The 55,719-nt window shown below is 55.8% G+C and overlaps 2 protein-coding genes across 2 annotated transcripts; both read right to left on the reverse strand.

Annotated features, from left to right (window-relative positions):
• Positions 1-19,032: 19,032 nt before the first annotated feature.
• LOC119111391 (KICSTOR complex protein SZT2-like) lies at positions 19,033-20,686 on the reverse strand. Its single transcript, XM_037235203.1, has 4 exons — positions 20,586-20,686; positions 20,156-20,254; positions 19,468-19,604; positions 19,033-19,115 (listed from the first exon to the last, which is right to left on the reverse strand). The coding sequence occupies exons 1-4, from the start codon at positions 20,603-20,605 to the stop codon at positions 19,033-19,035; spliced, it is 339 nt and encodes a 112-aa protein (XP_037091098.1). The 5' UTR covers positions 20,606-20,686.
• Positions 20,687-20,694: 8 nt separating this feature from the next.
• LOC119111392 (KICSTOR complex protein SZT2) lies at positions 20,695-34,351 on the reverse strand. Its single transcript, XM_037235205.1, has 17 exons — positions 34,151-34,351; positions 32,028-32,191; positions 31,517-31,699; positions 30,859-30,936; positions 30,531-30,623; positions 30,069-30,206; positions 29,476-29,638; positions 28,119-28,476; positions 27,033-27,186; positions 26,464-26,586; positions 25,051-25,295; positions 23,878-24,036; positions 23,102-23,212; positions 22,536-22,662; positions 22,020-22,146; positions 21,232-21,361; positions 20,695-20,734 (listed from the first exon to the last, which is right to left on the reverse strand). Exons 2-17 carry the CDS (start codon positions 32,157-32,159, stop codon positions 20,695-20,697), a joined length of 2,361 nt encoding a protein of 786 aa, XP_037091100.1. The 5' UTR covers positions 32,160-32,191; positions 34,151-34,351.
• Between the last annotated feature and the right edge of the window lie 21,368 nt (positions 34,352-55,719).

A 55,719-nucleotide genomic window follows, 5' to 3' on the forward strand; every position in this document is an offset into this window, starting at 1 on the left:
GGCCGCTCTGTGCCCCCCACCAGGCTCCGGGGGCGGTCGCACACTCACCCGGAAGTGGTCTCTCCTCACGGCTGTCGGTGTACTTGGGCTGGTGCAGCAGCTGCAGCAGTTGTTGCGAGTGTAGCCGACCACGAGTCGAGGTGCGCACGGCCGACGCGGCAGGGTGAACTGCGACAGAGCGCCAGCCGTCACACTGGGGGCACGTGCAACATCGGCGCCGGCGCTGGCGCCCGCTCATTGGCCTACAGCTGACCAATACGTGACGGCGCACACCCTCCGAGTAGACCCGCCTTCTGCCGACGCCGTGTGGGAGAGTATTCTAACACCGGCCTACAGCTGACCAATACGTGACGGCGCACACCCTCGGAGTGGACCCGCCTTCTGCCGACGCCGCGTGGGAGAGTATTCTAACACCGGCCTACAGCTGACCAATACGTAACGGCGCACACCCTCGGAGTGGACCCGCCTACCGCCGACGCGTGTGGGAAGAGTATTCTAACGCTCGCCTGATATGTGGTCACCTTGAGACCGTGGTCACCGGACACAATTTGCAATTTCACGTACGTCACTTGGGCACTCTTGTCGGGCGCCGTGGTCCGTACGATGTGGCCGGGTACATAGTCACCTTGAGGCTGTGGTCGGGCGGCGCCCCCGGCCGCTGGATGAAGTGCACGTCCTCGGTGCCAGCTTGGTCTGCGGGTTTCGCAGCAGCGCCTTGGAGAACAGCTCCAGAAGCCGCTCGTCCAGCCGGTTGTACAGCAGCTCCACCAGATCCTCCTTAATGCTGGGGCCTGCCGGTCGGGACGCTATCATCAGCGGCCTCACAGGCCGACACGGCATCGCATTTGGGACAAGGCTGACCAAATGTATCTATTTTATGTGTGCTTAAGATGCATAGAATCAAAGTTAAGGAGTGTTTCACTTTTGCATGGGGTTTTGAACTAAAATAGCCATCTTGAAGATCATTCGGTGCAGTTCACAGTCCTGCACCTCTTTATACCCAAACCCCTCTAGTTTCAGAGCAACATGCCCACGGAGATGTGCAGACCATTTCGGGGACTATTTCAAGGTCACCCAGGCATCCATGACGCCACAGTAAATGATCGAGTCGTTCGCATTTGGCATTCGTGAGCCCGATGTCCAGATTTTAGGCCGTCAACTGGCTCTCGATCAATGTGCAAGGAACGGTGACGCCATGAAAACCCACATGTTAAGGAGCATGTTTACTCAACAGAGAAATTTCGTTTTCTGGAGCAGTCCTTTTCCCTGAAAGTATACCAATGTTTTGGTGTACAAAACAATTGCATAAGTTTATCCATGAGCCTCCATGAGCCGCCTCCAAGGGCTTGCAAAGTCATTTACAAGACAACGGCCGGTCATTTGCTGTTCATGGGTAGTAGATGACACTTTTGGAACTGGAATCAGCATAAGGTAATAATCTACAGGCGCACGAGCCACTTTGGCTAGGATGAGAACACTGTCATGGTCCAATAGAGTCGATGACTAACGCTTACCGCCTCTGACCTTACATCGTTCCCAGGCTACAGTTGGACACTAATATGATGATGGGCACGACACAGTGCCTATTTGGCTCAACATGTGTCGTCCTTCCCAACAAAAATGGTAAATTTTCAGCTTTGTGCTCGCTTGCACTATGGTCCATCAGATTCGGAATGTCATTGTTTGACCTCAACTGGTCAAACCGGGCATAGCTCGATTCCTGAGAGACCGGTCTGCCTGCAGATCTTCGCGTGGCGGCTCCAGCCCAGCTCTGGGACTCACTGGGCGGGGCGCCTCCTGCCCTCCGCCAGTGACGTGAGTTAAGTCGCTCCCACCCGGCGCTGGTGGCTAGCGCTGCGGGTTACCTGGCTCGGTGATTCGTGTTGGCTAGCGCTCTAGGCTACCTGACTCGGTGATGCCGTGCACCTGTTTGCTAGCGCTGCGGGTTACCTGGCTCGGTAATGCCTGTTTGCTAGCGCTGCGGGTTACGTTGCTCGCTGATGCCGTGTTAGCTAGCGCTTGCGGGTTACCTGGCTCGGTGATGCCGTGCACCATCAGCATGATGCCTCGCCGGACTCCGCTCGCGAGCTGGTCTCCCGCTCGCCCACGGAGTGCGCCCCGGGACGGCTGCGAAGCGGAGCGCACCACCAGTCACGGCGCCCTTCGCCGCGTGGCACACCGGCACGGGCGCACGCTCAGCTCGTGGGCCCACACTCACGGGCAGACGAGAACGACAGTCGTCTGGGCAGTGACGCATGAGACAGTGATGTGCATATCTGCCAGGAAACTCGCGTGCATCTCGCGGGCAGCTCCCGCAAACGTGGGACATGGAACTTCGATAGCTCCAACTCGAATACGGTTGAAGCGCATATTAGCAGACACCCAATTGAAATATGATAAAAAATGTGGGCTTTATTAACATATATCAGGTTTCAGAATGAGAGCAATTAGTGCCGAGCATTTACTTGTTTCAGTGACAGTATCTCAGCGGGACGGAAAATGCTATTTTTGCATTTTTTTCTAAAGCACCACCATTGGGTAAATATCAACTATCGCCCGGATATTGGAGAGGGGGGGGGGGGGAGGGAGCTGCCCACTGCATTCAGTGTCCGTGACATGGTTGAATCAGCATTCCTAGTTCCGCAACAAGCACAATGTTGTTAATGTTATGTTAATGTTATGTAATGTTATGTTAAGCACAATGTTAATGTTGCGCCGGACGTACTCTGTTAAAACCACCAGACCTTAATATCAGCCCACGTCGCGATAGCAAATTCGTATATTAATACGGTTGAAATTATCATACAACTGTGCGCCACAGGCTGTCCGACAGCAACTCGCTGAATTCCTTCCCCTCATCCGTCGGCCTGCCTGCGAGCGATTGCCCACCTCGTCTTTGAGACTGGTGATGCTGGTCTGCCAGGCTGCAGCGAGAGACGCTCGTCCAGGGACAGGGCCGACGCACTGTCACCAGAGGCGCGAGCACTGGCTGCACAGCACTCCTGCAGTCTGCCCACACAGGAGGGGCGTGCCTCAGTAGGACGCAGCACCACACAGACAGCTGAAGGAGACATACTGTCACCAGCGGCGCGAGCACTGGCCGCGCAGCACTCCTGCAGTCTGCCCACACAAGGAGGGGCGTGCCTCAGTAGGACACAGCACCACACAGACAGCTGGAGGACATACTGTCACCAGCGGCGCGAGCACTGGCCGCGCAGCACTCCTGCAGTCTGCCCACACAAGGAGGAGCGGGCCTCAGTAGGACGCAGCACCACACAGACAGCAGGAGGAGACATACTGTCACCAGAGGCGCGAGCACTGGCTGCACAGCACTCCTGCAGTCTGCCCACACAAGGAGGAGCGGGCCTCAGTAGGGTGCAGCACCACACAGACAGCTGGAGGAGACATACTGTCACCAGCGGCGCGAGCACTGGCCGCACAGCACTTCTGCAGCCTGCCCACACATGGGAACAGGCCTCAGCAGGGCGCAGCGCCACACGGACAGTCAGCGAGACCGACACACAGTTACCAGACGCGCGAGCACTGGCCTGTAGTTTGTTCCGAGAGGGCCGGGCCTCAATGGTGGCACATCACACACATGCAGCCAGGAGCGTGACTATGTCGCTAGACCCACAGGCACTGGGCGTTACACACTCCGCAGTCTGCCTGGACAACCTGCCCCCACGAATCGCACTCACCGCGCTCCAGCTCTCTCACCTGAGGTAGAACACCTGCTCCAGCTTGGGTCCTTGAAGACGAACATGTTGCGCCGGTTGGTGACGGCGAACGTCTCGAGCGCCTGGCGTAGGTAGGCGAGCCCAGGCGCGGCCGCGTGCGCCGGACCGCGGCGCGGGTGCAGAGCGAACTGGGCGCACCACGTGACCGGACAGGCGAAGTGGCCCGCCTGGAACTTCAGGTTGGCCTCCAGGTAGTGGCGGTTGAGGTCTGCCGGCACGGCACGGAGGCTCAACAAGGACCAGCTGTCGGGCACGGCTGCCGCACGACTGCGCCGCCGATACAACCCTAGTCACGGGCTGCATAGGCGAGGGCAGCGGACTGGGAGCACCATGGCCTTGGGGCAGCATGGTTGTTGACCTTGGAGCACCAAGTGCTTCAAAGTCAAGACAAACGTCCAGTCCACGAACCACAGATGGCTTCAGGCAACCCTGGTGAACCGCTCGTATCTAAGTTACAAATGACGCGACCTGCATTGCACATGGCCAGTACACACCTGGGCTCTGCGCATACACGCATCCATGTGAGGTCGGCTCTCCAACGCAGACTCGGTCCGGTACCTGCACGCACACGCCGCGCACGCACCACGCACGCACGCACGCACGCGCACGCACACGCACACCCACACACACCGCCCACACCCACACCCACACACACCACGGTCCGGGGCCTCTGACCATCGGCGAGTGGGCGCCGGGACGGCTGTAGCTGGCCGACAGGCCATGCAGCTCGTCCCCTGCCACAGGTCGCTCTCTCCGGCTCCAGCAGGTTGTCGCAGAAGCGGAGCTCTCCAGCTCCTGCAGCAGCAGCATCTGCCGCAGCGACGGCCGCAGCGTCAGCGCATTCGCGCCATGACCGGCGTCACCGGACAGCGGGGACGCAGCAGACACCGCTGGCGAGGCGTCACCACCAGACGCGGGGACGCGGCAGACCCGCTGGCGAGGCGTCAACGGACACGGGAACGCAGCAGACACCCTGGCGAGGCGTCGCCGGACAGTGGGAACACAGCAGACACCGCTGGCGGGGCGTCACTGGGCCATGGAGCACCACTGGCGGGCAGATCACAGCCACACCACGGTCCCATCCGCCGCCCGCAGCACGTCGTTTGGACCTCAAGAGCAAGCGCCGCTGTGTCCGACAGCGGCGTGGAACGACGACACACGGCGAAGGCCTGTCTCTGGGAAACGCCGTAAATGAAACCTTATGCGTTTGTGCGCGTGTGTGTGGGGCGGGGGGGGGGGGCTGGTGAACGGTATGGCCAACACACGCGTGTGCCCTGCCTTTCCGTGCACGACTAGCGCGAGACCGAAAGGTCAGAAGACGGGCCCACCTACCTGGTTCACCACCTTGCATATCTGGTTGATCTTGGCAATGACCTGGTCGTGAATTGCTTTGTTGTCACAGACATCCTCACGTCGGTACCTGCAAAGGATGATGACAATTGAATGGCACAACACACTGACGCAGTAGCATGCGCCCGGGTGGCCGGTTGAATGCGAGACGCTCGGTTGGGGTGAGGGAAGGAGCAATTTGACCCTCCAATATATCGAAAATCAACATACCTGGAGTCACCAAATTCACAGGTTAGGTTACATGCCCGCATGTAAACTCACTTGTGCCAAATCGTGAGGTCCCTAGGTCATAACCGCCAGGTCAAAGATGGTCAAATAAGATCAAACTCCACACTGGTGTCCGAAGTGTCCTCAGGTCACGTCACGCGACCACATTTCATCCGCATACTTTTTACACATACTTCTTCTAGGCAAAAAGTCACTGATATTAATGACGGGCCAGTGACCTTATTTGACCTTCAGAGGGTAAATGAGCCAAAAAACCTTCGAAATTTGGTATAACGCTTCAACAAAAATAGGGGGCAAGGACTACGTTAGGCGGAATGCTCCTAAAAACAAAAGGTCCATTGGGGTCATTGTAAGTCAGTGACCCCCTCTGACCATCATGAAGTTCAAATAATATGTCTGTTGATGTCCCTGTGACCAAGAGATTCGAAATAAACGCTAAAAGTACCCTGCAAAGCAATATGCGTTGTCAAAGAGTGACTTGGTTTTTATCTCGGTCTGACCTTCGTAGCTGACCCAAGGTCAATGGGATTAGTCACAATCCTAAATTCGATTGCCCAATTGTCTAAGAAATCATCACAATATAATCTCACAGGTATCTGACTTAGCCCAACACCCCCCTGTCGCATAAGATTGAACGATTCCCTGCGTATTCCTTCGCTGACAACCACGGTCTGACTTTGACCTGCCTGAGGTCAGCAACCTTAAAGGGTAAATCTTCGTTTCAGATAAGACTGCTATTTATTTACCTATCACAATGCTGAGCTGCTAAATTGCCCACAACTACGCAAAGTTTGGCGATGCTACGCCGCACCCTTCGGAAGCTATTTTTTTTTAAACTTGGGGGGGGGAGCGGATTGCCCGCACCCGAGCGCGTGCAAACATAACATGCTGGCCGACACACATAGCCTTCTAAGAAACCGGGGACGCACACACCATGGTTAGTTTAGACAACAAAATGTAAACAACCTGCAATATTTTCACTCCCACGGATGTGCTGAATTCGAAAACGCATACGCTATTGATATACAAAAGCACTGACGCGATTGCCTGACTAAACCGCAACGCCCAGCGCCTTACAGCCACGCCCGTACAGCCCAGCGGCGTCGGGACTCAGACCACCGCGTCCTCGGCACCCGGCAGTCCGGCCGCCGGTCCGCAGCGTCACTCGCCTGCAGTGGAAGAACGTGTCGACGGCCTCCTCCGAGACGTACAGGATGAGCCAGAAGGCCGGCAGCAGGATACGCTCGGCCGGCTCGTGCTCCGAGTCAGAGTTGTTGTCACCGTCGCCCTCGTACCCCTCCTCGGTCAGCTGCCGGCCCACGGAACCCGGTGAGGCACGCACCCGACACGGTGGGCCCGGCCCGCCACCCATCCACCCACACGCCCACGCGCGCGCGCTGCCCGGTGGCGGAGGAGGCGGAAGGCCGGGCGCACACTCCGACACTCGCGGCCACATGTCCGCCACAGACAGCACACACATCAGCGGTGCGGACCGGCGCACAGCCCACGCAGGGGAATGATATAACATCACTGCATAACCCAGGCACGCTCTTGCGACTAGAGAAGGCCTACTGTGAACGAATGCACAAAGCGACCGACATGTGTTCATCATGGCATTAGTTTCTAAGCCAGCACAAAGCTAATTCACATCCCTCGGATTTCCATGACTCCCGTGTCAGTCCCACGCGACGTGCGGCTAGCAGGCCGCTGCGTGTGGCGCCCCCGGCGGCAGACACGACACGTACGTGGATGTTATCGTCGAGCTTGCTGGAGCTGTCGCTGGCCGGGCGGGGCGGCTGGACGGCGGTGGAGTCAACCTCGGCGGCCGAGCGACAGCGGCGCGAGTCGGCCGCCGCCACGTCCCCGGCGCCCTCCCACACCTGGCGGCAGGAACACTCTCAGGGGGACGGCCGCCGCCACGTCCCCGGCGCCCTCCCACACCTGGCGGCAGGGGACACTCTCAGGGGGACGGCCGCCGCCGCGTCCCCGGCGCCCCCCACACCTGGCGGCAGGGGACACTCTCAGGGGGACGGCCGCCGCCGCGTCCCCGGCGCCCTCCCACACCTGGCGGCAGGGGACACTCTCAGGGGGACGGCCGCCGCCGCGTCCCCGGCGCCCTCCCACACTGGCGGCAGGGGGACACTCTCAGGGGGACGGCCGCCGCCACGTCCCCGGCGCCCTCCCACACCTGGCGGCAGGGGGACACTCTCAGGGGGACGGCCGCCGCCGCGTCCCCGGCGCCCTCCCACACTGGCGGCAGGGGGACACTCTCAGGGGGACGGCCGCCGCCGTCCCCGGCGCCCTCCCACACCTGGCGGCAGGGTGACACACTCAGGGGGACGGCCGCCGCCGCGTCCCCGGCGCCCTCCCACACCTGGCGGCAGGGTGACACACTCAGGGGGACGGCCGCCGCCGCGTCCCCGGCGCCCTCCCACACCTGGCGGCAGGGTGACACACTCAGGGGGACGGCCGCCGCCACGTCCCCGGCGCCCTCCCACACCTGGCGGCAGGGTGACACACTCAGGGGGACGGCCGCCGCCACGTCCCGGCGCCCTCCCACACCTGGCGGCAGGGTGACACACTCAGGGGGACGGCCGCCGCCACGTCCCCGGCGCCCTCCCACACCTGGCGGCAGGGTGACACTCTCAGGGGGACGGCCGCCGCCACGTCCTCGGCGCCCTCCCACACCTGGCGGCAGGGTGACACACTCAGGGGGACGGCCCGCCGCCAGCCGGCACAAGACACCGGGAGCGACAAAGGGATGCCACGCTGGCGGACAACGAGGGTTCAGGGCCCGTCAGATACGCCAGCAGACACTACCAGAGGCACAGGATTAGTTTGGCAGGTCAGTGCACAGCTTTTGGAAGCATAGACAGAAGCATGAAAGCAAGCACAATCTCAGCAGCAGTGGTCCAAAGTAATTTACACGTCACTGACCAACAGGGCGTTGGCTAGATGAAAACCAAGTCAGAACGCAGAACACATCTTGCATGCGGTCCAGTCCACGTGTTGTTCATCTGGTCTGGAGACAACTTGGACAAACCCAGGCCGGGGAAGCAGCAATGAAACATTCCAATGGCGATAAGGGCTCCAACTACACCGATTTTTCAATCGTGGATATCAGAAAGCGTGTATAAGTAACCAACTACGAACAACAGTACGTGAACACACGAGTTCTGGTGTACGGTCGATGCGTGAGTGCATGTTTGCGTGTACGCGAAACAGACGCATCATTACTCGCGTGGGTCAATGCCATCAGAAATAAACACCCTCCGGTCTGCAACACTGAGCCCGGCGGCTGGTGTCGTCCGCTCTGCGCCTGGCTGCGCGGCCGGCGTGCCGCGGCAGCGGCCCGGCGGCGTACCTGACTGCGAGGCCGGCGGCGCGGCTGGGCCGGCGCGCCGCCGAACAGGGCGGCCACCTCGCGGTCCTCGTGGCTCAGCGCCGCCTCGGTGGAGGCCGGCCGGTGTGAGACGGAGCGGCGCAGGCGCGGCGGCACGCGCCGCGCCGCCTGGTGGTTCTGCGCCGTGCAGTCGTCGTCCGACACGGAGCCGAGGCCTGCGGCGGGAGGGCGGGCCGGCGGCGTCAGCGGCGTTAGCGGCGCCGGCGGGCTCTGCGTCCCACAGGCCAGCACGGCCCGCCCAAGTCCTGAACAACCTCCCGGGCAGGTCAGCGACGGACTCCGCTGTAACAGTGGCTAGCCGCTCCCAATTTCAAGAGTACGCAATCATCCGCGCCATGTACGGGCGTCCGGTACGTAGTCCTGACGTCCGGCCGGGCACCGTACTCACTGGTGAGGTACTGGCACAGATCGACGCTGGTGGAGCGGGCCAGCAGAGTCTGCGCCATCAGCGCGTCCGGCGTGCAGGGTCGCCGCACTGACGCCACCTCCTCCATGGAGAACCCTGCCCGCGCGGCACCCGGGCAAGGCGGTCAGAGACGACACAGCCGGCCGCGGCGGCTCGCTTCTCCGGTCAGCGAGACGAGGCGAAATCCATCCCCGCTCGATCGGTCCCCGCCACCGGTACACAGCAGGAGGGAGTCACACGAAGCTTGGCCTCATCAGGACCATAACCAGATCTGTCTCCGGCAGCTGGGCGACGCCAGCAGCCTTCAACATTTCAGTCTTCCACACGCGCTCGGTCACGAAGCCGCGTCCTGCCCATCGCCGGCCCCCGCGTCCCCGCACATCCCCAGCTCTCGCCCGCACGCACACCGCCGCCGTGACGCGCGCGGCGGCTCCACCCGCACCTGGGGCGTTCGGCGGCGGTGTGAAGCGAGCAGCGTGACGGAGCGGGCCGAGCGGCGGCACCAGACTCCTCCAGGTGAGCGCCTGACATGAGGAGGACTCGTGCACCAGGTAGTACAGGTTGTCCAGCTGGGCCAGCTCGTAGCCAGGCACCTGCAGACGACGGAACTCCTGCGCGGCACGGAGCACGGGTCTGAGACACCGCACAGCTGTATTAGCGCCACTGACGGAAGTAGTCAAAGCTGCATTGGCGACAGTGCCACTGTCACAGTGGCGCTGAAGCACGGAACTGAGCAAGCCTGAGATACGGTAAAGCAAGGAGAGCGAGTCCTTAGGCACCATACCGCAGAGAAAGAGCGGCTCTGAAGGATGTATACTGAATGAACATTTTCCTGGCGCGCTGAGACCAAAACAAGATTGAATGAGCAACGTAAGAATAAATGCTATGACCACTCCCTCCCCTCCCCATCAATGAGCCCGACAGAGGGGTACGTTGACTTGCCTCCATGAACTTATCAATGCTCTTCTCCGGTCCATAGACAAAGTTGAGCTGGATCCGCTTGTGCACACAGCCGCGTCGGGGCCGGGACATCTGGATCTGACCTGTCAGAATTTCACGCATCTTATGCAGTCCTGATTTAACATGCAAAACAATGACGCGTCTCGCCTCATTATCGTTAGTTTGCTGTGATTTTTGACCACACCAGCACAGCTACGTCGCCGCCCCGACTCTGACCAACAGTACGTCAGTCACCAAGTCACCGTTCATAGGAGCGAGACGGGGAGAGAAGGGGGACTGACCGGCCGAGCGGCGCACGTGGTCCGCCACCGTCGTGAGCACGGACAGCTGCGGCGGGAAGCTGTCCAGCAGGAGGGCGGCGATCTCGTCCATCAGCAGCCACTGCACCTCGCCCTTGGTGGCCGTCACCGCCTGTACCTGGTACTCGCTCAGGTTGCCCAGGTGGTTGCCCAGCTGGCTGGCATTGAAGCTGCAGGGTAGGCTGGGGTCAGGCTACCTGACGACTCGGGCTCCCCGTACCGGATAACGCGAGTAGCCGGCTTATCAACCAAGCAGATCAATAAACAACGCAAGGGACATTGGGCACATCGCGTTTTGCCTGAATGAATATTGCCGTCGCTCTCACCACACTACACTCTACGCCCTAACTCACCACGCCTGCTCACCGGCACAGAATCCGGCTCCTGGCGCTCTCACCTCTCGACATCGCTGCTGCTGCTGCGGCCGCTACCGCAGCTGCCCATCTCCAGCACCTCCGAGCAGCCCAGGCCGTCCGAGCAGAACGAAGTGGCGCGCACCTGATGCTTGGTGTGCTCCGATATCCGGACGTCCACCTGCCGGGCCGTCGAGCCGCTCAGGGAACCGGCGCGCCGACAAAGTCGTCGGGCCGCTCAGAGGTCTGGCGCGCAGACACCGGCCGTCGGGCCGCTCAGAGGTCTGGCGCACCGGCAGGAGACGCGTCACGTCACGCGCTCCGGTCGGCAGAGCTGAGCTGACACAGAGCGGTCTGACACGACTGACCTGACGACTGACGGCTGACCTGACCTGACCAACAGCGGAGCGGTCAGCAGCGGACGCACACAGGTCCCGCCTGAACAAGCTGAAGACAACAGACGATGTACACAGCGCGACCGGTGCGGCGTGCGGGGCCCAGCCTGCCTACCTGGTACGGCAGCGTGAGACACAGCAGGTCCAGCGTGACCTGGACCGTGTCCAGCGGTATGTCCGTCTCGCTCATGCCTCCTGTCAGCTCCCCTGGAGTACACCAAAGGTCAGATCACAGTGAGGTGCGACAGGGTCAGGTCTCACCGGGTAACACACGATGACAGCACCCTGTCGTGCACGGCGTCCTCTGCTACTGCCCCTCGGGCAAGGCTGACGTATGCATGCATGTGTGCATTGACGTCTTAAACACTCCGACTAAAATGGCCATTCCCGAGCATCGAGTCAGTAAGGTCAAGAGGCAGACCATGTTAAAAAAGGACACTCACGACGACAATCACACGCAAGCACACGCATATGTTGACAAGTTCCAGAGAAATGATTACATGAGATTTGGCACAGGCTCGGTCCCGTGGGAAAAAGACACGTCAAGTCAAGAAGGGAACACATCTTTGGACAGCTTAACTCCTGCCGGGGATTCTCAGGGGAGGGCAGGCCACAGCGGGACACGGCAACCGCAACAGCAGGTCCAAGCCACAGGGGGCAGTCTCGCGGTCCTCCACCGAACGTGTATCACCAGCGTCAGCGGCGCAGCCCGGAAGGCCCCCGCTGTGCGGCGCTGTGAGCGCCTGCCGAGGCCCCCAGCCGGCCGGCTCTCACCGATGCAGGTGGGCAGATCGCGGATGTGTCGGGTGTAGGTGTTGGCGCCGGTGCGGATGGTGCAGGTCAGCTGCAGGAACAGCGGCGCCATGCTCTCCTCCTCGCGCTCCTCGCCCATCTCCACGGCCCGTTCGTCCAGGTCGCCCACAGACTCGGAGTCCACGTTGGACACGAGCGACGTCTTGGTGACCACGCTGACGATCTCCTCCGGGTGCTGCATCTCCTTCCACAGCTCTGACGACAGCGCGCGTGGAGCCGACCGTCAGACATCACGGCCCAGCTCAAACCAGACCGCTGGCCGTCGTCGTCCCCGGCCGCACACAACACCGCCATCAGGCCCATGACACGGAAGAGCGGGGCAAATGGTCGATGCAGGGCGACAGCGGAATCGCTGACTTCAGCCCGCCGGTCAAGGGGTCATCCCACGGCCCCACGGTCACATGGTGGCGGCCCTGCCGAGCCCAGGGCAGAGCTGGGGTGTCGCGCGGTAGGTACCACGTGCCCGGCCGGCCGCCCCGCCACCCACCGGCGCGATCGATGTCGTTCAGCTGGACAGTGCTGGCCTCGTTGTCGGCGGGCACGCGCTCCGGGTAGTCGTCCGGCAGTGTGGCCTCATCGTCCTGCCGCCGCGCGGGCACGCGTGTCACACAGGCCAGTGCGAGCGGAGCGCGGCGCCACCGGCCACCGACGCCACGGCCTCCTCCAGACACGCAACGGTAACGGCTGCTGTGAGTCAGCTGGGTCGCGTACACACGCTCCGTCCCTCCAAACATTGCTCACTCCGCACACACACCGTGCCAGCCGCATGGCATCGAGCGGCGCCCGCCAGCCCTGTCAGTCCGGACACAGCCCGTCGGAGCCGCCGTCAGCCGGTCTGCTCACGTACCAGCATGGTGCGCAGCTCCGGCGGCAGGTAGAAGTACACCTCGGGGCCGGCCGGCGCCGCGCCGAAGCTGGCGCGCAGAATGTGCGCGAACTTGCGGCGCACCTCGGTATGCACCTTCTGCAGCCGGTCGCAGGGCTGGTGGCCGCGGAGCAGGGCCAGCGGCAGCCGCGTCTCCGGCTCGGCGCCCGGCCGCCGCCGCCGCTCCTCGTCAGAGCGCACCACGAAGTCCCGGATGTGGCCGCAGATGGTCTGCGGCGGGGACGGCCAGGCGTCAGCCGCGGCTGCCGGCTCTCGCCGGGGGAGCGCATGCATGAGGCGCGGCAAACAGTGATAACATGACGCATTTCATGTTAGTTCACGTGTGTGCTACAGGGAAGAGGGCGAAACATGCCTTTCAGCGACCAATCGCTGCCGAAGAATAGCATCAAAACGGACGCAGGGGAATGAGCGGCCCTACGTCACGATGGGGTCGGTGCCTATTCTAACATAATGCGCCAACGGTCAAACGGATACCTTAGCAATAATCCGATACCAGTATGTCTCATAGGAAAGGGAGAAGCACAGCCCCACCATCGGCAATGTCCAGACGCGACAATCCCGTGTCACGCCCCCGGCCTGCTTCACCGGACACCCCACCTTGAGGAAGTCGGTGATGTCGATCTCGAGCGCCTCCTCGTCGCACAGATCGATGGCCGACTGCAACGTCCAGCGGGTGCGGCGTCTGCGCGCTCTGCAGCGACCTGAACAACGCCCACACACGAAGGCGCGCGTGTGTGCCAGCTGCAGCACGTTGCAGTGCTCCACCAGGTGGGGTGGCTCTGGCCGGCCCATCCGTGCTGCGTGAGTCCGCCGCACGAGGTCCGACGGGCAGGCGAGATAAAACGGGTCGATAAAACTAACGGTGCACGTCCCGGCCGGGCGGGAAGGCTCGGCTGCACGTAGCCACGACACAGCCGCGCCTTCCTCTTGTTCCGTAAGACCAACAACGCATCCCACTCGTCAATGTTCCCTCTGCAAGACAACGTTTACACTGTCCCAAAGCAGCCGAGTTAAAGCCTGGCCGCCACAAGCATCTCCCGTAACGCCACAACGCCCTGCGCGCAGACAACGCGAGCAACGCAAGCAAACACACATGCTGGAAGAGGACCTCAAGCAGGACCTCACGAGGTCCTACGTGAGACGCGTGCGGTCGCCTGCCCCTGACCTTCTGCACATGACCCCGTCGGTGGTTGCCCAACCTCTGCCCGACGCCCGCCCGCTGCTCACCTTCGGCGGGCTCCTCGGCCCGGCCGGCCGTCTCCCGCGCGGCGCAGCCCGCTGCTCGGACGCCAGCGCGAACCGGGCGTCCCGCAGATGTCCGGCGGGCCGGCCGTGGCGCTCCCGGTAGCCCAGCTGCTTGCGTCAGCGAGCGCAGCGCACAGTCGTACACGTAGACGGGCAGGCTGAGCGAGCCGAGCAGCGCCGGCTGGCGGCGGCAGGGCCGCGACCAGCCGCGCCGCCGCTGGCCCGCCTCGCTGTTGGGGAACGAGCGCGAGCGGTGCGGACACTGGGCCGGGTCCGACTCGCAGTGCTGCAGCTTGGACGGCGACGAGGGTGCCGCGGCCGCGCCGTGCGGGCCGCACGCCGCGCCTCGCGCGCCTCGCGTCCGCTGGCGCGTCCGTCACCAGCGTGGAACCGTCTTCTTGGCGGCGGCGCCGGCCGAGCAGGCCGGCTGCGCGCCGCCTGCGCCAGCCCGTCGGGCGGCGCGGGCCGCTGCCGGCGGCCGCGCCGGCGGGCCGCGTGCTGAGCTAAGCGCTGCGCGGCGGCACCGACCACGGCGCTGCTCAGGCTGTCGGCCAGGCTGTCGGCGCGGCTGTCGGTGGCGAACAGGGCCGCGAGGCTCTCCTCGGCGTCCTCGGGCACGTACTGGCGGCTGTCGGTCCCGGCTGCGGCGCCGCGCATCAGCTGCTTCAGGTCGTCGAAGCTGGCCGGCAGCAAGCGTCACCACCACGTGCGTCGAGCTGATGGCCTTAACGTAGCAGCGCCACTTGGGCACCCGGGCCGCCCAGGTCTGCCGGCGTGGGCATGAGCAGTCACAGCCAGCCCTGGGGGCCCGTCACAGCCAGCCCTGGGTAGCAGTACAGCCAGCCCGGGCACCTGTCACAGCCGACCATGTTCAGTGACGTACACGGTGCAAGCCAGCATATAGGCGCACGCAGCTGTAAAGCCGGGTATGTATACAGGTCCGTATAAGTGAGTCATGTAGCCTACTGCTATTTTCCCCGCGGGAGTGTCGTCGGCGCCGGGTTACCGGTCGCTTAGAGAACCACGCAGGCGGGGACAGACATGAGTACCCCGACAAAGCCGTGTCACCGTGCTCCGACGGCCAAGGCGCGTCGCACGCAGCCCCCTGCCGCGGCGGACACCGTTGCCGGCTCCGCGGCGGCCGGCGCCCGGCACACACCGTGCTGGAAGGGCGCGTGCGGCCGGCGCTCGGGCCGCTCCCGCTCGCTGATCAGCTGCGGGATGAGCCGGCAGTCGCGCTCGGTCAGCGTCAGCTGGCGCTGGTGCACGGCCGCCACCGTCTCCAGCAGCAGCCGGAACAGCTCCCGGTTTGCAGCGTACCGGGTCGTGGCGCTGGCCGGGCCCGCCGCACGGCGCGGTCCAGGTCGGCCAGGTCTGCGGCCACGCCGCCCAGTCAGCCTCGCGACCGGCGGCAACAGCTCACGCGGGCTGACTAACACACCGGCGTGCGCCTCAACACTCCAAAGAGTGGAAACGGAGAGGAAGTCTTGTTAGACGTCATGTCAGCTGGGAAAAGCCCAACCCAGGCCGCAATGAAAAAACCCACGTCAGGGTCTTATCACCTATGTCAATTAGTTACCCTCTATCTCACCTTGCACTTGTCACCCGTAAGTAAGTTTTAGAACTTTCGGTACCCTCTTTATCTCTTGTTTTCTTTTAAAGTATATCCGGCGGTCTTTTAAACCACAAGCTCTTCCTAACTCGCCTCTTCGTCCCAACACGAGACCGATTTGCTACGACTACCCGGAGTGCGCAGGTCAGCATCCGGCCCTGTGTCCGCTGATCGTGCGAACGGCAGGGACAGTAGGACGCGACACACTATCTCTGCGTCCGGCGACGGCCACCACCGACCCCGCATGCCGTTCTCGTATGGCCGCTCACCTTGGACGTAGGTGGAGAGCAGAACCTCGGCCTGCTGGCAACGCCGCAGCAGGCGCGGTAGGTCGAAACAGAACGGCACCAGCCGGATGCCCATCTCACTGTCAGCACACGGGAGAGGGGGACGGGCGGGCATCACCAACGAACCGGCGTGGGTCATTCTCGAAACAGCCGGCGGGCAACGTGTTCGGACAAAGGGTTCATTAAAAAGTCGAACGAAAAAAGTAAATGGGAATAAATGCAGCGTCTAAATATAAAAAAGGCTGACATGAAGTCCACAGGGATAAAAGTCAACCGGGATTAAAACTGAATCGAGAAAATGTCGAAGGACAAAAAAACGACAAAGTTCAAAGCAGAACTGGAAACATGTCAACTTAGAAACAGATTAGAATTAGAATTAGAAATACAAACTTAAGGACTAAAATTAGGCAGATACCAAAATCGACAGGGAGGTCAGAATATAAAAAAGCCGGAAAGTCCAAAGGAACGAAAGTCGGCAGGAAGTTCACGATGCGCTACTGAGTGATAACGATGGCAAACTCATAATCATAAGTACAACTAAAAACGCCAAGAAATGACATTATAGTGATGTTTGCTCTATTATGTCGTTTAACCTTACCACTGTTTGCTACTCAGTTTGGGCAGGGAGGGGGATGCTGGAGATCCGCACCTCCCCTCGCCGTTAACTTTGGGAAGAAAGTTGGTCGAAACCGGGAAACTCTATTTGTTGGTGTTTGGAAAGTAGGTCGCGTTATTTTCATTGCTCCCCTCTCCCCCCCCCCCCCCCCTTCTCCCAACTCTTTCTGTGAGACAAAGTCCGTTGCTGAGCAACCAGAAACTGAAGGCTCTCCTAGCTGATATCAAGCATCATAGTGTTGTGTCTGGTGCGGATGCGCACAATGTGTGTTTTTAGGGTTTCATAATGCGCACGTAGTTCAGCGCCGACGGTCAGATGCCATCCGCTGCCCTGAGGCCCGCCCTGCGTGCTCGGCTCCGCTCCCTCTCCCCTAATGTAAAACGCCGGGGTATCGAAGCCGCGGGCTGTCGCCCGGCGGACGAGAGCCGGGTGATGTTACAGAACAGCTGAGACGCATATCTTGGCATCATATTCGGGCTCTCGGGCTCTTTTATCCCTTCCACTTTTTTCCTATACAATCCTTATGTCTGGCGGATTTTTTCGATTTTTCATTTGTTTGGCCTTTTGTCCGGGAACCGACAGGCAAGAATGCACGCTACTGCCACGGTGCATTAGATGAGGAAAAGCTCTCAACTAACTGACTCCCTACCCCTCACTGTTGTAGAGGTCAATGTCACATGGCGTGTAGAGCTAAGCGGTCAGCGACACCGCCTCTCCTCCACCCTCCCGACAGCCCACTGAAACAAGACAGGCACGGCCGCCCCACCCACCTGGCGGGGAGGCTGTGCGGCGAGGAGGCGGCCCAGGGCGAGGGCACGCTGGCGCCATCCTCAGCGTCAACACATCAGCGCCAGGGTATTCCATGGTCACCAGCGTCGAGATGCACTCGCGGTCCAGCTCGTAGAACTGAAGGCGGCCGCCGCTCCCGGTCAGCCGAGCGGTGACGGGTGGGACAGTACCAGCCCGGCCGCGGCCGCCGCTCACCACACCAGCGCTCACTGACTGACAGACTCAGTTCCGGGCTTTCGCCAATAATACAGCAGTAGCATTACATAACGTAATAGCAGCAATAACGCAGCTTAACACTTAAGCACACCGCACTAACGATACTAATGCTATAACATCACCAGCACCATAACAGCACTAACTATGTAACAACACTAACGCTATAATTAATTACGGATTGTTGGGAAATTCTGATCCGCGATATGGGACTGCTGCCTGCCAAACAAAGCAACTTGCAATCCTCAGCCATATATCCATATCCATATATCCAGCCATATATCCATATCCAGCCAATCCATATATATATTATATATATATATATATATATATATATATATATATATATATATCGGTAATTGCAATCATCTTTACTAATTCAATGATGTTTTTCAAATCGGGTGAAGGAAATTTTTCCAGTTTAGGGAAACTTGCTCCCTGAATATGACCTGACCCAACCTCTTATCCACACCACATCAATGTTATTTGGTCACATAGCAGCCTGCCCCTGTTTGCCACCAGAGTGGGCAGTGGACCCTGCCGCCCGGCAGCCGTCGGCCGGCCGCTTATCTCACCTTGCTGGCCACCTGTTCGTAGGTGAGCTTGTTGAAGTGCACCTGGCGGTCGCTGTGTGTGAGCAGGCAGCCGCTCTGCGGCTCAACCCAGCACTCGGTGACGATGTGAGCCTGCCACATCCGGCTCCGCCTCCGGCTCGCCCGGCTCCTCCTCCGACATTGACAGACTGCGCAACACACATACGTGTGTGCCGGTCATGGGGGCAGGCGCCGACACGGACATCGGTCACGGTACAGGCACGGACAATGGTCACGGCACAGGCCAAGGCACGAACACCGGTCACAGGCGCAGGGAGGGACACGGACACCGGTCACGGGCACAGGAAGAGACACGGACATCGGTCACAGGCGCAGGGAGAGACGCTGACACCAGTCATGGGCGCAGGCGGAGACAAAGACACCGGCCACGGCACAGGCCAAGACACGGACAACGGTCACGGGCACAGGAAGAGACACGGACACCGGTCACAGGAGCAGGGAGAGACACGGACACCGGTCACGGGCGCTGGCAGTGACACTGACACCGGTCATGGGCGCAGGAAGAGACGCTGACACCAGTCATGGGCGCAGGCGGAGACAAAGACACCGGTCACGGCACAGGCCAAGACACGGACAATGGTCACAGGTGCAGGGAAAGACACGGACACCAATCACGGAACAGGCCAAGACACGGACAATGGTCACAGGTGCAGGGAAAGACACGGACACCAATCACGGAACAGGCCAAGACACGGACAATGGTCACAGGTGCAGGGAAAGACACGGACACCGGCCACGGGCGCAGGTGATGATACGGACGCCGGTCACGGGCGCTGGCAGTGACACTGACACCAGTCACAGGCGCAGGCGGTGACAATGACACCGGTCACGGGAGCAGGCGGTGACACTGACACCGGTCACGGGCGTAGGCGGTGACATTGACACCGGCCACGGGCGCAGGCGGTGACACTGACACCGGCCACGGGCGCATGGCGGTGACACTGACACCGGTCACGGGCGCAGGCGGTGGCACCGGCACCGGTTGCGGGCGCCGCTCGATCGGCCGTGGCTCACACGTCCTGACTGGCCATCCAAGCCCTGCAGTCCCGGCTGCCGACTGGCTCGGCCGACGTACAGTCCTGGCCTTCACTCACAGTGAGTACCGTCCTGCGCCAGGCCGGGCACCGACTGGCTGCTCAGGCCGCGCGGCTCCCGACCCACCTCACGGGATCTGCCCGCACCGGACATCGTCCAGCAGCCAGCCACTCACTTGTCCCTGCTGCCGGAGGCGGCACTGATGTGCGGCGGGAACAGCACGTACTGCACACGAACGGGTGCGTCTGGGGCTCGCCGCTGCCCAGCGGGCGGCACAGCGGGTGCTGCACCTCCATCTCCAGCACCAGGTTGATGATGCCGTGCGATGAGTGCGCGAAGCTGAAGCCCTCCTGCAAACGGGACCTGGCCAGAGAGCGGGCCCGCATTACCAGTCGAGGCCGGGCGGCGGGAGGCCGGGCGGCGGGACGTCCCGCGGCGGGAGGCCGAGAGGCGGGAGGCTGGGGGGGGGGGAGGGGGGGGGGGGGGGCAGGACGGCGGGCTGGTGGGAGGCGGAGCCGGCTGTCTCGCCCCGCGCAGCCCTCGTAATATGCACACAAACTGCTCTGGACAATTAGTATAGACGGTCCCAGGCGCTATGACATCCCCAAAAACGTTATCGAGAACGCGACAGTTCCAGTGTGTTGTGATATCTGGGCGCAGGTGCTCGCTTGACAGGCTAATGGACAATGTATGCTAGCCTGCAGCGCACCACCAAATGTCATTTTGCCATTTTTCTGATACCCCAGCTGTAAGTTTGAAAAAGGAAACCCACGCACCACCGATATGCCAACTAAAAACACACCTCACAACACAGACAGCCTTCCCAAGTTCCCACCCTACACCACTGACGTGGTTGCGGAGCAGCCATGCCAGCACCAGATCCACACCACCCGTGACTATCAAGTCGCACTCACTTGACAACGGTGGAGAGGATGCGGCCCATGGCTGTCATGGACATGGACGGTCCGCGCCTCTCCTGCATTTCCCACACCCAGCGGCGGTGGTGCAGGTACCTGACGGCCAATTGCTCATTGTAGGATTGCCTGCAATGCTAACCGGACTCCAGGCATGACGGCACACGGCTCTGATCTTAATTTCCTAGTAGAAGCCACGGCTCCTCCTATTTGCATAAGTTTATACTTCGTGTCAGTCTGTCGCATGGCACAGTGCACTCAAACATGGCGTTGCTCCGTGATAAGACAGCACACCAACTCCACCAACAACCGACCAACCGGCACCATCCTTATCCCATAACTCCAATACTGAGCGCCATGCCTCGCAGCAGTCGCCACGCATTCGACGGCCCAGATGGCCCGCGGCGCCGGCCGCCGGTCAACTCCCAACCTGGACAGCGTGTTGAACATGGTGCTGGCCGTCTTGTTCTGCGAGCTGACGGCGCTCGAGTAGACGGGCGGCCGGTGGCGCGGCCGGCCCAACACGTGCGACTGCTGGATCACACCGGGCTCAGGAAATTGCGCGGCACGCGGTCGTACCTGCAGCCACCGACAGGTGTCAGCACCGGCGGCTCACGGTGACACGGACAGGGGCGGTGGGACGCGTCTGTGGCGACAGGGCGGTACACACAGCTGATATCACGGTAAGAGGGACAGGGAGTGGCAGAGCCTGGACCGAGAGCACGGATAACACAAGGGCCGCCGGTGCACGGCTCCCATCGGCGTCTCTGGCCGGCGCCGCCACCGCCGCACACAGCTCTGTCCTGGCTGGCGCCGCAGCTGCACTGGCGACTCTTACATCGTGCTTTGCTCTCGTTTGCATAGCGATTTTAGAAAACGCAAGTTCGCCAAAGCCCAGATAAGACAGCTGATGACGTCGCACATACGACAGCCTGCAATGGGTCACCTCAAAACGCGAAGAAGCAAGAGAGTGCACATGTTTCGCATCACAAGCCGGCCAGCCGGCTCAGCAACCCGCACATATCACTCCAGCAGGCGGCACACAGAGAGCCCGGGCGAGCGTAGTCGTCTCTCACCGGATCAGGAACTTCTCGACGGGCTTCTTGAGCAGGACACAGCAGCTGACCTCGTGCGTGGCCGACCGGCTGGCGCTGTAGTGGTCGGCCGGCAGCAGACCCCGCTCCGGCGTGCCGTCGTCAATGGCCACTGGCGGCGGAGCAGGGCGGGGTGGGGTGGCTCAAGAGGCCGGCCGAGGAGCGGCCAGCATGGCGCCGTACGGCTCGCCGTCAGCCCGCAGGCACCCCAGCCACCAGACTGGCATGGCACGGCCGGCTCAGGCACCGGCCTGTAGCCCCAGTGACACACAACCGGCACACAACAACCGATCGTTTTGAGTCACAGAGGCCGTGCTTGCTTCCACTTTAGATGCACTTAGCTATCGAGCATATTCAAAACTTGTGCTGCATGCCCACAGCCAGCTTGTTTCAGATGAGTACACACACCAGCGTAATCTTCAACAATGGGTGTTGCGCTGGACCAATTTGTACGATAATTTACCGCACGAGTTCAGCACATTCATCAGCCGGGGCGTCCAATTCCCGGCTATCTGTAGCTGTCCCAGCGGCGATGAACGCCACACTCCAGCCAGCAATGCCCAGCCGCGCGTCACGGCCTGCGAGCTGGTGTTGCCGCGGCGCACAGCTTCAACACTTCCCGGGTCTCCTGATGGCGGCCGGAGCCGGAGCCGGAGCCGGAGCCGGAGCCGGAGCCAGAGCCGGAGCCAGAGCCGGAGCCGGAGCCGGAGCCGGGACCGGGATCGGGGCCGGCGCCAGGGCCGAGGTCGGAGCCGGGCGGCGGCACTCACCCGTCTTGGGCACGGCAGACTTCTCGATGGGCCGGGCGTTCTTGCGGATGGGCGGGTCGGCCGACAGGGCCGTCTGGCCCTCAGTGAATGTCAGCGCCAGGATCCGCTCCCGCAGCTCCTTCACGATCTGACGTCATGGCGTCACGTCACCGACCAGGTCCAATCATCTCTCAGTCACCGGCCAGCATTCGAAGCGCAGCAGCCTCTTAGAGCGGTTCCTTCTCGCAGTACTCTGAACACCTCAGAAGGGGCCCTAGAATCCCGCCAAAAATTCCCGGACCCGTTGACTCGGCACGCGGAATATTGTAGGACTCGTTACAATCAACTAACGGAAGCACGGACTATTGAACTCGTTACCACAACTCTGACTTCTGGATGACAGCGGGAAACCCACGTAACCGCATTAAGTCAGCTACCGTCTGATCGCGTGAATCCCCGAATGCCCCAGCGTGTCACCACGTGATCCGCGTGCCGCCGCCGTCTGTCCCGGTGGCGGCCGAGGCCGGCGCGCCTCACCTGGTTCCTCAGGTCGCCCGGTGTGCCGCCGAGGAAGGCCAGCCGCACCACCATGCAGGGCGGCCGCACAGCCAGGTTGACGCGCAGCATGTAGAACGAGGTGGGCGGCGCGCCCTCCTTCTCGGCGCTGCCGGTCAGAGCGTGCGCCGGTCGCCGGTCAGCCGTGACCGCCGCCGGGGCGCGGTCGGGCCCGACGCCCCCCAGTCAACCAGCAGCCACGTCCGGCTGGGTACTCAACAGCCGGCGCAAGCAATGGAGCTGCAGAGGCGTCACTACAAGGCCCCTCATTTCCGTAATGCTAAACGGCAGGGCGAGCCTTTCTGGGCCAGCCTCTCCAAGGCATAGCATATCAACACATCAGTTTAAAACACGGCGGTGAAAAGGGACGAGGGCACCTGAACCTTTTAAAGTACATAAGCGTATCTAAGCTGTAACAAACACTCATTTCAACGTTCACTGCTGGCAAACGTCGCATCACGGCCTGCACTGTAGCCGTCGGTAGGTACTTACAATACGATTGCACTGAATGAACAGTAACAGAGAAGAAGCCGTGTAAAGCGCCCCACCTGTACAGGAACTTGATGTAGGAGTGGCCGTCCAGCAGGGCGAAGTCGGTAACCTCGGCCAACATGGACGTCACAGCCTTGGTGGCCTGTCGACACTGGACCGGGTTGAATCTGAAGCCGCAACAGCCAGTGTCAGGGCGACTGGGCAGCGCCGTGGCGACTTCTTCTAAACATTACCCATGAATCTGGGACCGCGACAACCGGGGTCAGGGCGGACTGAGCGGCGCCGTGGCGACTTCTTCTAAACATTACCCATGAATCTGGGACCGCGACAACCGGGGTCAGGGCGGACTGAGCGGCGCCGTGGCGACTTCTTCTAAACATTACCCATGAATCTGGGACCGCGACAACCGGGGTCAGGGTGGACTGGGCGGCACCGTGGTGACTTTTCCAACATTACGCACGACCCTGTAGCTGCGACAGGCCGGGGTCTGGGCGGACTGGGCGGCGCCGTGGTGACTTCTTCTAAACATTACCCATGAATCTGGGACCGCGACAGCCGGGATCAGGGCGAACCGGGCGGCACCGTGGCGACTTTTCCAACATTACCCATGAATCTGGGACTGCGCGGATTCGTCTCATCTTTCTCACGACACATACACGTGCATGCTGACAGCAAATCATACGGAAAGTTTCAACACTCCTCGCGACGATGGGGAAGGAAAAGCAGCATACGCGCTAAGTTGTAAGGCACCGAAGCCAATTGATGTCACTTACGGAAGAGGCCCGCACCGCTCCAGCGCCGGCGCGCTGTACACGTGACAACGCTGGCTTACCGTCCGCTGTTGTTTGGCAGGCACAGGTGCTTGGGCAGGGGGTGATCGTGCTCGAGAAGCAGCCCGATCCTGTGGGCGTGCATCCACTTTTGCCAGATGTTGATGTCCAGCATGCACACGGGCTTCCAGAAGTTGCAGAACGTCTGGTAGGCGGGCTCACTGGAAGAAAGATGCATGCGATGAGCGCAGCGAAATGCTACCACATAACAAGTACATTTTGCGTTCCGTTAATGAAAAGAAGCTTTACATGGCATGTTGTTCTCGAGTGAAGATAACCGAAGATAAAAGACGGAACATCAAAATTGGGATGTGTTTCTTTACACCTCATATTATGTGAATGCTTCATTTCGACCGTGTATCTGTTCAAGTCATCCTCTTGCTGAAGTCACTCGACCAGCAGGAAAGGTTATGTGCACGTAATGGTTACAAACGAAACCACGTTCCTATTACACGAAGTGTAGCCTAAGCCACAACCAGACACTTTAATTTATGCGCACCACGAGTGCACGTACGATGCCGGCACCATGGCCGACAAGAGGTCCCGGTTCCTAATCGACCTATGTACCAAGCTCAACTCGTTGAAGTGGCGTCACAGATATATGCCAAAGGAGAATGTCTTTAATTCCAAATATGGTCACAAGAAGAACCCGATGACTCAACCCCATGGAAGCATTTAACGTATGTAAAAGGCTTACTTGATATCATTCGAATGAATAGTTGTTCGCAAGTTTGGTGGCTTAAGACATCATTGACTTTAGCGACAGCCAACACTGTACTCAACTACAGTCAGCATTGTATTTGGCCAGCATTGTCCCGTCAGCATAGCCTTTAGCACAGCCAGCAGTGTCTCGCTGCGGCGATCAGCTCAGCTCAGAGAGAGCCGCCGTCGGTCGCTGACAGTCGGCACAACGGCGGGAAACACCGCCCCGTCGATACGCCACACGGCCCCGTCGGGTCGACACACGGTCCCGTCGGGTCGACACCCGGCCCCGTTGGGCCGACCCACGGCCCCGTCGGGCCGACACCCGGCCCCGTCGGGCCGACACAAGGCCCCGTCGGGCCAACACAAGGCCCCGTCGGGCCAACACACAGTCCCGCTGCCAGCGCGATCCCGGCCAGTCGCGGCCTCCGCCGCCGACCGGGCGGACCCGGAGCTGGCTCGGAGCTACTGACCCGGAGAATGGCTCGGGCGCGCCGGTGTTCTCCGAGAGGAAGAAGAGCGGCCCGCCGCTGCGCACAACGTCCGGGACCGTGTACAGCGTAGCGCTGCTATTGAACGAGTGCAGGTGCTCCAGCAGCTGGTCGCTGTGCCGCATCGACTTCAGACTGCTCCAGAACTTGCTGAACATCGCCTGTCGGTACGGCGACTTGGTGCGCGTGCGCGCACACGTCACGTCGTGCAGGAAGTCGTAGCTGGGCTGCCGGCGGAAGGAGGGCGTCAGCATGCGATGCACGTTAATATGGCCCGAGGTAGAGCCAGCGGGTCTCTCCGACAACATTTCCCCCCTCCCCCCCACCTTTGCCAGGTCAGATGTCCACTGCACCGGCACAGACGGGAGAAACCCGCACCAGCGCCAAACAACCAGGATCACTGCTGCACTTAATCACCCACAAGCATAACCCATCGCGGGACACATTACCAGGACTGGAAAAATACGACATAACAGCCGCATGGGCTAGCAGAACAGCTTGAAGGAAGTTTTGCACATTTGTATGCATCGCTTGAAATGAGATAACCATTTTGGAGGTCGTTGGGCGCAATCCACAGCTCTGCCCCTCTCATGACTTACAAGCCTCTGATTTCTGAGCTAGACGCCCGCGAAGTTGCGCAAACAATTTCGCAAAGACAGGATGACGCAAGGTAACCGAAGCATATACGCCGACACTGGCGACGTCGCTCAAACACCAACACCTCACAAGCCAAGCGGCGTTCATAACCAGGAGATAGATGACAGGCGATTTTTCAAGTCTGGCGTGAATGAGACCGACTTCTGATGCCACGGTCTTTACTTGACTCCCAACCAGTGGGTGCTGACCGTTTCAAACACGAATCACGCTTTGTGCCACATAAAACAGGAAGTTGCACATTGGTGCTAGCTATTTCGCAAATAAGATTTGTAATCCAATAGCCTAAGTTCAGCACGATAACCGAGCATCGATATGCAAGTGAACAATATAAGATAACGGCTTAATATGCAAGAGCACCACGACAAGGGACCAAAATTACACCTACGACCATATTTGGGTCCTAAAACGCCGCACTAATTACCATGACACTTCTCGAGAAGTCGAAGTACGACAAATGAGTCAGCACGTCTGCTAGGGCGGCAATGTCGCTCGGCTAGTTTGGCAGCCCTCTGACGTCATACACACGTTCCATAACGCATTCAAACGATGATGTATGAGGAGCATTGTTACTAAATAGGAAATTGTACTCTCAAGAGCAGTATTTTGCGCTTGAAAGCATACCAATAGCTACAAGTGAGGTCATTCCATCATATGATACTTGCCTCGACACCTTCAAATGTAGGAACGTTACCCTGACTTGCACCCGATGTTAAACGGAGCCCTTATTCGCCCGCCAGCCGTGTACCGCTGCTTACCCGTGATATTCAGCTCAAATTGCACGTCCCCACCGGTCGGCGGCCAGGCCGACTTCAGCATGTACTCTATGAAGATGGAGTACTTCCACGGCAGCACCAGCGTGATCTGAAGAAAAACGCGGAGACGCATGCGAGTCAGGACAGCATGACATCATGTCACGACAGAACTGGCTCCTGCCTCCCACACACGGTACGCCCGAGAGAAGGAGTACGCTCGGTGCTGCAGTGTTTCAGGATTCGGCCATTTGCATGGCGGGGGTGTCAATATTCGTCCATGCTATTACATCCCGGCTTGGGGTTCACTGCCTGTTGAACCTACCCTTCCTCAAAATCGGTCAATCAGCATCGAACCGGGCGGCAATCAACTCCACGTCTAAGTGCCGGGGCCAGTCACCTATCTGATCAGGGTCAAACTAGAGGTAACTGGAGAGCCAGGGTTCTGGCACAATGTGACGTGTCGATTTGCACCATGGCGCGTCGGCAGACTCACCACCTGGCCGGCACTGCACGGTCCAAACCTAAGACCGGCGATGGCGCGGCACCACGCCTCACCTGGATGGCGCCGTCTTCCATCTGGACGGCGCGGATGTTGTATCCCTCGCGCAGCCGGCACGACAGCACGCTCTCCAGGCTGGAGTTGAGCACGCCGTCCGATTGGTGCTTGGTGATGAGGTCCAGCGGCGTGTCCGGCACGCAGCCCTCCAGTCTGCCGGTCGGGGCGGGCGGTCAGAGGCGCGCGGGCGCCACGCTGCCGCCCGGAGACGCCCGCCCCGGCTCAGGTATGACAGCCGGCCAGCTCCGGCCGAGGGAGGGAATGGCCGTCAGCTGGCAGGCCGTGGCGTGGGGCCGCTGGGAACCGGACCAGCTGGACCGCCGGGGGCCGGACCGGCTGGACTGCCAGGGACCGGACCAGCTGGACCACCCGGGACCGGCTCTGATGGACCGCTGAGGATTGGACCACTGGACCGCTGGAGACCGGACCAGCTAGACCGTTGGGGACCGGACCAGCTGGACCGCCGGGGACTGGACCAGCTGGACCGGTCGGGGACACGGCCGGCCGGTCAGCCAGCTTCAAAAAAGCATCTGCCGCGGGTGAGACATCATTAGTAAACCGCTAACAGCCCCAACTGGCCGACCAAACTCCTTCAAATTGTCCATCGGACTGCGTGTGGGGCCGGGAGGGGGATCGTTCTCGGACATAATGAAATTGTTGTTGGTTGGTTCTTGCCTCGCACACTTCCTATGCACACATGGCACGTCAATCAGTTTCTCTGAGATGTTGGAATGTCCCCGTACTATTGAGAAATAGCGAGTTTTCAGAATCTCAGATGATTTGGGAGGATACAAGACTCCCAGAGCAATGCTAAATTTCCTTCGCTAACTTTCGAGCTCTTGGTGCCGACCCATACCCACCGTTCAGACTGATCGGTCCCCACGGGTGAACACCGAAAACCATTCCTGACCCTCAGCTCAGCTCCTGGCCGTACTGACCCGCCCCACGAGCCCGCTCTGATGTACCGTCCCTGATCCAGTAGTCTGTCCCGGGGGACGTCCCTCTCACAGAGTGCAAGCTTGCCCGCGGCGCCCGCAACCGCCCGCGCCCCTCGCACCGACATACTGTCCTGTAATGCAATGTACCTGGGCGTGCTGCACCACGGCTCGTCGGGCTGCCCGGCCGCGTGCTGCATGGGCCCGGAGCCGCCCAGGCTCTTCTGGAAGCCCCAGCAGAGGAAGGCGCGGTGGTACACATTCATGACATAGTCGAAGTCGTGCAGTACGGCCGGAAGGCGGGCCAGCAGCGCGCCGCATGTGGCCGTGGCCAGAAAGTGCATGAGGTCGGTGTAGGGCAGCGAGCCGAGGCCGGCGCTCGGCTGGCAGCCAGAGTCCAGCAGCAGGAACGAGCACGCCACTGTGTTGTTGCGCAGCTGCACCAGCAGCGAGTCGAACATGGTGGCGTCCGGCAGGCCGATGGCGCCGTCCGTCACCACGATGAGCCCTGCTGGACGGGCCAAGGGGCGGTCAGGTCAGGTCAGGTCGGGTCGGGTCGGGTCAGGTCAGGTCAGGTCGGGTCGGGGCAGGTCAGGTCGGGTCGAGGCAGGTCAGGTCGGGTCAGGTCAGGTCGATGGACGGACCACGTGGCGGTCAGAACGGGTCAGGTCAGGTCGATGGACGGACCAGGGGGCAGTCAGGTTGGGCCAGGTCAGGTCGGATCGGGTCGCGTCAGGTCAGGTCAGGTCAGGGAGGGGAGGGGGAGCGGGACGCCCTCGCCACGATCCACAGGACGGGCCGTCGCCAGGCAGGCCGGACCAGTTCAGAGCGGTTTTATGTGGAATCCCGTGTCACGGCAACACGCAGCGCTCAGCGTCTTAAAGAGTGTACTGATATGCACGCGAGTTTAATGAACAAATATTAAAAACCCACGGATGCGTGCGTTATTTTGCCGCATCTGTGGCATACAGTGACTGAAAAGGAACCACAATCCGCCAGAAATGGCCAGCGGTCCAGGTCATGTACGATGTCTGGTCCAACCGACATGAAAAGGTCAGCTGGCACTGCTGGCGAATGGTGACTGAGTGATCGCAGGGCGGTGGTCCCCTGCTTCATATGGCGAGACAAATATCGCTCACCACGCCTGTCTCATAGCCAGGCCAGCGGCCGGACTTTACCCTGGACTGAGACAGCACAGTCTGGATCATGATTCAGGGTACGTGACAGTAATGTAGCGAGTAATCTAAGAGCAAAGTTTAGTTTCCAGAACGTTTGGAACAAGTCTGCCTAAATCAGATCCTGTCCAAGCATTACGCCCACTGGCTTCCAGGGAGCCGGGCGAGCCGAGACTCAGCCCCAGCCAGGGCTGGTCCTGTCGGCGGCGCCCGCCCCGACCCCCAGCCCCGGACCGGACCGGACCGGACCGGACCGGACCGGACCGGTCCGGTCCGGTCCGGTCCGGTCCGGTCCGGTCCGGTCCGGTCCGGTCCGGTCCGGCCGCACTGACCGGCGCTGCTGTTCTCCGGCAGCAGCTGCAGCGCCAGGATGCCGTAACGCAGCATGTTGACGAAGCCGATGTCGGGCGAGACCATGGGCACGGCGGCCGAGGCGGCCGAGCTGTCGCCCGGCTCGTCCTCGAACAGCTGGCCCACTAGGCGCTCAGACTCCATCTGCGGACCAGACGCAACTCAAACGGGCGTAAGGGGTCAGGCTCAGGCGGACGTCTGGGCGGACATCTGGGCGAACGTCTGGGTGCCAGGCGGACGTCTGGGCGCGGCTCAGGCGGATGGTAGGGCCAGCCAGCCACAGCAGGAGGCCGGCAAGCACGGCCGGTGTCTGAGTCACTGCACAGACGGACATAGGCGACGGACTACAGCTGCAGGCGACGACACACACTCAGACACGGACAGACTAAGACACACAGGGTCTCCTCGGGCAATGTCTGGGTCGCAAACGCGGCCTCCACGTGCTGAAGTCCAATACCCGCCCGTCGCCTGCCAATCCCCACAGTGTGGCTGACCGCCGCTCGCCGGGACTCGACTTCCGTAACCGTGCGCTGACGCTGGTGGACGGCTGCGAGGCGCTGGCTGCCTGGCTCACCCGCTGCGCCTCCAGCTGGTCGTTGGCCATGGCGGTGACGTCGGCGAACATGTCCTCGATGTCGTTGAGCTTGCCGCCCACCGTGCCGAGGAAGGACTGCAGGTTGTCCTCCGTCAAAAGCCAGCCTTGCACGAGCACCTGGCGGGGCAGAGGCGACCCAGCTGAGGATCACGCGACCGACACGATGTCGCGGGTGGCGCGCACCGAACCGACCGGGCCGTCCACGACAGCGCAGAACACGCCTGACTCCGGGTCAGCACACCGTGTGGCGCCACGACTGCCGCCGGGCGCCACAGGGATCTCGTCAGCGCCTCCGGACGCGGGCGTGGGCGGCGGACCGGCCGTGGAGGTCACCGGCCGGCCCGCGGACAGCCGGCCGGAACTGACGACCGCGGCCCGCGTGCAGCGAGATGCCGTCCGGCTCGCGTGCAGCGAGACGCCGTACAGCCCGCGCTCCCTCACCTGGTGTGTCTGTGTGGTGAAGAAGGGCGTGTGCGCGATCACAGTGACGTACAGCTGCGGCTTGTACAGCAGCTCGCTACCCGGCACGTAGAACTGCAACGGTCGACAGAGCGGCGGCATCAGAGCGAATGACCAGCAGCGCCACGCGCGACCTCCGGCGTCCCGCCGCCGAACGCAGACCAACGCCAGCACACAACCTGACGTGCGGATCTGACGCTCGCACAACCGACCCTCGACTCCACAGGCAGCCACAGCTCGTCGTCGGAGCAGTCAGCTGACGGCGGGCCGTCTGTAACAGGTGACGTCGGCGGCGCACGCCGGCACGTACCGGCCTCGTGATGCCCTCCAGACAGCGCCCCAGGGTGGGGAACACGGCGTCCAGCAGCACCACGCCGCTGCTGGTGTCCTGTCGGCGCGGAGGGTAAGACCCCGGTGACACGGCGACCCCTCACAAGGCTGACCGCCGGGCGGGCTCAGGCGGAGCGACGCGGCCCGCTTCAACGTGACCCACTCCGATCCACTGGCGACCACGCCTCACACCGGCCACCAAACATAGTGCAACTGTTGTATAGGCTGAAGCACAATGGCGGGAGATGAGTAGATGTCACAGCTCGTGGGTGCGGCTCGGGGGGGGGGGGGCTGAGTAGGCATCACGGCTCGTAAGTGCGGCCCGGAGATAGGGGGGGGGGGGGGGGCGGGGCTGAATAGGCATCACGTCTTGTGGGTGTGGCCCCTGGTCACATCAAACACAGTATGCTCCAAGCAATATGTCCATGTTTCAGCACAGGAGATCAAAGTGCTAATTTTACCTCAGGTTGGCTTCCAAATAAGTTTGCCATCCAATTGCACAGTCAAAGAAGAACTCGCAGAAGTCCTATTACACATAACTGTAGTCTGCAACACCACCTGCTTTCAAATGGCTTGCAGGCCTTCAGCCCACCTCTCTCTCATGCACAAGACCGGAACAGCTCGCGCCGGCGCCTCACCACGGTGGCGACGGAGGGACTGAGGTCGAGGCAGAACACCAGCCGGTAGACGCGCGCCAGGAAGGTGACACCCGTGCGTGCAGTCACCCGGTAGCGGTACAGGTGGCTTGTGTCCGAGTCCCAGTCAGGCGGCGGGCTGGCCGGGATCACCGACACCACCTCCAGTTCGTCCTTGTACTCGTCCTGCACCGCGGCCCGACAGCACGGACTCAATACAGACTGGTGTGGGTCTTTCAAACACCCTGTGCCACCTCGTTCACACAGGCCAACAAATATCCACACACACACACACACAGACACACATGCATAAATACACACAACACCAACACCAATAAGTCAGCACAAGTAGTGTGGAACATGGGTGTCACAATCAAGATTGCTTCTCAGACCTGTTTCACATAGCTCGGGAGGTCAAGTCAACAATGGGAAGTATGGCATGTGTGATCAGACACCCTTGTGTAATGCACTGGCATAACCCTGGCTGGTCAGGTGTTTGTTGGCGACCACTCACCACCATGTGCCGCTTGGGAACCTGGATGAGCTGGCCCAGGTGGGAGAAGTACCACTGGGCTCGTACATTGCGAGATATGCGGTATTCCTTTCGCATGAGCAGGTAGACCTGCTCTGCCTCCAGTTCCTCCATGCTGCCTCAATGGCAGCAGCCTTGGCAGTGGCCTAGACACATGGGTTGAAACATGACTAGGGCAAGTCAAGTACAACCATACACAACAATCTGACAACTTCTCAATGCATGTAACATAATCTCCTACCATCTAGCACTCCCTTAGGTTTGTAGCTGGCATCACTACGTGCTGGTGAAAACTGTTGAGACATAAACTGAGACCTTTCCAACCCTTATCCAGAACCCAGCAGCATCAGCCACCTTGACAGTTTGTTGCAGGGTCCCAAGCTGAACTTTGCTGAAATAATTTTCCATGACTGGCTTAAAACAACAGCTATGTTACCAATCTAAAAAGATGGTGATTGATGCATGTGCCTGAGAAACATGCATGTAGAGAACACATCAAAGTGGTTATCCCAACACAGCTCACATTTGTGAAGATAGCATTCTTCCAGCAAAAAGATTAAGAAAACTATCTTGCCTAGGTGCTCTCCCCAGCAAGCAAGCTGACATGCTTGGATCTCTTACTGCTTACCAAGCTAGTTATTTGTGCTTACAATAGTTATGCCACATGTCCTATCACTGCTGGCAGCAATCACACCCAGTAGATATATATGCTGCTATAACCATGCCCAGATATCTCATTTCACAGTCTGATATGAGGCACCAACATGACATGAGAATAAAATGAGTCACCAACATGGCATGAGAATAAAATGAGTCACCAACATGACATGAGAATAAAATGAGTCACCAACATGACATAAAAACAATCACTCATCTTTACTTATGGCTGAACAGTTTAAGTTGAATACTGTATAGAATGATGGTTCTGAGGGCATGCTGCCCTAAAGCTGGAAAAGGTGATTAAAATAACAGGCAATCAAATACTAAATCAAATAATTTAATATCTCATCTTCAAAGCCAACCATCTGAAAACTGGTGGTGATTTTCCTGTACTTAGGTCATGCATACTGAGTCACTATGCCACAAAGTTGCTAACAAAATAACGGGGTCCGATCATAGCCTACTGAAGACTGTGTGCCTCACGCTAGGACCAATGCTTGTCAAACCTATGCTTCATACCAGTGAGCATTTCCAAAAGGAGTCAGTGTTTAAAATTATTGCCTGAAATACATACTTTATTGTATACTGACTTGGGGGTCCACATTTTGGTACCTCCCATGCAATAATATCATTTCAAAGGTTTTGCCATGCAGGTTTAGGTGAACTACTCAAAGAACACCCAGGCAATTTTCCATAACTGGCCAAATCACTAAGTTTGAGGGCCTTCTCCAGCTTTTTCTGAATTAATGTAAAAATTAAAGATCAGGAGATGATGACCAAGGACCAAAAAACTATTAGCCTCTGGATGACCTGAGTTTTACCATGCTCTGTTTGGAGACAAGTATAACCTACAATACAAGCAAGTATAAGCTCATCAATTACATTTCAGATAATGACACTATCTTGCTGGTGTCGGTATACATTGGTACCTAATGTTAGAAAAAAATCACTGCACACCATTCGTCATGTTTAGGGCTGAACATATCGCAAATAATCATAAAACAGGTAGATGCATGCTCCTACCTTCAAATTTTGGCAGCTCCAATAGCGAGCTCCCTAGCGCCGCATGCACCCCGCCGCCGCGACTCCCCAGCACATTTTTATAGTTCTTGATGCGTAGTAATGTTGTGATCAAGCATAAATGTTGTGATCATGCATAGCAATGATGGCGGGGTCGCGGTTGCTGCGTGTTTGTGGTCAGATGTTCGCTATCGTAGTTATTTAAGTTCCAAGGCAAGAGCTTAGATGGCCTGTTTTACGATTAATTTCAGTATATTTTACCTTAAAAATGATGATTGATGTACAATGCCCTTAAACATGAGGTAGCAATGTATACCCTGACCACCTTGCCTCGGGCTAAAACTTCATCAATATGCAGATCATTCAGAATAATGTATCATGTTAAATAGTGCCATTGTATGCGGTGCTAATCTACTTCCACATACCCAACCTAAAACCTAAGCCGTTGCCTCCCCGGTCATTCGCCCGCTATGTATTCCGTCAAGACGCGCGAACGTGCAGCAATCTTCCTACGACCTTACGAACTTGCTACATGAGATATCAGCAAGACGTCCCATAAGCTCAGAAACGCATTATTGCCTGAGTCGTTACCCACGAACTCCGAAACAATTTCTCGTTTCAGATCATCTGCGCCAAGACCTGCCCACTACTGTTTACGATGAAATAATTTATTTCCTAGCTATTTCTAAACTACTTTGTTACAAAATTGCCATATCTTGTACTATCCAATCTTCATCTCTTTCCATCTATCCTCTCACTTTCCAGTATTTTCCTATATTTTGTACTATTCCCCAAGCCGTATTTATAAAAAATGAAAATGATGCAGTTTATTTCGAACCACCAGCTGCTACATATCTTCGCGCATACAGATGTAGGAACACAAAACATACACACACACACACAAAAGAAAAAAGAGCAAGGCAGCAGGCAAAGCAGCCAGTGCTTGTTTGACAGGTTGGGGGGACTATTTTGGCCTGTTCCCACTAAAATGATTTGTCCATTTCAACATTTTTCCGCCTAGGGAGGCGAAATTCCACGACCGGGTTGGCATTTTGGCGACTGGGGAGACATGCACCCCGCACAGTTTAGATGTACAAATACGGTCTGGGTACGGGGTGGTCAGAATATTGAATTCGTATTAATGGCCCATAGTGCGTCACAGTTTTCACACGGCGACCGCCGACTGCGTTTCGAGAGATGGCATTTTAGGCACAAACAGATTCGGAAGCTTCATTAATTGCGTGTCAAAACGATGTAACAAAAGCCATAACACCGAGTTTCACCTGTAAAGCCCAAGACACAGAATAAAAGCCCCTCTTTCGGCTATTCCTAGCATGAGCCCGTCTCCCGTCCGCCGTCGGCGGTCACTGGCCTGGACTGTCTGTCCCCTTTATGGCTGACTGCGAGCTGATCGAATGGCTGCTTTGCTGAATGCTTATGAATCAGCATCACTACCTGCGTAGTAGTGATGTTGATCCATAAACATGACCGCTTTGCTAGCGTGTTCACATGGGACATTTACTGCAACACCTATTTCCGAATTACCTTCCCTTACTCCACACCGCAGCAGAAAATAAACTTTCGGAAAACTACCTGCCGTGGGCATGACTTTGTCCACCACGCATTCACTTGCCACTCATTCAACGGAGCGAACTTGATTTGCCTGTATGTCGGACGAAGTTCCCCACTTTTCTTAAATAACTTTCGTACCGGTGTATGTCTAAGGTGCTTTGGATTATTTTGGGCAAAAATTGACGCGTCACATATTACGGGCTTTCCATGCAGATTCCGTAAACTTACATTATTACGCTATTTCAGTGAAATTGTAGTCGTTGTTTGAAATGCGTGCGAGGCTGTGGGCACCTTCTGCACTTTACATTACTGTGTAATTTTCCCGAGGAATATATACATACGCCTCAATACAGCCTTCGAGGTTCGGATGTAATTTCGAAGCTGCAAACTTAATTCCATAAACCACGTTTGCGTAACCACGGCACTCTCACGACGTCTGACAATGCGCTTGCGCGGCGGGGCACCCCGGAAGCACACGCGACTCGAACATTACAGGACATTAACACGATTCCAACTGCCGGACAACAATGACATTACGCAGGCGTGCAATGACAGAAGACGCGTCCAAGTGTGGAAAAGCCCATTTATCGACAAAATCTCTTCGGCCCTAAGCAATCAAACGAACCTTGACACAACTCTTGAGTTATTACATGGTGGCTGGTGGCTACTGTACATGTGATTGTTGCTGTGTCTTCGAAGTGTCTTCATTATGGGTGCATTTTACACGTGTTCCTGTAACGATCGGAATTTTTGTCTTCTCAATATCCTCTATCTTGAGAGCGAGATGTTTGTAGCGGTGGACCATGCCCCGGGACAGTGTGTCAGCATGTAAGGCGAGTGGGGCGATGACTCATGTCTGAGTGAGGAGAACAATCACGGCTCGGGGCGGCGCGTCACAGTGGCGCCGGCCAGTCGCACGCAGATCGTGTTTCGGGTATGAGCCTTGGAAGCAGTATAACAGGTGCTGCTCGGGCGCGTGGGGTGGGTCTCTCCCTGTCGGCGTTGTGTGCGGCAGGTCACCGCTGCGTGTGAGGCAGTCCGACCGAGAATTCTTTTCATTATCGAATACAATGTTTTTAAGATAGTAATGGTCAGCTTTCTTCCTAAAAAAAACTCAAAATATATTACTAATGCCGAGCCTTAATGAAAGCACTTAGGGGCCATCGTTTCTTAATGAAGACGCTTCAAAGACACAGCGAAATCACATGTAGTAGCCACCAGCCACGGCCTAACAGCTCAAGAGTTGTGCAAGGGGTTGTTTGATTACAAGGCTCATCAGGCCGATTTGATACATGGCTCATCATGGCCGATTATGCGAACGTGATATGTGCCTCTATGTGTGGTGTGTGCTGGTTTAAAATCGTTCGCATGTGTAAGTGATACGTGACGCGAAGGGTGCGATGCCTGTTGAATTGAAATCGTTTGCATGTATAACTGATTCGCGATGTGTGATGCCTTTTTACTTTAACTCGCTTGCATGGCTGAATGAAGCGTGATGCGTCATGCCTATTTGCTTGAATTCGTTTGCATGTACACGTATGTTCGCGCATTCTAATTCCTAGATGGGCACTGTATAGCAACTGTATAGCTAGATGGGCTAGCAATCGCTCTATGTTCAATTCGCTGCATGCTGGTGTCCTGTAAAAAACTGTGGCTGGCCTTAAAAAAACCTGAAATCTGTTTTACTAGTCGCTTCTGCGAAATAATAGATGTTCACAGGCAAACACGAGATGCCTTTTTGGTATTTTTGACCTTATTTCGACTCACGTTGTTCGACAATAATGAGACCACTAACTCTTTAATGGCAGGTGGCCCCATGAGTACAACACTAGGCTGAATATTAGCATTTCCGGTCAAGGGCTCGAGGACCATCAAGTCCCAGCGCGTATGCCTCCGGATTGTGGACAGCGGACGGGGTTTACTGGTCGACCCGAAGGCCATTAGAGAGGTACATCACACCACGCTGGTCCCTCCCTGACTCGGGAGACCTCCTGATCTGCGTAGTTGGCTCCGGACTGGATACAGTTCCAGCACGACAAAAGCTTAACATCTAACCTAGATTGTTTAGCGTTGTATGCCTACGGTCCCTGTCCACGACTGTCGGCCTGTTCCCCGCGACCATTTACCCAACGACAACAAAGAAGGGCTGCTGCTTCGCCTGGGTATGCGGACAAATAGCCGCAGTGCACTTAGCCAAATGTCTTTTTGCCGAATGCATTTACACGACTGTTGGTTTGTCCACGTGTCTTTTTGCCGCCTTGTCGAGATGGCGAGACGTTTCAAGTCGAACGGCAATCCGCCGGCATGCCTTTGTCAACGTGTCAAAGAGACGAAATGCTAGTAACTCCAACCGGATGTCAATAAGATGCATGCTCTTGAGTCGAATGCTTACGAATCGAAATGTGAATAGGCTGCAGGTAGGGGCCGCTTAAAGGCGTGCTTCTTGCAAAGGCTTGAAGTTTTCACAGATAAAGTTTATATTGACCTGTATTGTCATGTGCGCCGCTGTTGCTCTGGTTATTTTCCCACCATGGCCTGGGCAGGTGAAAAACAAAGCCCGCCGACGGTGCTGCGGTTAGCGAGAAACGAAAACTCGAAGAAGCACCTAGATCCTTAGGACCTTCTACAAGACATTGTCATTTTCAGTTTCGAACAAGGTAAGCGTCGCAGTGACGTGTCAATGCCACTCCTAATACTACAAAAAGAAGTGACTCAAGCATTAGAAAATGGGGAATTTTCAATGGCATATTTGCTATTTCAAAGTTACGTAAGTTGTTCAGTGCATTAGCGAGGAACATTAGTCACATAGGTAAGGCAGTAATATTAGCCTTATTCCCCGGAAAAACCAGGAGAATGGAGATACAGTTAAGTTGATATTTCGGCACCATGCCTTCCTCGAAACAATAGCAGAAGTGAATTCTGCCAATTCAATGAATTCACTTCTGCCGTTATTCCGAGAGTCATGTTGCCGAAATATCAACCTAACTATCTAATTATATTTCTATTCCTCTGGTTTTTCCGAGGAATAAGGCTAAGACTACTGTCTTGTCTATTTCAAGACGGCCTTTCACGTCTTAATCACCTGTATCATCTTCTCCACCTCGACATTCTTCTCCAAAATTTATATAGATTTGGGTTGCGTCACAAGTAACATCAACTTGTCTTTTTATTTGTCTGGAGGAAAACAGGGCGTTAAAAGTCTGGACTGTTCACACTGACCGAAACATTAGCATTGGTGTTCCACAAGGATCAATGCCAATTTTAAATCGCATTCAGTTCCTCATGTGTACAAACGACTCGCCTAAGATAAGCTCAATGATGATCCACTTGTCAAGTTGCCACAGCTTTTCTTTTTTTCTGCAGAGACCCGCTAGGACTGTAATTTGTCTCCATTTACAACTAACTTAATGTCTGGTTGGCTTTAAGCCAACTGTCCCTCATTCAGCAAAAGTAAAACATCCACACGACACTATTCAAAACTATCATGGTTCAGCCTTAATATTTGTATTGATTAACATCAAGCTGAGGATCCTCATCAACAACAAATACGAAATAAGATACTTTGGACCTTTTAAAAGGGATTGAATGCAGCTGAATGCATCCCATATCGGACGCATATGTGCTCAGGTCAGCAGGAGTATCGGAATTATTGGCAGCAGTCGTTTATTTATTGATAGATGAACGGCCAGGGAGCTAGAATCGCTTTTGAACTGGGGTGGGAGTGAACAATTTTATGGCAAAAAGACCGTGTGGGAGTGAAAAAATCAATTCACAAAAGATGGAACTTACGAGGTCGCGACTGATGCTTCAGCAAACAAAGTCATCTATTTCAAGTTGGCATGGACGTAATACCAGCAACCTGGCAAAACCATTTTGTTTTTTAACATCTTTTAAGCGATAGTTTCCGGTGCTCATTTCGAATTTAATGACGGCAGGAGCCGCACGATGCATCTTCAGTTGAATTCTTAGAGGTCAAAACAGTTCATTGACCTAGGATGACCCGGGTCGAACTTTTTGTTTCAGGAACATACTGCCTAGCGTAATCTTTGTCGCTTATTCAAATGCAAAACGCAGATCGTTCTTATATTATTTTGATCACCATGACCTTCAAAGGGTCAAACAAGGTCAATGACCTGAAATGGGCTTGTGAACTTTTCCTTAGAGACAATTGCCTAGGTTCCGGGGGCGCTTTGGAGACCAACCTGGAATTTGACCTTGTTTGACCTTATTCGATCTAAAGGTCATGACCTAGGAAGCTGAAACCTTAACCCAAGTGAGTTCACGTATAGTTCAAGACACCCTGTGGAGTTGGTGTCTCTAGCTTTCTTAGTTCCCGAGATCTCAGAGGGGGGGGGGGTCAAATTGACCCGGCTCTGCCCCCGCCCCCCCCCCCTCCCCCACCCACCCCCACCCGAGCGAAGGGTATCTAGCCAGCCAACCAGGCGCGTGTTAAAGCATAGCGATTTCATGGCAGTACTACGAGCATACACAATTATTAACACCAATAATTTGATGCTGCACTTTTCACTTCCTTCCACGGCGCCTTTAAAACAAAACAAAGCAAAGGAATTCAATAACAAAATAACAACGGAAAATTCAACAAGCATAAAACGCTTGAGCAAAATAACCTTGGACTCCTACACATCAGCTCATCACCAAGTCAAGCGCAATAGACATACCTCTGACTTCTGTTAAGATGTGGTCAGGGAAAACGAATCTTTTGTCACTTTTTCTTACAAAATACCAATGCTTGTTTCCATAAAAGTAGCCTATGACTAACCTAAAGAGACCTTACTTCATCTCATCCTGTCTAACATGTTTGTATCACATCAGCTGTTGTGAGTTACTGATTCTTGCACAATTCCTATTGCCACTTGCCGTGCGCTTAACCAACTAAACCTAACTTAGAGTAGCCCATATGTTGAACATCATCTAAACTCGCCTGTCTGTTGACAGCAGCACTCGTGATAAAAACATGATAAAGCTAATTTTTGCATGGTCTCAACTTGCATTTTTATTCAGTTCATTTGTGTATGCTTGTTGGCATCAGACAAAACTGACAGCACACAAATCAAAACACTTTAAATCACTTTGAACAACATATTTTGATTGTCATGGTTGACCTACGTCAAGGGCAATGATGGGTATGTTCCACAAAACAATCTCTATTCTCCAAAAGTAGCATAACTTTTAGATGACCATGCCAGTATTGCTGCTTGCCTTTTCAGCTGCAGCAAAGGCATCCATTTAGGCTTGTTTATTCATATTTAACGACAAAGTTTGAGATGTTGGCTTCACATTTCAAATGGGGTAGTCTGACTATTTGTTACATACTAATATTTAACTCATATTATAATTGTTATGCAGCTTAGAGTATCGCTGTGTTAAAAACATAGTGCACAGATACACTACAGTCATTTGCTGGCCAGAGAACCATGACAACTATAGAAAACATCTGGTTAAAGCAGCCATGAGGGACCACTTTCAGAAATTTGGGGCAAATAACCAAGAATATGGAACAAGATAAGCGCATTGCATGCCTTGTGGCGTCATAATTTGTCTTATGACAAAACTCGACCGATTAAAACAGAAAATGGGTAACTCTGGTTACCAATCATGTGTTGACACCAGGTAATGCAATTACTTGGCCCACAGGAGACTTACTGGCTTCTTCCTGCTTCCTCACAACAAAAGGTCAGTACCTTTTGCATGGTCTGCTGGCAGACAGAGTCATCCAACTTACCCCCTAAATATAGATATAAATCATGCCCAACAACCTACGAGATAAAAATGCGAAACAAGTAAGAGGTGTGCATGATAAACATCTCCAGAGGGCAGAATTTCATCAAACACTTCTCTATTAGCTGCGTCAGGTCTGTCCCAAGGCTATATATGACAGCACACAATAGCCTTGCCGGGTAGCCTGGTGAGTTAGACACTCGAAATGCCTAGATTTATCATTATTGAGCGCCGCCATGAACCAAGAAAACGGTTAACCCAGGGTGTAACAGGGCAAAAATGGCGGTAAAAATAAGTTGGGTGCTTCAAATTGCCTCCTTCATCCCGTGTGAATTGTTTGCTCTTGGGTGCATATCAAACATGTTTGGGCGGCTGGCGAATTAATCCAATTTATGTATTAAATACGTACAAATTTGCAGTTGGAGCATCTTGCAGAGAAATTTGTCAACATTTTAAGCAGCAGATGGTACCTCTAAAGGCAATCCAAAAGGAAGGAAGAAGAAAGTGGCATCACACTCGTATGATACCAAGAAAGACAAAAGTAGCTAAATAAATATAAGGCTGGTACTTTTCTCGCAAAATTTTGTCATCAGCTGATTTGACTTAAAATCTGTTAACACAAGCGCTCCAATGGTGATATTCATCTTGTAAATTTAATTTAGAAGGCATTTCTTGAACTTTTCACTCCTGCATTTCGGGAGTGATGCAGTTTAGTGGTCAAGTGTCCTCGGGAAAAAATAAATGCGTGGAGTAAATTTCTCTACCAGGCCTTGCTCATGTTTGCACCAGGCTCTGCTTTCGTGATGTGGTGGTGACCAAAAAAGGGGGATGCGTGAAAACCTTGCATTTGGCACACAGCTGCAGATTGTGATACATTTTGTGAACAAATCAAACTTAATGCGTTCAAGCGGCTGGAGTCGCTGGAGTTCTTGGGCTTAGAGGTACCTGGCGCCCTTGCTCTGTGCGTACGTGGACATGATTCAGATGTAGGTGTGGCAGGACGTAGCCATAGGTGTTCAGGTTCTGTGGAGCCTCGTTTATGCTTGGTGGCTTCAAGTGAGCTCGCTTTTGGATGACATCTGAAAACCTCAGAAAGGGAAATAGGGGCTTGGCATGTGCGATTAGACAATGTCAGGCAGGAGGGAAAATTCACATAAAAGATGGGGAAAATGAGTGAAAGATTCCTCCTCATAGGGTGTTGCTTTACACCTACAGTCGGCAATTCTAGGACACTGTGAACGGCCTATTTACTATGCAATATGAGTCCGTCTGTTCTCTGACTGTCCGTCTGTCCTCTAACTGTCTGTCTGTCCTCTGTTTGTATGTCCTCTGACCGCCCGTCTGCCCCCTGACAGTCCTCTGTGCGCTTCCCGCCGTCCCGTGCCTAGACTCGCTTCTTGCCGAGACGACAAAAAGCGAGATGTTCAGCCGGCCGCTGCAGCCCATGCCCTCCGGCGGCGCGTGCTACGTATGCAGGTCGACGACCTGTTGGAGCCCCGCATAGTAAGTCGCGGCGCGGCGGCGCGGTGCGACGGCCGGCAGCCCCTGCCGCGGCCGGTGCCAGCTGAGGGCCGACGGGGCGTGGATTCTCAGCTCGGCGCCTATCAGGTCAGTCGGTTGGGGGGGTCACACGATCTTTGGAATCGGTCGGGCACGGTCGCACGTCCTCGGCGATCACTGATAGCGTTGACTTCTGTGCCAAGCGTGGAGTGAAGTCTGCAGATTCCTCAGGGTGGTCAATTAGGAGGATGCGAAGTGTGTTGTTTTAGGCCAGCACAGCCCTCACATTAAACCCCTAGCATAGTGTGTGTGTGTGTGTGTGTGTGTGTGTGTGTGTGTGTGTGTGTGTTGCGTGCGTGCGTGCGTGTACGTGTGATGAATTGCAAAGTTAAAAGAACCGGCAGCGGATGCGACTGTTGTTTATTTAACAAAACAAAAAAAAATGGCGGTCGTCGACCGACCACACTGGCCATGAGCTGCTGGCTTCGGTAGCCATGGTCACAGCATGCTTCGTTTCGTCACCCAGGGTCACAGCATACTTGGTCTTAGCAGCTAGGGTCACAGCATGTTAAGCGTGAATGTGGAGCATCGCGTTACGCGATGAGCACATGCGCGCTTGTTAGCGTAGAAATATGCAAAACATATAGTTACCTTCGTTGCATTCCTGACAAGGCGTGCACCGTTCGAACGGAGTAGAAATGCCTTTCTGCCGTGATGATGAGTGACCTCCAGTTTGTTGCTGTTTTCTATTTTGTTCTAGAAGCTGTTGCACAGGTGGCGATGAAGTTGGCCCGCGGCTGTTTTCTGAGCCACCTGGTCTCCCTGGCTTTGCCAGCAACGACCGTCTTCTGTCTGCTTCTTGTCCGATTGCAAACGAACCTCAAAATGACGCCATCCGGGGAGCGGACGACCTATAATCTAAGTGATTTACAGCTTAAACTTGGTAAGTCCAGGTACGTCTACCGGTTACGTATTGCATACTACAGGTGTGTCACATTGTGGTGTCTCATTGCATGCGTCTCACTACATGCGTCTCACTGCATGTGTCTCACTAGCGGGTGTCTCACCGCGACGCCTCTCACTGCGAGGTGTCTCACTGCGGGGAACAGGCGGCACAAATCACCTTAGTCCTCGTTTTGAGAAAATATGTGTTGACTGCTGATAATTGCTACTCAAGTTCAGGACGCTTGTAGCCGAAATACCAACACATCTTTCTCCCTCTCTCCCTCTCTCTCCCCCATCTCTCCCCCCTCTCTCTCTTTCTCTCTCTTTTCGTAGTTACTCAACGAGGAGTGCGTTCATTGGTATCGCTCGAAATATATACTTATTCATATGCATCGCCACTCAAGAGCTCCTACACAGCGCATGGTATCTGGGTGTCTGACACCGCTCAAGACGCCTTAATAATCTGAATAGGGAGTCATACCTTTTGCATTTGGGCTTGACGATTCGACAGATCCGTTTGGACAACGCTTTCGACAACCGTCTTTCATCAAAACTAATCGGAGGTTCAAGAACGAAGTTGCTCGATCAACGAAATAAGTTGGACCCGACCTCAGCATAAAAAGAAACTATTCGCCATTCGACGAAGTTCAAACTTGGCTAAAATGGCTAGTCTAGGCGCGCGATGTGTCAGCATTGAGCGGAGTAAGTGTCTGATTTGCTGAACCTCTACGTGTTGGTCGGAACAATGCTACGTTTTTAAAAACGGCTCCTCACTCCTTAACGCATAATATGTTGCACGCATCCGCCGATCTCATTTATATGCAAACAAAACGTGTCTGAATGTAAGACATATATGGCATAGCACGTTCACCAACATAAAGCATCGCTCGCCCTATGCCTAACAAGAAAACTTCAACACACTTGGTGACGCTGCATTTACTAAACTTTGGTGACACTATATAGTTTGGTGTTTTAGTGTATATACTGGAACACCTCAAAGTGTAGACCACCGACATCACAGGTTACCACTTCTAGAAAGATCCCGTTACGCCCACGCCGGGAAACGACGGTCCGGCTGACTCGCTCCCCGATCGTAGTTCGGCCGTGCGTTTGCCCAGTGTACCGGTTGAAGTCACTCTCACCAATGTACACCCGACTGCAAAACGTATATGTTTGACCTTTACAAAAAGTCGCCATCACGTTGCCAGTTTTGACGAAACTTTTTGATAGCTGCCGAAAACTGAATGAGCAGTTTATTGAGTGCACGAATGACTGTCGTCACATGACACACCTTTTCGTCGAACTACGACTCATTTGTCCATGTTCGATCTGTTTTACTCATTACTGGAGCTAGTCTCCATGCCGAACCGTTGTGATGCATAAGCTACTAGCTTTGTCCCGACCCATATTGTGCTGATCCATCAAAAACTACACACACTTCTACTACTACTAGGGGGGGGGGAGCCATTATAACGCCCAGGATCGCAGCGTCCAGTGTTCATATTGTCCAGGATGGCAGCATCCAGCGTTCATAAAGTCCAGAAAACACCCAATTACAGGCCCATTGGGGGCGTTCGTAGGGCCCAGGGACGCAACGTCCAGAGTCGCAAAGTCCAGAATCCTCAAGTCCAGTGTTCAAAACGTCCAGTATCCATGGCAACCAGGCTAGTTTGGATTCCTGGCCCTAGATAACACCACAGAAGCATCTTTGAGGCTTACCGCTATTTCCCTCTTTTGTCAACAGATGGCACAGTCAACCTGGCATTCCACTGATGATCACGTGATGCGTACAGTCAAGTATGGTTACTATAAGTTACGTAGACGCCTAGCGGCCGTGTCCGGCCTGGGCACGATCGCGCTCCGGGTCTCACCGGCGAACTGCGCGCAGACGCGCCGAGCGACGGTGCGGCCGGAGGCATGGCGGGCGGCGCGGGCTCAGCAGGGACAGTTGTGCCCGCGGGGTAAGCGGGCTCTCCCGCCCCGCCGCTGTTGCCTGGGCCCCAAATGCCAGGGTACACTCGGTTGCTCAGGGGCCCTTCATATTGGCATCGGGTTCTTTCCACTTGCTTGGAGGACCCCTTGCTGTTGCTGGGCCCACATAAGGCAATGCTCTGGGGCACTCCATGCTCACGGGCCCTCTTCATTGACCTATGGCTCTTTTGCTTTTTGAACTTATTTGCTGAGGACCTACTTCACTTGTCAGAGCTCTCTCCCTGTTTACCTGTCCGGGCACTCTTGATCACACAGGGGCGTTAATTCATGTACACTGATCTTCGGTTATTGCCCTTTGTTCAGGGGATCTTGTACTCCCGCCGGACCCTACATGTTAGCCTGCCGGGGTGCTCTCGATCGTTCAGGGGCCCCACCATACTGGTGTAGGGTTCTTCTCGCTTGTTATGAGAACCATTCACTGTTCACTGAAGTCTCTTTGTTTGCCTGCCACGGCAGTTTCGATTGCTCAAGTGCTGTCATTATTAGTCTTGGGTTTTTCCATGTTATAGGAGAGCCTACGCCGCTGACAGGGACCTAGATCTGAATTATTTTTATTCAAGCTTTACTTCCTACCGACCAATGACTGAATGGGCCGATTACGCCAATGAATTGGCTCTCGTCACTGTCGAACATAATTTTACACGCCGCCGACGTCTTGCATCTTATTTTCGCTGTTTTTTAAAATTTGTGATGATTGTTATACTTGCACGTTACGTTTAAATGCATTTTGAAGGAAAGGATATTCTGCATTCCCTTGCAACAGACAAAGCAAATACTCTGCATCAGTCCACGGCCATCAGCTGATCTCATCAACCACCCCGCTAACCGTATATAAGCTAGGAATCAAGCTTGTGCTTGATTTTGATGGTATTATAGATATTTTCACAAGCCAATTTTTTGCGACCTAGCGCATTTAATGAGACATTTCTAGCTGGTAAATGGCGTTGGTTTGCACTGGAGCCACAAAATTACTGCTGAAATGCGCTTCCAGTCTGCCTCCGACAGACAGATGGGGTTACTCATTCACCGGTGATTGATCGCGAAGACCTTTAGCCGGAAGTGTTTAGAGACAGTCTGTGTGAAAGGGCACAGCATGCAACAACAGCAACAACTTTGGATGGAAATGAGACACGGCGAGCTAGACGGGCTCGCAGCATCCTGGGACGCGCATTGAGAAGTTTGAATACACATCCTGTAGCTTTAGGGGAAGCGTTGTCAGCGTGGATGCAGGGTTGGCCTGTCCTGATGGGGGTAGTGATTGGTGAACCCCGGGGGCGTAAACACAGCGCGTGCCATTTCAGTTCAAGGTAGCGGAATTTTCCTGTAAAATGGGCCGATTTCTGGCAAGCTTCGTCATCTTTGCCAGTCAAGAAGTTGAAACCCATGTCTCAGCTCCGAAATAGTCTAATAGAGATATTTTAGGGCTCTTGGGACATTATTCTCTGTGCCCCATTTTTGTCTAACCCATCCAGCACTATAGACCTGCATGTTAACCAACATCCAGGAAGATTATAGCATAGCAACAGCGAAATTCTTGGCACCTGCCATCCTCACGTAACCTTATTTTCACATTTTACTTCATACAGGTACTAGAGTACGAAGATATGCGCAATCATTGCCCATTAATTTATCGCTAAAACTACATGTCAGATTAATTTATTAGCATCTTAATATTCATTTTACAAAAACGCATTACATACGGATATCGCGCGCGTTGACTGATCAGTTCGATACAACTTCAAGAAGATTGATTAACCACTGTACACCGCATAGCCTGATCAGCTGGTCCGCCTGCAGACGGGCAGACGGACCCCGGTGACATCACAGACCGGGCTAACGGACGTCAGTGACGTCACCGGCCGGCGCGTGTTTCAGCGGCGCTGGCGCCGGCCAGCTGCGTGGTGCGCGGCCAGCGGCTGGCCCTGGGCCGGAGCCTCGCCTGGCCACACGGCGCACCCGGCGTCGGCCGGCCCGGAGCCTGCCTCAGCTGCCACTGCGTCCTCTCAGCGGTACGTCACTGATCTCCCCGGGTCGATTTCGCGGGGCAGCGGCGGTCGTAGAGGTGGTTGCCGTTAGCACTCGGCTTAACAATGGGCCCAGAGTTGCGGAAGGACGGGTCTCTTCTCGCCAGGCTCGTCAGGTGTTTCGTTGAGGTCGGCACGAACCTGGTCTAGCCCGCCTCGTGCATTAATATGCATCAATTTCATGACATGATGGGAGCTAGTCCACATGTCCCAAGGCATAGTTTTTGTCTATATCTGCATGCTTGAAATATTAAGATGCATATTGTGCGAAGGTGTTTTGAGTCCTGACCGTTTTATCCTAAAAGTTGTGGTCTAGCTGACCCAGGTATTGCAATGCACCATGCTTACCGGGCCAGGCGTGCAGCTCCGGAGCCCAATGCGGCTGTGCTACTCCGGGGCTCGATCCAGCTGTGCTGCCCCAGAGCTCGATCCAGCTGTGCTGCCCCGAGCTCGATCCAGCTGATGCTGTCGAACGGCAGCCCGAACTGTCGGACCTGCGTGCCCGCTCTGAAGCAAAGAGTAATCGATCCTCAAGCGCTGCAAATTGGCGAGCATAGACGCGAACGGAAATCAGGGCAGAATTATTTGGCCTCCGAGACTGCAGGGATTGTAGAGTAAGGCCAGAGGAGTTGCGTCATCGGCCACCCGGCAAACAAGACAATAAAACGATGAGCTGATGGGCTGTTGAGCTCTACGGCGGTCTCCTGCCAGACGGGCTCATGAGAGAAATAATGACATACAGGGTTTTGCAGCCACTTACATTTCCATTGAAGCCGTCGCTTTATTTTTGCCGAGTCTAGTCTAGTCCCGTGGAAATTAAAAACTGAATTGCCTGCATATGAGGTTAAGTGAACACACCAGGAACAAAGTTCGCGATCATAGCACATGGCACATGCGGGAAAGTGAGCAATTATACATCACGAAGTGTACTCGACCGAAACATGAAGATTACAAAGATTTGTTAAGTGGGCAACCGAGTTGTGGTTTTCCCGATGAGCACAAGATACATTGATGACATGTCCCTACTCATATCTAAGCATGTAAATAGTTTTATGGCTGCATTATGATAAGGACACGACAGGTCTAAGGCAGATGTAATAAAGCTTCCAACGTCAGTCGTCTGACAGCATTCCAAACTTGAGTCATACACATTGAAACCGGCCTATTCCATGGTCTGAGCACGTGAGAAACTAAAACGAAGGAGCATATTTGTGCTATACTTGTATACCATCATAGCTAAAGGCAGCTTCCAGAATATTTAGTTTTCATGTGTGGTTCATCCCTCGTTTTGTCAGTCTCCCGCTCCGGCAACATTAACAAGGGCAGCTAGTAAGGAGGGCTAGGTCAGAATTTCAGTAGAATGTTCGTCAATTTAACGTCTGAAAAGATGACTGCCAAGGTTCGAAAACGTGTTATATACTGCCGGACGGCTTGGAGAGCGCTTGGAATAAGATTGGACATGACCCAGAAGTGTGAGTACGCACGCAAAAATGGAAGAAGATGCCTATTGCCCCTCGTAACGGTGTCATTGGCCTGCACGCCGTCTTGGCCATTTACTTCTCCCACCGTCGTCAGTGCCGAGGAGATCCGCCTCATGCTTGACGCATAGTCGTGTGTGTGCTTTAAGCGTTTCACAACCTGGAAAACTTCCCGCCGCTATCCACTTGAAACTCACAATCTTGTTATTTGTAGCGCAGCGCTCTAATCAGTGATCCTTCTCGTTAGAGCGGAGCTCCTCGTTAGATGGGCTCGACAGCCAGAGGTGGTGAGTGCGCCGGACTGCGTATCGCGCGATCTTGGGCTCGAGCTGAAGACTGCCGGAGACTGTCTGGGCTGTGGCACGTGCATCGCTACACGTCAAATGTCAAGCAGGTCTTCCCAGGATGAACTAACGCCTGATAACAGCCGCCAGAGAAACAATTAGCCCGGACGTTGTGTTAACAATGGCACGGCTGTGGATACCTGAATTCCCTAGTCCCTGAGATGCCCTGCGGCCGCAGCTCCGTACCTCCAGTTAAAACCAGCGCCACGAGCGTTTGCAGAAAGGCGCCGGTCTGTCCCCGCCTGCCGTCTGGCGCGCGTGCCGAGTACTGGCGTCTTGTCGGCGGCTGAGCCATGAAATAGTGCGCCGCGGACCCTCTCCATTCCGACCCCGCAATACGAACCTCAGAAATTTATGTTGCTGCCCGGCTGTCTCACTCGAGATGGCCCCGCGGCAGGCCATACTGCTCACTGAGACTGCAAAACTGCTCGCGACTACGGAGAGATCGACCATGCATCCAACTGATTGTGAACTGTGCAAACTAGCTTCATTGCAGTCAAATTATCGTGTCTTTTCACAGCTAAACATTGTGACACATGAGGAGTGCCTTACACCGCAGGAGAACGCTGATCCGCACGCTGAGTGCCAGGCATACCAATGTCCGGCTCACATGTGCAACACCGAAAACGAGGACTACGACCCAGAGCACCCGTGCTGCCCCCTGTGCGGACCCGCTCTACCCCCGGCGTCAGGTGAGAGCGAGGGGGTTAAAGTGTGCCGTTTAGGCTTATCCCAACTGGCATCATCAAACGACCAAAACTATTCAGCGCTGTTTTGGCTCCCTGGTAGCTATTAACAAGCTTAGGCATGTGTTTCCCAGCTCCACAGTAAAGTCCCTAGTTGAGTCGCTGGTCTTCCCTCGCATCAGATATCGTTTACCTGCATGGGCCCCGACAACAGCCGTTCAGCGCCAGCGCTTGGATAAGGTTATTAACTTCGTGGTCAGCATTTTTGCCGGCAAACGCAGACAAGACCACACCACGGAATCCAGAAAACAGCTGAATTGACCCAATTTCGACGAGACTGTCACCCACCGCGACTGCATATGTTTGCGTCGCACCATTTACGTGCCTGATGGGCCACGGGCTCTCAGTTATCTGATCAGGCGCCGATCTGAAGTATCTCAGCGGCACGCCAGAGCCACCGATGACGAAACTACACTGCAGACGAGCGCTGTAAAGCACCCTCGCTTAGAGTGCGTGAAAAGGGCATTTCCCTATTGAGCCGTAGCGGCGTGGAATCGCCTCCCTGCTGCCACCTCGCCAGTGCAAAAACTTAGAAGATGAGTTCAAGGACAAAACAATGTATTTTGTCAGAGAACTTACCTAAACTGACCAACTGGCCATGACGTGCGGGTGCTGATTGTACCATTAGTCTCTCATGTCGTATAACATTGTATGTGTATCGCTGGCGTCGCGTCCCATTTGCATGTGTTGCGTGTTCTGTGTTTACCCATGTGGCATGTACTGACGTGGCGTTCGAATAGCTACTCGCTGGATTTCGGTAAGGTTCGCAATAAGATCTTCACAAAACCATTTCCTCCACCAAACACGACTCTCAGCTCACCTTCACCCTAAACGATGTAAATTTACAAAGACGAGGGCCCCGTAGACGTTAGATGCATGCAAGCTGTAAGCAACTTGCATCGCTACTTATTGAAAAGACCCTCGCGTTGTTGATTCGCGGTTCGTCTGCTCAAGGCAATAGCCGCATAGCGCGGGCCCGGTGCGAAGTGCTGGAGAAGTCCGGTGCATGCGCACGGGGTCGCGGCATCACTTCAGAGTTATCGTGGTCTTAAGGGTGCTGGTGGCGTACGCACGAGGCGCTGCTTTGGTGGGTGATGCGAGTGGTCTGCGCATTTTGACAATGCAAATTGTCTTTGCAAGCGCTGCGTGTGGCATGCAATGGCATACGGGCTTTATGCACATGGTGCGCGTGCATGTGCTTTGCTTGGACGACGGTGTGACACACGTCAGTGCCGCTTTGCCGTTCATGGGGCTGGCACGCGGCCCCGGCACCGCATTCCTGAGCAGACACTCAACGTCGTTTCGAAGGTGGACGCCACGCGTGCGCCTTGGAGCGGGGTACTCTGATGAACGCCTGAAAGAGGCCTCCGCAGCTCCAGGACGCGTGGGCGCCCGGCGGGCCGCACCCGCCGCTTCATACTGTTCCGCGTTGCAGAGCGCCCGGCGGCACCGCTGGCGGTGGACACCGCCATACCGTTCACGCGCGACGTCTACAGCGGCTCGTTCCATCACGCGCCGACCTGGCTGTGTGGTGGCGGCGGCGGCGAGGCGGCACCGCTTACGATGCTAGCCGTGAGCTCGCGGCCCGCCGCCGCCGCCCGACGCGCCCTCTTCCGCCGGCTGTACGCGTCCGATGCGGCCGCCAGCCGGATCCGGCTGCTGTTCGTGCTGGGCCGAGACGCACCCCTGGATCGGCCCGTCAACCAGCTGAGTGAGGACGGCAAGGACGAGGAGTACGAGGAGGACGAGGAGGAGCCGGCGGCGCGGGCGCAGCGGCGGGCAGAGGAGGTGCGCAGGTTTGCTGCCGAACAGCGCGCTGTGGACGCGGAGGCGGCACAGCACGGTGACATCCTGCAGTCGAATGTCACCGAGCACTACTTTCACCTGGGCCTGAAGACCCTCAGCCTGCTGGACTTTGCGCGCCGCCACTGCGGCCAGCTGCGGTTTGTGGCGAAGACGGACGACGACGTGCTAGTGACGGTGCGCCGGCTGGCCGAGGCGGTGTCCACGCTGCCGCTGCTGGCCTCCATCTACGGGTATCAGCCGGAAGACAGCCGCAGCCCGTCGCGCGGTCCGTTCGGCTGGGCCAGCAGCGAGCGAGAGTGGCCTTGGCCGCAGTATCCTCCGTTCGTGCTGGGACCCGGCTATCTGATCTCTGGTGACGCCGTGGAGCCGCTGTTCCGGCAGGCGCTGGCCACGCGCTACCACCATCTGGAGGACGTCTTCATCACAGGCATCGTGGCTGAGGCGGCCGGCGTGGCGCGCCACAGCTGGGCCGGTCAGTGCTTCAACCACGTGCGCGGCGGGGACCTGTGCGCCTTGTCGCACTGCTCCTTCTCGCACCCCGAGCCGTACGAGGACGGCGGCGAGAGGGCCAGCCTGTTTGTGTACGCCACGCGAAGGTTCGACGTGGACGCGCTCTGTGCCTCCAACGTGACGCTCACCAACTACCCGTCGCGGGCTATCCATTAGGGGGGGGGGGGGGGGGAGGATCGGCGTGAAGAGTGAGCACGATGATATTCTGGTCGCGCTGACAGATACGCACTGAACTCGACGACCCACATCCTACAGGGAGCTTAACTCCGGCGTTTTTGACAGCTATGCTGGTGTGTGACGCATGCACCTGCGACGGGAAATGGTACATTTTTCGCCGTTTAGTCCATAGTGTTTCGTTGACGAGCGGGTGTCTGGATTTGCTGCAAACTTCAGCCTCAGTTATTCGAGTCACTGAAACCAACAGTGTGGGAAGCGGCATGGAGCCAGGTTTTGAAATGACGAGTCAGTGTCTGCACGCCAGCCTGCCGCAGTTCTACAGAGCTATTTCAAACGCTCCGGCATTGCCTGGGAGCGGAGTGGTATTGCACTGCGACTAAATCTGTTAACATTTGCAATCATGTTAGCAGTCACTGATGCCTGTCCAACCGAACTTGCTTAACTGCTGCTGAAACGGGCCAAACAACGGCAAAAATGCCTAGGCTGGGACCGTTGGGGGCCACTACGTAACCGAGCAGAGTACGTCAACAGACAAGCAAAAAGCGGCCATTTGCATTTTCCAGACACAGACACTGCAAAGCACCGACACAACTCCCACAAACACCATGAGGTGCTCAGAACAATCCCCGGAAACGGAAGAGACCGCAATGTACCACGGTTCGAGCGACCCGACGGCAGGATATTGACTGAAGACAACCGTGGACACGTTTTCACTCAATGGAGACCATGGAAACATTCTTACTCAGGGGTGTTTCACATTAATATGGGGGTGTAAGCTGAAATAACCATTTTAAAGATAATGCGGTGCAGTTCACAGCCCTGTCCTTCCTAGGATCTACACCCCTCGAGTTTCTGAACTAGACGCCCGCGAAGCTGTGCAGACTTTTTCGTGCAGATTAATTCGAAGTCATATAGGCATGCATGGCGCCCTAGAAGCTGCATTCGAATCCGCCAACCCACTGACCATGCGGCGTTCAAGGCCGCTAAGAATAGAATCGTCGAGCCGTTCATATCCAGCGTTCGTGAGTACGATTTCCAAATGTAACGGACGTCAAGTGGCATCAGTCAATGTTGAGCAGACTGTGCATGTTTCAATCACGAACCACGTATTGTGCTGCTTGATAAAGGAAGTTGGACATAAGCGCTACTTATCGGGCAAATAATACTCGCAATCAAATAACTTAAGAACAGGGCTATACTGGAGCATTGAATGCACCAAAACACCTTAAACTCACAGATAAACATGCAAGAATACCTCGAGAATGGGCCAAAACACGACCACATAATGATATTTGGTTACACAACAGCTCAAACACCGCCCCGGGTACGTCTCGGGAGACTGAATTATTATAATTGGGTGCTACTGTGACAATTTTGCACGTCTAGCTCGACGGTATCTCAACGTAAAAAAACGCTTCATGACGCCATGCAACAATTCCGTATTGAAGAGTATATTTACTAAATAGGGAAATTGTGTTGCCTAGAGCGGCCATTTCCACTTAAGAATACACATACCAACAGTCATAAGTCAGCATATTTCGTCATACTTGAAACTTGCTTCAGTATCTTCAAATGTGGAACACTCCTTATAAATCGCCACCCGGTCTCGTCCTAAAAACAAAACAAAATGATCTTCAAGTGCCCATATTTAAACCATTGCAGCTGTTAGCAGGAAATTATTCTAATCTTAAATTCTCTTAACCTACACAAATCATGTGAATATGATGTATTTCGTAGCAAATTTTTGAAACCATTAGCATTACTCATTCCGGAACTTTCCCCATTTACATAGCAAACCACTAAGTCAGGCCCATTCCCAACTCGGTGAGAGGAGCCTTTACTTGTTCGGTCTATAACTACTAATGCACAGCATCGGCGTCTCAAATTACCGATCCAAAATTACCGACCTAAATTGCCGATCCCTCAAGTAACGTATCTGACGCACAAGATTTACGAACCCCGAAACAAAGGACGAAACTTCAAGGCTACACATTTTGAAATTTTCCAAATTCTTGTCAGAAATATGACGTTAGGTCTCTTGACAAAGTGTGAATACGAATTCAGCATATATGACCAACTTTTTGATAGCTGAAATCTTAGTTAAGCAACAGACGACGGGATGAAATCATTGGGAACACCGTTTCAACAACACCGACCATTAGCAGCAGATTCCATCAGGGACTCGCACTAAGGTCTCTCTTCGCCCTCGTGCATCTGAACCAACTAATCAACCGGAAACGAACGACGCGCTTCTTGACGCCACCACTATAAAGGTGTTTCGGTGCTCTCGTCGCCCGGTCCGCTGACGGTGTGCGGCTCCGACAGCCGCCGCGCGCTGTTACACGCCCCCTGAGCTTCAGCACGCGCCTCTCCCGGAGGGCGGACTGTATACGAGGAGCCCATTGGTCAGCGTACGAGCCCCGCATTATGTCCAGAGCACGACCTGACGGGTGGGTTCTGCGCCGCACCCGACAACAACGCACATGGCGGGTAGGTTCTGCGCCACACCTGACAACAACGCACACATGTGAGCCACAGAGCTGGCATGCACATGTGCGGCCGCCCACCCGCGCACGGCTGGGCGCTCTGAGCAACGGCATCCTACCTACGCCGTCCTGTCCGGAGGTCATATCTAAACGAGGCAGCAAACAAAACACATCAAAACAAACCAAAGACAAACAAACTGGACGCATCAAGTGAATTAAGCTGTTTCGCAAATGCACGCCTGAAGCAGCATATGCGAGACATAGCAAGCCCGCACAACCCGATCCCGCCGCACAACCGCTGAATGATAGTTGCGAGGTCCCCGCTGGCTGTCAGCCCTGTCAACCCCTCTCGTTCCTAACCAATTGACTTACTCTCCATGCATCCGGCGCCGCCTCCCCACATTCACGCCACTCCAAGCACACACACTCCCTGGCACTCACATTTCCTCGCGCATTCTTGGCACGCACACGCGTGGATCCCCCCCCCCCCCTTCCCCGCCTTCCAGCGCCGCCTCGGCAATATACCCTGTCCGTCTAAGTTTTTCCTAGTCTTCAGAGAACCACAGAAACCTTATCCAATTTTTCCAGACTGATGGGCGCTACGTTTTGGTCCTATTTAAAGCGCAGCACGTTAATTTGCCGTTAGTGCAGCACCGACGTGGCTACCAGGCTGAT

Source organism: Pollicipes pollicipes, unplaced genomic scaffold, assembly GCF_011947565.3.
Source record: "Pollicipes pollicipes isolate AB1234 unplaced genomic scaffold, Ppol_2.1 Scaffold_7261;HRSCAF=8764_pilon_pilon_pilon, whole genome shotgun sequence".
Taxonomy (NCBI): Eukaryota; Metazoa; Arthropoda; class Thecostraca; order Pollicipedomorpha; family Pollicipedidae; genus Pollicipes; species Pollicipes pollicipes.

What these genes read in the sequence shown, in the direction of transcription:
- LOC119111391 (XM_037235203.1), bottom strand. Translation starts at nt 20,605, where the DNA reads ATGTTCAACACGCTGTCCAG. An exon ending in ATGTTCAACACGCTGTCCAG is followed by an intron (nt 20,255 to 20,585) that starts GTTGGGAGTTGA and finishes ATTGGCCGTCAG; the next exon opens with GTACCTGCACCACCGCCGCT. An exon ending in ATCCTCTCCACCGTTGTCAA is followed by an intron (nt 19,605 to 20,155) that starts GTGAGTGCGACT and finishes CTCTCTGGCCAG; the next exon opens with GTCCCGTTTGCAGGAGGGCT.
- LOC119111392 (XM_037235205.1), bottom strand. Translation starts at nt 32,159, where the DNA reads ATGGAGGAACTGGAGGCAGAGCAGGTCTACCTGCTCATGCGAAAGGAA. An exon ending in CCGTGGTGCAGCACGCCCAG is followed by an intron (nt 27,187 to 28,118) that starts GTACATTGCATT and finishes CCCGACCGGCAG; the next exon opens with ACTGGAGGGCTGCGTGCCGG. An exon ending in GTCGAGAAGTTCCTGATCCG is followed by an intron (nt 20,735 to 21,231) that starts GTGAGAGACGAC and finishes CGGTGGCTGCAG; the next exon opens with GTACGACCGCGTGCCGCGCA.